This window comes from Dreissena polymorpha, chromosome 2 (assembly GCF_020536995.1).
Source record: "Dreissena polymorpha isolate Duluth1 chromosome 2, UMN_Dpol_1.0, whole genome shotgun sequence".
Taxonomy (NCBI): Eukaryota; Metazoa; Mollusca; class Bivalvia; order Myida; family Dreissenidae; genus Dreissena; species Dreissena polymorpha.
The window spans coordinates 100,079,744-100,151,832 of NC_068356.1; the positions used below are offsets into that span (position 1 = coordinate 100,079,744).

At 33.9% G+C, this 72,089-nt stretch overlaps 1 protein-coding gene across 8 annotated transcripts; it reads right to left on the reverse strand.

Annotated features, from left to right (window-relative positions):
• Positions 1–23,627: 23,627 nt before the first annotated feature.
• On the reverse strand, positions 23,628–60,441 carry LOC127868263 (microfibril-associated glycoprotein 4-like). Of its 8 annotated transcripts, XR_008044047.1 has the most exons (16): positions 60,249–60,439; positions 60,004–60,054; positions 58,895–58,977; positions 58,678–58,749; positions 58,005–58,122; positions 56,746–56,793; positions 56,395–56,526; positions 54,073–54,123; positions 53,333–53,389; positions 52,448–52,504; positions 39,410–39,489; positions 38,047–38,118; positions 37,424–37,538; positions 35,803–35,893; positions 35,381–35,455; positions 34,595–34,664 (listed from the first exon to the last, which is right to left on the reverse strand). XR_008044047.1 is itself a non-coding variant. In XM_052409890.1 (14 exons), exons 2-14 carry the CDS (start codon positions 60,050–60,052, stop codon positions 24,249–24,251), a joined length of 1,146 nt encoding a protein of 381 aa, XP_052265850.1. In that variant the 5' UTR covers positions 60,053–60,054; positions 60,249–60,439; the 3' UTR covers positions 23,628–24,248. The 8 variants fall into 8 exon arrangements, 6 of the variants coding, with proteins under 6 accessions (XP_052265850.1, XP_052265846.1, XP_052265847.1 ...); XR_008044048.1 differs by having other exon boundaries at positions 35,381–35,893; positions 60,249–60,441; XM_052409890.1 differs by lacking the exons at positions 34,595–34,664; positions 35,381–35,455; positions 35,803–35,893; positions 37,424–37,538; positions 38,047–38,118 and adding exons at positions 23,628–24,385; positions 24,683–24,847; positions 28,713–28,809.
• Between the last annotated feature and the right edge of the window lie 11,648 nt (positions 60,442–72,089).

The following is a 72,089-nucleotide window of genomic DNA, read 5'->3' on the forward strand; positions in this document are numbered from 1 at the left end:
CAGGGTCTGTATCAATTCCATCTTTGCTTACTACATTCCGAAGGAACCCGATCTTTGAGAAAAAATTTCTTATGCTAACTTAAGGTTACATGACTTCAACTGTGTAAAAACGGTAATGTGTTTCTTCAATGGAATAAAATGCTGACTTGCAATAAACGACTTCATTTGAAAGTATGCTGTGGCCAAAAAACGTGCTTCAAAACTATATTTTCAGAGTCATGCTTTTTGATTATTTCCTTTTCAAAGATAGAGTTCTTCTGCATAACAACACTATCAAGAGCAGCTTTATGTGAATATTACAGGTTGAGTGAACATTCATGGCATTTATTTTCATCCGCACACTAGGTGTTGAAGCAAATACCTCTTTCTGATTCTGGGGATGTTTTATATCATACTTCCTTCACGGCAAACAGTACATACCCTCTCCCTCTACGTAACACAACCACCATCTGTTCGCTGTCATCCAATTATGTTGAAATTGCTTTGGGGTTAAACGTTGTTCTTCTTGATGACTGATGGAAGTGCAGGCCGTCTTGCCACAAACATGAACATGTTTCACTTTCTTCGATGAGTCGAACAGGGTGCTCAATGCATTCCTACCTCCTCAGGAATTCATGCTTATGTTTCATTGACATCTGTGAAGATGGATAATGTAGCAAGATTTGGACCAGGAGTGTGTCTTGCGTAGATGAGGCAGAAAAAGCTCTGAAGGTATGTGATGAAAATCCCAAGAATAAGAAATAGTTATGTCTGTCAAACCTAACCATGACACATGCAGTGCAAACACAAGGTCCAAATTTCAATTTTGTGCATGAAAATAAATGCCATTAATGCAATTAATGTGCACTCTGAATTAAAAAGCTGCTTGCCCAAATCTATAGCAGCTGCAAACATTGTGTATCTTTGTAATACAAGAAAAGCATGTCATTTTCTATGTGCAGTATACCATTTTTGATCAATTGCTATACCGTTAAATAATTGAGCCACAGCTTTCTGCAGTTGTTTTGATTTTATAGAGCTAACAGTATGTTTAAACCATGTAGAAAGATTGCTTCCCAGTTTGTTTGTTTTATATGAAATTAGCCTTCGTAAAAAATCATTTTGCAAAATTTAATGATGGGATGAGAACTAAAAGTTTAACATACTAACTGACCAAACGTATTAATTTTACCTGTGGGTGGTGTACATGTTTGTTGTTTTGGTCCATCAGGTTTAGAGTCTAATGTACTAGTACCATTACAACTATCCACAACAGGGTTGGATTCTTCATTTGCCTTTGACATCTGCACTTGAAAAGGCTCAGACGTCTGAACTTTTACCGGTCCACATTTCTTTACTTGCTCGGGTTCAGATGTCTTCACTCGTACGTGTTCAGATGTCTACATATGTATGGGTTCAGATGAGCATCCTGCACTGGCAGCACTTTGTCTGTAATGACTGTCTTTTTCTGACATAATTTAGTTTATACAGATTATGTGAATGTTGACTTGAAAAGAAAATTTATTTTATGTTGATTTCCTAAGTCAATTTTTTTTTAGATGAAAGGAAAATCATAAATTAAACCGGCTTTGAAAAGTGTGTATTTGTTCACACAGTCTGGGGAAATTTTATATTAAAAATTTAGGCTAAATATCCCCTTGCCAAGGCAATTTCAGTACTACTTGATGAAAATGTGTTCGAAAGTTTCCCGTATGGCTATCAGAGGCAACTTTACAATAAATATTTGCCAAATTTTTGGCAAAGTGTTCACTAGGCAAGGGATTTTTTAATTGAAATGAGAAATGTTGCATAATTTTATGATCTACTTGCAGAGGCAATTTAGGATAAAATGTTTTTGAAAAATACCACTGTAGGGCCCCTACCGGACTTGTTCCATATTAAATTTTGAGCATAGTTCCTCTTGCCGAGATAATTTTGGATAAATTGTATAGGCCAAAAAAACTTTAGGGCCCTTACCGAGAATTTTTTTAGCTTACCCTAGACGTGGCAATTTAGGATTGAATGTTCTGGCAAAATACCCCTTGCGGAGGCCTTTTCTGGGCACAGATTCTCCTAGCGGAAGCAATTTTAAGAAATAAATTCCAGCTGAGGCAATCTTAAAATTTAAATATTTTGCAGAGGAAGCTTCTTTGGGCCATTTTTTTCAATACAAATTTGAACATAGCAAAACATTGCAGTGCCAACTCAATATATTTAGCATTTTGCGAATAACCATTGTGCCTAGGCCAAGGCCGACCTTAATCATGAAAAAATCATAAGAGTTTTGGGCTCGAGAAATTCATTGTCCTAATGAAAGACTCACCCTCCTGTAAATTGTGTTAACAAATAAATCCACTTACCGTTCGAAGGTTCAAAACTGCGGAGAAACCAAACATCAGAACCAAACATCAACGACATTTGTCGAAAATCGAAAACAAAAACGAAATGAAACAGGAAAGTGCATTTATCCGGAGGTTCCGGTAAATGATAAGCGTTAACAAAACTGGAACAAAATAACTTCAACAGCCAACTATCGTTCTTACTCGAAACACAAAAGAAAAAGCCATCTATTTTTCTTTTTTAAGACATGTTCACTTTGTCACAGATTGTGACGTTGAATCAAAATCGTACACTCCCGGTATCCGCTCCGCGATCGGACAATTATATCGTTACGACCAATAAGAAATCAGTTAGCATATATCGGTTACGGCTGTTTGCTTCCGTTAAAGACAGTTAGTATCAAAACGAATACAAAATATATCGTCATCGTCGTGAACATTTGCCGATTTATTTTCATTTTGTATTACGAATTTTAGCCGGCCTAAATAACATTTGAGGCGGTCGAATCGGCCGCCGGCCGCCTCCTAATGACAACCGTTCAAAATGTTGTTCTAATGTGTCACTAAAGATTATTAAATCATCAAGGATTATGACACAGATCCTCATGTTGAGTTGTCCTTAACAGTCTTCCGTAAGTCGGTGATATGTAGCAGCTTCTTAAATTCGCAAAGTATATTAGTACTGATGATAATTGGTGTTGTTTCTGAACCAACCGATGGCACATTCAATGTATATACTATCTGAAACAGGTAAAATATTAATTTGATTTAAATGTTGTTCGTTAAAAGGGATATAACACTAACTGAGCTTCAAGTATCTTTAAGTTATGCATTCGCAGCTATATTATAAATTTAGGTGATGGCGGTATGGATTCTCTTACAAGATTTGGACCGTGTGAAGTGGTGCTCTGACCTGGGCCTTGGAAAAGATCACTTTTACGTTTAAATTTTTGTATAATCTCTTGCTGGTAAAATTGAATGGGCATCTCCTTGCACAATATCACTCTTCACTACATTGATAACATTTCCTTTCCGGTTGTTGTTCTTCATTGCAATCTCTTGCATGTATTTTAGATTGTACCGGTGCTTCAAACTTCAGTGATTACACTTAAAGTACTAAGTCGTTTAATAACAGTATTAAAGAAACAAAAGACCTGTATTCACGATTGCACTGCACTGAACCAACTATAAGAATGAAAATATATCGATATTAAGTAGTTTAAGACAGTTAGTTTGGGAACCATCAACAGGGTTTGCATATAATGGATTTATAATTAGATTTCAGTGCAATCACTCAGTCTACAATATCACTTCCAGCGAATATCAAATATTCGGATTTGCAGTTTTTTGGACAGAGATATTATAAATTCCTCATTAATACATAAACATAAAATAAAACAAATAACAATTTTGGATTGGGTAAGTATAACTGCAGTTTCTGAATATTTTGAAAACAATTTGTACTCACGATACTGTTACAGATTACATCGGCGAGAATAAGATTCCAACGTTTATAAATATGTTTGTTCGGACCACTTCCCAGACGGTATCGTGTCAAATTCTGTCGACCTTAAGATTCTTCAAGGTGAGAATTAACGTCATCGAAGAGTTTTACAACAGCATGAAAAAAATCAACTTTAATATTTGCAGACCCATCCAGAACTTTCAAGCAGTGTCTGTCTTAGATCATGATGAATTATAGTACGAATAGCGAAAGACAATTGTTATTTATTTGTATGGAAGGAGGATATACCAATCTGCTAGTAAACAATTATTTTGAAATTAATTCATACTTTCGCGATCCACTTAAACAGTGAACATTGGTGACATTTGTAAAGGAGTGAAATAAAGTGTTGTGAAACATATATCTTCTATTGCAGTGAAATACTGTAACTTTCAACAAAATTGTTGATGAGCTAGGTGTTAAGCGACGCGGTTTGAGTTGCTGGTTACCACTCGAAAGACCCTGGTACAATCCACAGTTGGAGCTCACGAATTTTCACTTTACTATTATTGACAATCTACATTCTAGTTACTATAGTGGAGTTTATGCTACTTCATTGTGACAATCATTTTATTAAGACTTTTGAAATGTGTCAATATAAATTATTGTTAAATTGTTTTGTTGTTTTTAGTTTTACAGGAAAACACCAAGTGAGACCCTTGCAATATCGTAATTCGACTCATTTTTTATAGTCTCCATTCTTTGATGGCATTAGGAGTGTATAAAATAAGTTATAGATAGGTATTCGAGGCTGCCCTAATCTATTTTGATTTCATTTACTATATGCATCCGCTTACAATCTGGGACGGTGGCAATTTGTCCTTTCGTAAAAAGGAGTACAGCATTTTGCAACAAGATGAACATGAAAGCCACTTTTTTAATGTGAACCAATTTTTGTTTTCTCTGTAGAAATAACGTACAAACAAGCATTCCATTTAGCAATATGAATTTTAGTTTGGCATTTTATATACAGAGTATTTCACGTACAGCTTCTTGATTGGTACCAAAATATAATTGTCTACTTACATAACTGTGTAATTCTATTTTTTATTTCAAGAATTGTGCAGACAGTATTCTAAAGAAAAGAATTTAAACCAGAAAACAGTTCAAAACAGTATAATTTATTAATAACAAAATCAAGACATTTACACTAAACTGGTATGAAAATTGCTGTTAAAACAAATGTTTCCAGAAACTGATAGTTAACTATGACAGTGACAGAAGAATATCAAGCAATATTTAAACTGAACGCACATTAATACTGGTTATGAATCAATGAAATACCTTACAGCAACGGAATAAATGTTGGGTATCAATATAATAATAAAACGGGTACAGTTTAAAAAGCAAAAAGCTATTATCAGAGTTTCTAATTTTTTACTGATGAACAGTCCTTGGTCGCAAAATTATATGTCACGGAAGAATTAAAATACAAATGTGGACAAACTTGAACTATACGTACCAGTCAATGAAGATATAATTATATACGTAAGTTTGAATTGAAATGAACAGTAACAGACATGTTATACAAGGTTTGCTAATATATAAATAAAAAATAGAGAGAAAAAAAAGAACAACAGAGGAATAGTTATGAAAAATGATGAGTTGTATAAAGTCGGAAGAAAGCATACTCAACTTGTTGTATATTCACAATGATCTTGTCAGATAGAAAAATAAAAATAAAAAAATAAACAAAACTATTTTAGAGAGATAAATTAACATTAGAGTGAAATGTACATAAGTGGACAAAACATTATGATAATTTAATCCGATTCCATTTTTGTTCAAAGATTTGTAATGTGTCATTACTGAGGGCTATTTCTTTCTCAATCTGGATGTTTAATTTAAGACTATGGACAAAACAATTAAAATTTGGTACTTGTTTTTTGTACTTCATGTTTAAGATAAAATATTTCATCAATATAACCATAAAATTCACAATATTATTACAGTCTATTGATTTCAATGAGTTAATTCCGAAACTTACATCTAAGAAAGATAGTTTAACGTTTAGTTGATGTTGTTCAAGAAAAGATATTAATTGATTCCAAATAGGCTGGATGTGTTTGCACTCCCAAAAAAGATGTTCTATAGTTTCAATGTTTTCACTGCAGAAGTCACACATATTTGAGTTAGATAATTTGCATTTAAAGAGATATTTGTTTGTAGCTATAATTCTATGGATGTATTTATATTGAAAATTTCTCAGTGTGCGTTCAATAGTTGCTTTATATGGCATGGTAAATATGTGTTTCCAATTAAGTTCATTTTCTCCAAAAAGGACTTGCCATTTATTTTGGATTTTGGAGTTTTCTGTAGGGTTTTTAATTTGTAGTGTGTAAAATATTTTATTTGTTTTGTTTTTTCTTCCACGTATGTTTTCTACAAATGTTGTTTGAGTACATGGTGTATTATTTGTATAGATTTCAGATTTAATATGTATGGGCACGCTTTTGATTAGTGTGTAGTACTTAGAAAATTATTTGAAGGTATTCCGTATATGTAGCATATATTATCAAAAGAGAAGACATCCTTAATTATGTAGTCATATAATTGGTCGACATATTTAATGCTTCGTTCAAACCAGTCTTTATAGAAAAACGTCTTATTGTTTGAAGTTATGTCTTTATTGCTCCATAAAATTGTTTTACTGCTGGTTTCGGTTTCTAAGTAATGAGTGGCATCACTCCACGCTGATAGAACATCAGACAGAAATATGTTTTCGTTTGCAATTTCATGTAAGATAGTTTTGCTGAGGTTACATTCAAAGGGTAAGGAATCACCATATTTTTTAGGATTTTCTGGTAGAATAATTTCCATTTACTAGTATTGGTATTATCTAGGTATCTTTTAACCCAGCTGCATTTGATTGCATTCAAGCATGTGTCAATGTTCGTTAATTGGATACCTCAATTTTCTACAAATTGAATTAACTGAGTTCTTTTTATTTTATCAGGCTTACCGTCCCATATGAAATTAAATATTGCTGATTTTATATCGGTAATAACATCATTTGGTGGATTTGGGAGAACTGTTAATACATATATTAATTTAGGAAGTGCAAACGTTTTCAATACTGTGTTTTTTTCCGATTAGTGTAAGTTTACGATGATGCCATGATTTTAAGCAGTTTTTAAAATTCTGTAATTTAGGTAGTATGTTTTTAAGAACTGTATCCTTTTCATTATTTGTTAAAGTAATTCCTAACGTTGTGGCTTCATCGGATGTCCAATTAAATTTCATTTCTTTTTTATTTTGAACATTACTTTGTTTTAATTTAATTTCTCGTAGCACAGTACATTTACTTTTGTTTAGTTTAAGACCCGATTTCATTCCGTAAAGGTTTAGCGACTCTATTATGTTATGGAAAGAATCGTAATTGTCATTTAAAAAATAAGTTGCATCGTCAGAAAATAAGGTTTGTTTGATTTCTTCGTCAGGTTCTAGTGATATGCCTTTTATGTGTATATTTGATTGGATTTGATGTGATAGGTATTCGATGCAAATAATAAATAGCGATGATGAGAGTGGACATCCTTGTCGAACCCCTCGTTCGATGTTAAAACTGTTTGAAAAGAAGCCATTGTTAATGATTATTCTGTTAATATCGGTATTAGGGATGGCAACGGTTAATTGGTTAACCGGTTATCCGTTTCTTAAGGAGGTTAACCGATTACAAAATTAATATTTGGTAACTCTTGCAGAAAATGCATTTTTTTGTTGAACGAAATTATTGCTCTTATCGTAAGTTTAGTTTTTACTTCATTTCACTGTATTGGCTAATCCGCTAATCTGATCGCAAATTATCGACAATTACCACCCCGTGATGCCCCCCTGTGGATCGAAAGCGATTAGAGTTGTAAACCATCGGGGTGCAGCGGTATCATGAGCAGGCACACGAGCACCTACTCTGCAGTGTGTTTGTTTAGCACTTTGCAGTCTATTGTGTTTCAATTATTTAAATATTGATAAATTTAGATTATAAACTGACCAATTACGCTTGTCAATTAGCACATTTGACTGCGATATGTCTTATTTTTTTATAAATAGAACATCAACGTGAATATCCAGTATAAAGTCGGTAAAGCTTGATCAGATAGCACGTATTTAAAAAGTAAAGCGACAATCTATTATCATGCCTCTATCATCGGATGCCTGGAATTTTTTCAAACGGGCTGCTGACAAGAAATCAGCTACATGCATACTATGCCCAACGACACTGTCGTTGCAGGGGGGTACATCCAAGCTCCGTAATCACATGAGATTAAAACACCCCGCTGAATTTCAATGTGAGCCATCTCCAGTAAAGCTGACACCACTGGACTGCTAAGTAAATACTCCGAAAAAAGATGACTGGCTTAGAAAGCGAGTCAATTACAATATTTTTTGCATGATATGATATGTCACAATTTACACGTGCCGTGAAGTATGCCATTGTTTCGACTACCATTTCTTGATAAAAATCAATAAAGCTTGACACTGATTACACCCGATCACTTTTGTTTTAACAACTTTTGCAAACTTTAACGATTTGCCTGTTGCAAAAAATATTTACGCTAATTGACAATTGTTATTAATCAGCAAACTGTTAATGCATGTAATTCTTAAAGGATAATGGGTGTTAATAAAACACAACACAATTCAAAGTCTCCACTAGCTTTTATTGATCGAGATGTAGGACAATAATTATGTGTAAATGACGTGAAGCTAATATTACAACAAAGAAATATCACAGTTCACCGACGAGCATATGAAATATTGGTTATAAACTCATTCGTTTTTCGGATGTTGTTTTTTATGTTTGTGGTGCAATGACAGGCGGTTAACCGGTTAACCGCTCGAATATCAAAACAGGTTAACCGGTTACGGATTTGCTTAGGTTTGCCATCCCTAATCGGTATCGAATAGTTTGACCCATTGAATGAGACTTTCACCAAAGTTCATATTTTCTAAGCAAGAGAACATAAATGAATGATCAAGCGAATCGAATGCCTTTTCAAAGTCTGCAAAGAATATTAGACCAGGATTATGTGAATTGTTGAAATAGTTTATGCATTCTTGGAAAAGACGAACGTTTTCACCGATGTAACGTCCTTTTATGAAACCAAATTGAGATTTTGAAATGATTGATGGTAATATTTTTTTTATTCTGTTTGCTATAGTTTTAGTTGCAATTTTATAATCATTGTTTAATAAACTAATCGGGCGCCAGTTTGATAAGGATTCTAAGTTGTTTCCAGGTTTTGGAATAAGAAATATAATACCTTGTTTTTGTAGCGTAGTTAAGTTTATGTTGTTAAATGAATAGTTAAGTGAATTAATTAGATGTGTTTTTATATCATTCCAGAATTTTTATAAAATTCGATTGTGATGCCATCAGATCCTGGGCTTTTGTTATTTTGCATTTCTTTTAGGGCTAATCCACATTCATATTCATTAAGCAATCCGTCGCACAGTTGTTTTTCCTCCTGGTTTAAAGCTTGATGTGTATTTTTAAAAAGGGTGTTATTTTCAACATTTTTTTGTTTATAGAGGGTTTCGAAAAATAAACGTTGTTCTTCTAGTATTTGAGTTCTGTTTGTTATATCTTTGCCATTGACTACTAATTTGTGTACAGTTTTTTGTTCACTTCTACGTTTTTCAATGTTTGCGAAATATTTTGTATTTTTTTCATTGTGTTCAACAAGCTGTGCACGCGCTTTTAGTATATTTCCATTGAGATGTGTATGATAGATTCCATCTAATATTTGTTTTTTAATGTTATTTCATTTTCAATGTCGGTGGTATCATTTGTGTTTGTTTGATGCAATTGTTTTTCAAGTGTTTCAATGGTTTTGATGGTTTCAGTTTCAAGTTTGTGTGTTTCTTTTTGTTTAAATGATGTGTATCTAATTGTTGTATTACGTATATTTCCTTTTATTTCTTCCCATAAGGTGTTTGGGTTTGCATCTTTATTACTTTGAACTGTATTAAATATTTCCTGTTTATTTGTGTTTGATATTGTGTATCTAATAAGGTGCTGTTGTTAATTTTAAAGTATCCTGGGCCTCTTTCAGGTTGTATATTGTGCAGTTTAAGTTCAACTAGAGAGTGGTCAGTCATAAATCCTGGTTTTATGTTACATGTGTTAATAATGTTGCAAAGAGATTCAGATATTAAAAAATAGTCTAATCTACAAAATACTGTTGGTTTTGAGTTTGAGTGCCAGGTGAATTTGCTTTCGTTTGGATATATTGTACGCCAGATATCTATCATATTGTAGTTTTCAATTATGTTATTTAAAATGTTTCTATTTTAAGTATGAGTATAAAGTTTTCCATTCTTTTTATCCAATAATGGGTTCAGGACAGTATTGAAATTACCACCGAGTATAATACGTTTATCTTGGTTATTAATTATAAAGGATTGTAATGTTTCGAAAAATGTGGAATCATCTATGTTAGGACCGTAGACGTTGATTAATGTGAATTGTGTTTCATGTATTTTGATATCTATACTTGCTAGTCTGCCAATTATGATTTCGTTAAAGTTATCAACTGTTATCCCTATGTTACTTTTTATCAGAAAGGCAATGCTTTGTTTATTAGTATGTTGTCCACTGAGGTAGATGTCCCCGTCCCATTCATCTTTTAAGGTTTGTGCTAAAGTGTGTGTCAAGTGACTTTATTGTAATAGGCATACATTTTTTTTTCGTCTAGCCATTTGAAGATTTTTATGCGTTTGTCTTTATTGTTGAGTCCTTTTACATTTAAAGTACATAGTTTAACCATTGAAAGAGGTGAAGGGTGATGTAAATGATAATTTGTTTGCGCTTGTCCTTTTGGTCCCTATTTCAAAAAAAGTCCAGGTGGTTGTTATTTTTAGACATAAGATATCCATACATACAAACAAAAAAGGAAACAAAAAGTATGGATACAACAGGATAAATATTCCACAGAGATGGAGAAATAAAAAGAAATAATCACAACAATGAGAACAAAACAATAAAGGATCAAACATATAAAGTTAGCCATGATAGATCTATAGGAATAAAGAAACTATCGGATCCAACTATAACTTTCAATGCAAAATAATATAACATTTTACAAGTATAAGAAAATATATGTACAGTGAGACAGAATAGGTCACCAAACAACAATACAGAATATAATCGTTGTCATGTACATGAGACAGAAAAGGTCACACACAAAAAACCATACAAACTATAATCGTTGTATTGAAAATGACAAAGGTCTGTACAGTGAGACAGAATATGTCACCAAAAAAGACGATACAAGATATAATCGTAATCATGTATAGGACAGTTATGTATTTCGAACAATATAACAACCTAACTATATGAAAAATAGAAGAACAAAAATAGAAAAACACAACACACCATGAAAACCTGTTATGTATACTCAGTACCATTGACCCGGCACCCGTGAGCTAGATTAGCATTTAACATTTTACGCATAAATGACACATTTTATTCGCATTCAATTTTATTTTTGCACGTTTTGCACGAACTTCTGTGGCGATAACCTAATACATAGTAAGGTGTGATTATTACAATTGTTCGTAATTCGCAAATGTACTGTTATTGCGTTAAGGTACTGATTATATGTTCATTGGCTTAGTGCCAGATTAATGTCTAATGCCTATATAGAATAATATTATTCATGCTCTATATACTATATGTTAAGTGAGACAAAAAATCTACTCATCAAAAACAATACAAAAATATATGCGCACGTTCTTCGAATGGAAAAAAAATCAACATCAAGACAATACAAAAATACATGCACATGTCATTTGACAATACACAGTATAGAAACAAATTATGAAGAGAGACTGAAAAAAATGTACACACTAACAATTGTTTTGTACAGCTCTAAAGCATTCTTCCAACATCCTTGAACTCCATTTGCATTTTGATCTTTTCATCATAAATGTTATCGTTATTTACAGTCAGTTTTTTTCGTGCACGTGATGCACGATTTTTATGTGGCAATAGCAGTATAATTCGCGAGAAAAGTATCTATTGATTACTATCGCATACAAAAGTAATGTCCTCGTTGTAACGGTAAATGACTAGCTTCATTCAATATTACGATTTCAGTGATCTGAGGCGAAGAACGTTTCCTCGTTGTTTTTTTTACCTGTTTACCCGACACCGTCCCGAATAATCGACAACACGATTTCGCCCGTAGTTACGAAAATACACCAAAACATAACATGTTGCCGTGTTATCATGTTCTTTTATTTAATAAATTGCAATATAAATCTATAAATGGTTTGTATTTTTATTTTTTATGTGTGCATGTGTAGTTGAGTAACTTGGATCCTGCCAGTTGCATATTCAACTGCGTTTTGTGCTGAATCAAATACCAGCCAAGACTTAGACTTACGTACATATTTATTATAAGGCGGATTGCAAAAACCTAAGCAATTGAATGTTGCTACACGTTGACCCAAATATTATTTAAATATATAATGCATGAATTTATTATTTACTGCCAATGCGGAGGGATAAAGACTTGGCGTTGTCAGTCCGTCCGTCAAATGTTGAAATTGGTAGGGGATATCAATTCAACAAATTTGTTTGTTTGTTATCTATTTAAATACAGTGAAAACCATACACTGAATTGTAAGTGTGCGCGAAAGTATGTGATAGAATAGCTCAGTATAATAGAACAAAAGTTCTCTTTGCGCGACATTTTATAACATAATGCTTGGCGATTCTGTCAAATTATTTATAAATTAATCCATGCTGGTTATGGTGTAAGGGATTGATTTCTTGTTGTACGTCTTTGACTTAAAATTGTGACCCTGACCTAGGGCCATTGTATTTGCGTGCTGCAAACCATCTCATCGTTCTCATCAGTTGTATAATGTCAATTGAAAGAAAACACAAGGTAGGCTTCAGTAAAAGTGCTTTGAACGATCAGTATCGTATGTTTGACCTCGACTCGCTACAGGATTAATGTTTGTCAATCAATTAGAATGTCTTCTTCTTATTTCATTTAAACATCATTTTTGCAATCTGACTTAAAAGCAAATTTCTGGTCTTGACTTTAAAAAGACAAACATAGCTGCTACCTATGTAAAAAAACTTTACATGACATATCAGGCGTGAATGAACTCGCATTTGACAAATACTACTAATTGGGCTCTGGTCAACGATAATGTTTGTTTCCAGCGAATGTGTCTCACTTCGCGATATGCTTCAGGTATGTGTAAATCTCGCAGGCTCGAGGTAAGGTTAATGCTTAAGGTCAAATCTATATGTATACCTTCTATACCATTAAACGTAACTAAAATTAAAACGCCATCTAGAGGATGAGCAGAAGGCACGGGTGAGTCACGCTAACTTAAAGTCGAGGTTAACACTTGAAGGTGAGATCGTTTACCTTTTATTTATGGCCGTTTCATTGCTCATTTACCCTTATTAGTTAAATAAAATATGCTCAAAATTAAAGGCATGGAGACGATATAAAGACACGAGTCATTCACGCCAACTTATTGTTTAAGTCACACTTAAATGCCACATGATTGAGCTTTCATGACCACTTTATCTCTACTATGGCCTTTGAAAGGTTTTTCTCCAAACTTTTCTCTAATGTAAATGTTGTCGAGATTATATGCCGAAGTCATGAGTCAGTCAAGCTTACTCATGGCCATCGTCACTCTGCAAGATCAAATATTTAAGCACCCATTGATGACCTCTCGTGTATTAATTGACAGTTTTTCATGAAACTATTCTGCAATACTCTACCATTCGCTGACTGTTTGAGTCAGTTACTCAGTGTCTAGGTAAGGATAACATTTTTAGGTACAATTTTTGACCTTCTATTTTGTGTCCGCTCTATATCTACTATAGCTTTCCAATGATGTTCATGAAAATGACAAAAATATTACACATATGGACTGAGAAGAGGACATGAACAAGTCATTGAAAACTCTAGGTCAAATTCATATATGAAGATGAAAGTATGAGCATATATGTGCGTGAATGTGATTACATCTCCTGTTCCTTTTAAGTGTCTTATATAATATGTACATTTTGAAAACGGCTTAAGACAATGGCGCCACCTCAATGTCAAGGTCACATTTGTAGATCATTTGAAAATCGCTCAGTGTATGTAAACCACAGACGATGCACTTTCACAATTTGTTTTCCGTAAAACGGAGAACTGAAGAACCTCTTTGAACAAATGACCGATGTTTTAATATAGCAATGACTACTAGCCTTTTATTGCGCACGAAAAAATGTGAACCCTCATAGACATTACGGATCCTAAAAACGCACATGGCACATTTATAGTCAAAGGTTTGCTATTTGTCTGCGTATTTGTCTCTTCTTCTAATCATCCATCTGTCAGACTATCCGTCCTAACAAACTGGAATAAAAACGCAGTACATCAGATATGATCACAAAACAAAAACGTGTTATAAACAGGTCACCGGGCATACATTTATATAATATAGGTTAGATTTTCGTGTAGATTTATTTGACATATTTAATTGATTACAAGTCTCTGGTAATGTAACGGTATTTACATTAGCCCTACTTATCGTATTACTAGACATAAAGTAGTAACTTTAAGTTATTTAAGTAGATTATATATAAAAATAATACAAATCACCATGTTTCACTTTAAACAATACTCACACAATTCGCGTGCATCATATTTAACCAGTTTTGAGTTGATTGTACAGTTTACCAATTACATACCTGAGTTTTAAATGATTTAACAAACAAATGTGTCTTTTTGACGTGGAGATGCCAAAAAGGCGCATTTTTACATCAGTATGTGATCAGCTATTCGAGGAGAACATTAATATATATATATATTTGAACTATATTTGGTTCTTTACAGGTAACTATAACATATTGTGTATATACCATTTTTCAAAAGTAACTGTTTGATATTTTGTATTCCATTTTGCTTATTTATGTGTGTATTTTATTTGATGTAATACTGTATTGTTAATTTAATATAATAATTTATTGCTATTTTAATATTGTAATGTTTTACTTTGCTCACCATATCTGTTGGTAAACCATTTATTGCATTTGTAATGCTTGTTAGCAATAATATTAATGATCAGTATGTGATCAGCTATTTGAGGAGAGCTTTAATAAATATATATTTGCACTACATTTGGTTCTTTACAGGGTTGGTTTTGAAACTACCTTGATTATCACGTTTTGGCGATTGGTACCAACCCACCGCTAAAATAAAAACCATTACCGTGACACTTAATACAAGTGACCACAAAATTAAGCATGAACCTGCGCATTATCTTATCTATAATAATAATTTTGTATAGGATGTTTTATTGTAAATATAAAAAAAAAATAAGTATATGAAGCACACATTTTTACAAATCATATTGACATGTAATATGTAAGTGTTTAACGTCATTTTATTTTTTGCGTATTTTCTTTACGATTTTTGGAGCCATTTTGTATAACTTTGTCTACGAAGTTATCATGTACAAAGTCATTTGACGTTTAAAATATTTACTTTATTATTTGAAATGTCAAAAAACTTAAAAATATACTTAATAGATTTTTTTACATTTGTTTTGATAAAGGCCCAATGCCGAAACATTAATAAAGTGAAATAGAATCAGAGAATTAATTCTTATTTAATATCCGTTAGCCTAATTACACGGAGCGTATATGTTTTTACTCCGAAAAAAAAGAAGATATTTTGGACTACAACGGCCAAAGATGGAAAAATACTAACGTTATGTTTAAAATAAGGATTTTATAGCCAAGTTTGTGCGACATGGGATTGTACCAGAATGATTCGAGATCAACTGGAATATTCAGATAGACTGTAGCCATAAAGTACTAAACAAGTGTGGAAAAATAAAACAAGATGCGGCGTTGAAACTCATGGAAATTACATTGGTAGCTTGTGAAGAGAAAATTAGCAAAATAAGAAGTGAAATATGTGTGGGAGGTTTAAACAATGTGGACCATGAACGTTTTTCAAAACGGAAGATGGCTGATCTTACACAGAAACAGAATTAAAAAAATCAGCATGCTGTTAAGCTGTAACTTAGGCTTTTTATCTTCTTAACTTGCAATAAATAATGTTAAATAAACTTCCATACAAATGGATGGTAACTGTTTCTACAGATGTGTTGCAAGTATGAAGTTGTGAGGAAGAAACTCGTCAACCATATGAACGACTTAAAAGATGTTTACAAATAATACATAAATGGTAGTGTTACAAAGCATATAGACAGTCATACATTTAGTGTCGAAACAGAAGAATCGTGGGCAACCGAAGCTGCGATTTATGCTGCAGCAACCATATTTTCAATTGAATTATGCATATTTGCTGACGACCAAAGTACACAAGAAAACTACTTTTCCAACCTCTGAACGGAGTGAAAATAAAACGAAAGATAATCCTAAGGTTAAAACTGCAGTATTTCACTTCAATGCAGATCAAATTGGACCAGAACATACATAAATACCTTTTCTGAAGATGAGATAATTAACAGGAAGGATCATATCTATAGGTTTACAATGGGGTCTTGTAACAAACTAGAAGAAAACACAAATAAAATGAGCTTTCAAGAAAACAGAAATAGAAAATTGCAAAGTTTGATTCACAAAAACTGAAATGTGACAATAAAGGAACTAAAACCAAGTGTGAAAATGAACCAATAAAAATGGGCACAATTTGAAACAAAAGCACATTATCTTGATCTGTGTACAAGAAAGTTAACCGAAGCCAAAACAAGTACATCATCCATAGAAATATCTTTTGTACCATCAGAAAAACATGTAGACTGTTCAAAGCTACACAATGACTTAACAGAATGGGAGAGAAGAATGCGACTTGCAGAGTATTTATACTAAATGTCATAAAGAAAAGGGACGTCAAATACCACTTAACAAGATAAACAGGCATTACACATGTTCGAAATGATTCCAGTATGATAATGAGGCCTGCAGACAAGGGTTCTGCAACAGTAATAACACACGCTAATGAATATGTAGAAAAACTTACGAATGAACTTCAAGACAACAAATCATAAAAAAACTCCTTTATGCAAGCATAAGGTAAAACAGCTTGCAAATAAAGTTTTTTAGAACGGCGTTATCTCAAAGAGCTAACGACAAAACTTTATACCCAAATATCAATCAAGAGAAAATCTCAAAGGTTATCCGAAAATTCATATGAAAGACATCCATATAAACCAATAGTAAATGAAATTGGAACAAGTACTGAAAGAATGACAGAGGTTGCAGAAAAGGAGCTAGAAACCTGTTTCATAGAAACACCAAGCAATATAAGAGAGACCACATCTTTTTAAAACGCTATAGAGAGGGAAGTTAATACGTCATTACATGAAGGAATTCTATTAAACTAATTTGGTGTTATCAGATTGTTTCCATCAATCCCCATAAAAAGAGGGACTAGATGCATGCAGACAAGCTTTGAATGAACGAAGTGTTCAGACATCAACACAGAAGCGATGATGGCATTGATTGAAATTGTCTTTGACAATATATGATTGAATTGTGTTGAAAAGATTACAGACGCAAAGAGGGTGTAGCTCGAATATTGGGAAAAATAATGTGTGTTATTACATGAGAAAATGAGATGAAATACAAAAAAAAATTGTATAAACATTTCATAGATGATGGTTTTGGACTATGGACACCGGAATGAATGAACTTATGAAATTGTTCGACTATGAAAATAAAACACATGAAGACATCAAAATAGAGTTAAGATTAAATACAACAAAAACATACTTCTTAGTCTTACAAATTCAACTTGAAGATGGTTCAATGGAAACTGATTTATACTCATAACCAATCGGTAAATATCAATATTTCCAATATATCTCGACCATCCAATATATACCCTTTAAACATGGGATTTCTGGAAGTCGGCATGCAGTACCTTCTGGTTAACCTACAAATCGGTAATACGTTTTGATTATATATGGAAGGGTATATCCGCCAGTCTATTCATACCAAACTTGTAATGCGCGATGTTGTTAACCGCAAAGTGCCTAATGCCTAATGCTTAATGCTTAACGACAAACCGCAATACGTCTTACGATTGACTGCAACTCGAATACGAAACTTAACTGAATATTAAAACTTGTTTCTTAATATTATAATACTGTCCGTATGGTTTTGGGGTAATGTTGTAAACCGCTTATGCTTAATGCTAAACGATAAACCGCAATACGATTGACTGCAATTCGAATACGAAACAAAAATACTACTTGTCATAGCTAGCTGTAACTAAAACGGTATTGACGTAAATTGTCGCCCTTCAAGTTTGTCAGTTGTAGCATGGAGTTACTTGACTCGTGTTAACGAGCGGTGACATCAATTAAAGGTTTTTATTTTTTAATGATTCATTTCATAGACCGCTCGATTTTTAACGAAAACATATATAAGCATGGTTTTTTGCCGTAAATCTCGTAAGCTAATTATTATCCCCGAAAATGTTCGGTGGAGCATTTAGTAGCCACTCTCATTATTGCCGGTAGAGCCCCGGTCCTTCCCGGTTTGCTAACGCCGGTCGACCGGCGAGAACCGGGATGATGGCGTAGAATTTTTTAGCGCGGTCACACTATTTCCCGGTGCTGCCCAGGTTGAAGCCGGTAAACAACATGGCAGAGTCATGATTAACCCCGGATTAACTACGGTTTATCCCTCTAAAGCCCCGGCAGAGCCACGGTTGTCGCCGGTAATACACAGGGGGAGCCCCGGTGAAAGCCGGCAGCGTCCCGGCAGAGCCCCGGTATACCGTAAATCCACCGGCACTCACCGGGGCTATACCGGCATCAGACCCCGTCAGAGCTATGACAACGCCCCGGTTTTAACCCCGATAGTCGCCGGTAATGCCCAGGCGGAGCCCCGGTGAAGGCCGGCATTCACCGGGGCACCGGCGACAACTGGTTCGTTTCCGTAGCTCTGCATGGTCCCCGGTGGAACTACGGTGCCGTCCCGGTTGTTCCTGGTGCCGTTCCGGTTGTCCCCGGAGCCGCGCCGGTCGTTGCCGGTCCTTCCCGGTGACTCCCGGAGGTATTGAACATTTTAATACTTTTCCGGAGCCCCGGTTCATTTCGGTCGTCCCCACAGGCATCATAGTGAGACTGGGCCTTTACTTCTTTCCGTCACACTTTTGTTACAGTTTCTCATAGCGCCTTCAATATTGTATTGGTCTCTTACATATTTGGCATGAAGGTACCTTGCATGGACCTCTTCCTTTTGATGAGGTTTGTGGCCACTGTGGTCAAGGTCACCGAGGCTAATAATAGATTTTCTCAGGGTCATGTACTTTAGTGACCAGTGTTATTTGGCATGGAGTTCCAATTTAAAGAAAAAGTGAATGTAAACTTTTACTCTACAATGTATACTATTATTGTCATTAATTATAATTAATACCCGTTTAATTTATTATGAACATAAGGGGAGCATCCATCGTTTTCAACGATACTTCTTGCTATTTTAAGGTAGACGTACTGAAGGATACTTTCATGAACACGCGCTTTCAAATCGAACAAACATGTGGTTATAAAAATACACGTGCAAATTTTTGACTCAGTAGTATGTGGGTGATTTGTTTTACATAAAACCAATATGCTTCAAATGAACTAATTATATGTGTTAATCCATATGCCGTCATGACCACGAATCCGTTGGAATTTTTGCGGCATCATGATTCGTTAAAAAATAATGGAGCTGCAAAGTTATATTTACCCATATTCATTAACATAGTGCGGAATAAAAATCAAGGGGTGGGTAACCTTTGTTCCCTTATAACTTTTTAATTGAAGCTTTGTTTTAAGACGGATTCCATATTCGTGTTCAACGACAAAACGTCATAAAGACAAAAACTAACTCACCCACTCACAGCCAGTCACTCAATCACTAAATCACTTATTAAGTCAATCAGTCATTAAGTGTTGCGGATCAATATTTTGGTATTAATTATCGGATACATTTAGCCCTTAAATAATATTTTAAGTTCGTTCGCACTGTTGCGTTTGAAAAGTCTTTTTCGCTTAGCTCAAGGCAATATTGATAACATCGAGTGAGTGTCTGTAATATAATTACACCGTTGTGTGTCATAATTTTAATAGTTTAAAAAAAAACCTGGGTATAAACAGTACTAATTATGAATGCATATTAATTGAATATAACAATAAATCAAGTAATTTTCCTGGGTATGGTTATTAGAACCAGTAGTACCAGTATTTACAAAGTATACATTTTAATTTAACAACATATTTACAACATAATGAAGTCACGTTTCTGTGTAGAACCAGTACTTGACACAGAAATAAATGAATACAACGAGAACATAATCAAGTTTTCTGGGTAGTGTTAGTAGAACCAGTTCTTACAAAGTATACACATACATTTTACAATATATTTACAACATAATAAAGTCACGTTCCTGTTTAGAACCAGTAATGGTCACAGAAATACATGAATACAACGAGAAAATAACATCATAATGTATACAACAGTTTCCTGGGTACAAAAACCAGTACTGTCAGCATCTCCTCTGCAAAAACTAGTCAGATCTCTAGTTGCAATAATCTAACTCCCAGCTTTTGATCCTCCGGGTCGCTGGGAGTTGCAACTGCTTACCCGATTTTCCATAGAAACGTGCCGCCCAGAATCCGGGCGGCAGTTTAATCGGAAATATTAGCCGCATAAACTATTTTCTGGCATAAATAAACACACATAGATCGAACATATATCCATAATGCGCACATTAAAACAACGTACATGATATGTTATGCTCGCATAATATTCATATTAATCCAATGTTTCAAACACGTCAGCGGTTCATTTAAATGTCTATGTTATTGCAATTGAAGAATCCGAGTATTCAGAGTAATTCTGAATTTGAAAATACGCTATAGACTATCTCCGGAATCCTCAGCGAGATAGATCTCGTGTCTAATCTTCCAATCGTAGTATACCGACTATCTCCGGAACATCCGTAAGATAGATCGAATCGTCAATTCAAAACTTCGGCTTTTGGTTTGATAACGGATTTTGTATATAAAGTTTTTGTTTTGAGTATTTCTCCACAATTCACTCGCAAAGTGACATCGGTAATAACAGGTACTGTGTTTGTAACGATGTATTTGGTATATTTAATTCGATTTTATCGACAAATGTGAGAAATTATTTTTTGGTATTGAATTTCGAGTTACCAAGAAGAACTCTGAGCTGTAGGTATGTACTTATAAAAGCTCAGAGCATTCAAGAAGAACTATGCAGATCTCGCGAGTCTCGTTCTCAGAGATTTGCTTGCGACTACTCCGGCTGAGGCGCGACGAGGTTGTCATAGCGCAGACGTCGTCCTCGTCACTAGACACCTGTCCGAATCATCAGAGGAGAATGAGGAGGAAGACTAGTCTTCTGTGGCGTCTTTAAAATTTCTCTTAGAATATAATGATCAAACTAAAATAATAATCACATACATGTAAATGTACTCACATTGGTCCACATATTAACCGATCAATGTCAGAACTGGTTTAGTCAGAATGTTGATCGCGAAAATAGGCGTCACTGTCAGCATGGTCAGCAAGGGATAAAGTCAACAAAGTATCTCCAACATCTGATGATTTCTGCACTAACTGTCACTGCACAGTTAATATGAAGTAGACAGTTATGGATAAATTGCACCACATTTTGAACACTTTATCGTCCTCCAAAAATTTGGAATTTATAAAAAACTTTGTGATTGTTTTTCCCTAAGAAAAATGTCGACCGCCATGTTTTGCGCACGTCACTCAATATTGCAATCCATTTATTCGAATGATAATAATTTCATTTTTATTAGGAATTGATTTACATACGGAAATTAACAACCGCAACATTTTTTTAAGAAACTGAGTGAAACATTAAAAAGCTTGCTGAACGCAAATTTAAAGTTTGATTACGTCTAAGCTGACATCAAGTTTAGTTTCGTTATCGAATTCAGTTTAGCGTATTGTGGTTTAACGTATTGCGGTTTACAAATAAGCATAAGGCGATTAGCGGTTGCAATATTGCAAATTGCCGATCTAAAACAGGCAATAGCATAACCAAACACTTTAAAGCGGAATGAAATTAACGAAAGAAAAGTACATTACACACATTTCAAATTCAACATCGTTTATATAACATTGTTCATAAAAGATAGTTGTCATTTGTCAACATGAATGGACTGGCGGATATTCCATTCCATAATTATACGATATGCAGCTGTGCTATTAAACTGCACATGATATTTTAGATTTGTTAGTTTTAACCTATTTATTTTAGCTCGATTGCATCGAAAGCCAAAGGCTTATATAAGCGCTCTCTAGTCCGTTTCCTAGGCCTAGAACCAGTACTTGGTTTCTTTGGGGGAGATGTAAAGAACGCTCCCACGGTTGGGATCGAACCCGTGACCTCCCGGTCGCTAGGCGGACACCATATCCATTACACCACGGTGAGATTTGTTAACACCTTGGTTTTAAACACACGCGTTCGACAAAAAGCATTGTAAGTAAAATTAACATTATTTATGAGGAACCCTGCTTTCGATAAAAGCTAAGAGCGCCTATGAGCCATGTTCCACTGTGACGGGCCACACTACGACACTAACTGCCTAAGACGCTATTGAATGTTGCCCAGAAATTAATACACAGATTCGGGACGGTAATGCATCGTATCAGGGTCGTGGGACACATTTAAATTATGTCTGCACATTTTATGCTACATGATACGTATATACGGTCAATTAAACACCACTTTCTAAATTCATTAGATTTCAAATAATTCATGCCTGAACGGGCCTTTAGGGGAAGCTCTTCTTAATAAAACAAGAACATTTTGTATGTGATATATTAACTGGGATTGTATTCCGTACATTGACATGCTAAATCGATTCATATAGGAAACGATATATTACACACACATAAAGTGTAAAATATAGTGCAAAAAAAATTATAAGCACCACCGCCATTATAATATATTATATTATGCATGTAACGCGCCACTAAAACCATTATCCCAACGTACACGATGTTTCAAGGTGTATATTAGAGTCGCCGTGTCGTTTAGTCGGTCGGGGTTGGTCATTTTATCCACATATTATTTTTGAGATTCATAGACTTTACCACTTCGATGTATTAAGATATTGTAAAACTTTTTTTAAATGTCATAACCATCAATTTAAGATATGTAAGACACACTTCTCACGCGCAGTGAATGTGTTATTTGTGGATCATGTGCCCTTGAACTTAGTCATGAATATGGCTGCTTTACCTTTGTCAAAGAACCGCGTGAAATAAGTCACGTATTTGCTGTTGTTTACAATTTGAACAACTTTCCATTTTGAATGTATTGTTTATAAACACCGCGACTTAAAAAATGGTCTCAAAAATCCTCTGAAAATTTCTTGAAATAATTCGCTAAAATAAACCGCTCAGTTTGATTCATCAACAATTTGTTTTATAGGTGAAAGTAAAATAAATCATTGTCATTGATTTGAAACAATATTATTTATTTTTGTTCAGTCATGTAGTAATAGATTGGAAACACTTCGCCAGGTGAGACATATAAATGCAATTATGTGTTGTTAATTCAATATGTTTACACAAAATTTTCGGACATTTCGATACGCACAACGATAAATGCCATTCTTCTTAAACGCTTTTTGAATTTTAAAAAGAGTGTGCGTGTATGTAACGAAAATGTGTTGTTACAATGGCGGGAAACGTATTTGACATGGGAACTATGTAATAAGTGTTGAAAAATAGCTTTTAGAACAATAATGATAGGTAAAATGTATATATTTGGCCGATAATCATTGTACAACTAATCATGTATGCTCGTTTTTGTGCGACGAGAAGTTCTTTTTTCTTGATATGTTCTTAGGATGTTTGCTATGTTTTTTTATATATATTTGTGCATTTGTTCGTTTCGTTGTTTGAAGAGAGTCGCCGTATGAATGTTTCGATATGTGCACAATTCATGCGCGAAACAATATCACAGCTCAAATCTCGTGGACTATTTAAAAACAGTACTTCCGGTATCGGTGTCCTCGTTGATTGTCCTAATTCTCAGGAATTGTACGCTGTTTACAACTGCCCTGCAATTAACTGTGATCGTACTTTAATTCTTTTTCTGTGTAAACGGTGGCTGTAATTAATTTGAAGATGACTGTTCAAGCAACAACTCTTATGTTCATACCTTTTACAGCTATTTCCATTTTACTTTAACATTCGCGTTGAGTTTGTAGTATTGTATCTGGTTTACAGTATTTTGACGAATTATAATAATTTGAATACAAACTAATACCTTGTATTTTTGTTTAAAGGAAATATATTTGATAACAGACTTTTTTCAACATGTCAATAACATGCACATGCTTTTCTGTCATTCTTGTAAAACTCTTTTATTTTTTCTTGAACATCATGGTGCTGGCGGTAAGTCCGATGTCATGGGAAAAACACATTGCGGTATCATTTAGTGATCCCGGGAGGTACAATCCGTTAAGGTTCACTGTGTAGCAGCTATTATACCACCATCCGCCTTGAAAATAATACGCACAGGACTGATTATGATCTTCATCAACGTCGTGATCATATGTACTGAATGCACAACCACGGCACCCATTCTCTACGTTTATTGCATAGCGTAGTTGAACTAAAATATAATAATAGTTACAACACGTTTTGATATTTAATAAGGACGGTTTAAAACAATCGCATTAATAACATTAGATTTGTACTGATAACTTAAGACTGTAAAATTTATCTTTATAATTTAATGTTTTATTATATATACTTAACGTTCACGTATTGTAGAAGTTTGTTGTATATTACTTACGGCCACTGAGCTCTAAACGTGCTCCGAGATTCATCGTATAGGCAGGTCCAGGCTGAAGACTGAAGTTGTCGTATACATCGTAACCCTTGCTTCTATTGAAATGCGTCACATCTAAACGGAGTCTGTGTGAACCAGCTGAAGTAATCTCCTGGATGTATTTTAGACCTTCAATAGAGATCAAAAGATCGTTTTATTTAAGCAAATAGTGACCACCTCGGGTCTGCACATTTCGACACGACTATATTCGCTACTACTGTAATATATGTCATTAGCAAGTAAAGGAATACAGGTCTAGATATATACATATTAACTTTTTCTGCGCTCTCACAGTTTATAAAAGGTTTCATGCAATAGTCATAATGTTATAATAATGTAATGTAAAATACAAAAAACGCATAGAAATATAATTAAACTAGAGATGGCGCGGCACAGGCCGACGCGTATCCCCACGCCGCATAGATGTTATATTAAAAGGCAATTTTGGGTGGACAAGGACTATGTTGGTGGGGCCCTGGGTTTGGTCATGTGGACATGGTTGGTTGGGATATACCGCGTTGTCATAAGAGATTTTCAGTAGTAATTTGAAGACAATTGGTGAATAAATGAAGAAGTTATTTTAAAACAAAATTCTGGGTAGGCGTGGTCTATGTGGGCGGAGCGCCCCAGGGTTGGTTCTGGGGCCGTGCATAATTGAGATTGACCGTTTTGTCATAAGAAAAATTGTGTAACAATAAGAAGTGAATCGGTGTAGAAATGAAGAAGTTATAGTAAAAGGCAATTTTGGGTGGGTGTGGCCTATGTGGCCGGGGCCCTGGGGTGGGTAATGTGGACATGGATGGTCGAGATAGAATCGGTGTAGAAATGAAGAAGTAAATATAAAATAACCTTAAAAAATGAATGAAAATCTCTGACCCGGCCCCATAACTTTTGCCCCTTGGGTCAGATCACAATTCCAAATAGTGCACCGTCGCACATATGCTCAAAAGCTACCATGTGTTTTAGTTTCAAGGTTCTTGTGCTAATTGTGTAGGCGGAGATAGTGGCCAGGACGGACGAACGGACAGACGGCGGAGATAACCACATAATCCCCCGCTCAAATTTGGAGCGTGGGGATAATTAAAAATAAACGCCAAACATTTACGCAAAAACAGTTCTAGTATCACACCTTAGTAAAGCATCTTGATGTCCGTAATCTTAAAGATAATTATTGTGACACTTGCTCATACAATACCAAGAGGAGATACATTGATGTTAAATAAGTATTTAATTAGTACAATACAAATGAACACAAAATACATATATATAGTGAGTGAGTCATATTACTGACGACACTCCAATCTTCCATTCGATCCCGTATTGTAAAGCAGTTTGTTACATTCATGTAAAACAATAAGATATTTATAATTTAAAAGAATGTTGTTCGCTGCAAATGTAGAAGAATATTGTGAAACAATTTTATTTTAATAAGGTTTAAGACATTTAACAGATTCGACATTTCTCCATAAAATCCATAAGTTCCAACGTTCCTTGTTCACTCTGCACTCATCTTATGTAGAATGAAATGAAACACGATATACAGGCGCTGATAAATTTATTTGATAAGTACATTTATCCACCTGCAGTACGTTTTGAGTTACACGCGACACAAATGAACGAAATGTCGTATTGTGTTACAAACGAGTCATACCTCCATTTATTTGACAGAACAATGACTCTGAATTAAATGCGGATACCCAATTTCACATGCTTGTTGATATGTATCTAAATTTCGTCTATCCATGCAGCAATGCAGCAACGCATTTATGAGTTATGCGCGACACTAACGCAACACTATGTTGCTTTATAGAGGACCATTACTCTGCTTAAAACGAATTGTATAGGTGCGAGCGATTACATGTTAATATTTCAAGTTTATCACTGAAGCAGCAAGATATGCTGAGTTTGGCGTGGGACACATTCAAAATGTCAATTATTTGTGCAAAACGGCCATGCCTGTGTATGTGTAAATATTGATCAATGTAACGGCAAAAAGTGCGCTATATAATCAAAGCAAGTCGGGCAAGAATAGATCTATATGAGCGATATATGTATATATATGCCATTGCATTTAAAATATAAAGTAATTGTGAAATTTAATCTCTTTTATCGGTTTTAAAGGAATGGCCCTGAATGAAAGGTATATGAAAGATATAAAGGCATACTAACGTAATACAACACATTGTATAAGCTGCCTCAAGCCGATATGAACGAAGAGGTATGATAACAAAAGAAAACTTCACACAAATGTTCCGTGTGATGCTTTAAGCGAATCCGAGTCGATACAATTTATGTTTGTGTCAATATTTTATTAAATAATAATAGCACAAGTCTCGAGTAAAACTATATATCTCTTCAGAGGTAACAGTGTTAACAAATAATAGATAATTGTGTATGTGTAAGGTGCAAAAAATATAAGAATTTGACTAGAGTAATTGCCCTTGGTATTTCTTGTGTAGGTCTCATTCCATAGTGTGAGTTCAAAGTGCAGATAATAACTAAATATAAAATTTATGTAATAATTAAATAATGTTTAGAAAGAGTGTCGAATACAAGATATATAACTAATTCTGTGATAGTTCTGAATTTATTGTCCTTTTTGTTTGGGCAAAAACTAAACTATAAGTACGAAATTCATATATAAATGATATATGATAGTTTTTACTAAATAAACAAAACATGAATGCGTATAATGTACTATGTAAGGTGAAGGGTTCTTGAGAAACATTTTAATATATAAATATAGACATGTATATAATAGTTGTTTAGCGGAATTAATATTTTTTACTTAAGTGAATTTATGTAAAATAAAAAAAAATGTTTAAGGAATATAGTTTATTCTTCTCATAGTTCCTTTAAAATAAAACATCTTTCTTCGAATAAAGATTACACATTATTTCGGGTAAGACTTTTAAACATAACATTAATTGCTTTATTTAAAACGAATTATTCAATATGTCGGTACATGCTTTGCTTGATCTTGTCTTGCAAAGAAAGCACATTCCAATTCTGTGTATGTTGTGGTGATCTAGAACAATTTTGTCTCATGTTTTGCAATGATGTCAAACCTGTCTGAGATTATATTTAAGCCGATGACATAAACAAATAATTATAATAAATTTGCAACCTAAACTTAACAATAACAAAACAATCGGTTTACAAATAAATAGTGATGAATATATATGTGAGTACTTTTTTTAGTAATATTTAAAATACCAATATACGAAGTCGTATATCAATGAAAAAGAAAAGCAACAAATCATTATGACTCAAGCACTTTGTCACAACATGTGGAAATAAGTTGTTTGTTATAATAATAGACTTTATGATAACCCGTTCTTGCTTTATTAATTCGGACACTAAATACACTCGAAAATCTCATTAGTTTGCCTTCATAGTCGAGGGACAGTTATGTTTTGTATCAAGAACTCCATACCGCCTTACAATTATCTATCCGTATAATTTCTCTTCAGTTCATTTTAGTTCAATAAACGGATCAGAAAATATTGTTTATAAAACTCTGCCTGAACAAAAGAACAGAGAGGAAAGATTCTTTACATTTCCACACGCACACAGCGAAACGTTATGAACATTAAATGCACATATGTTGTTTATACAATTAATAATACTACAACTTGTAAATATTGGCTGATGACCAGTAACTATGTATTACTAGTTACTATTTGCATCAACGTTAAATGATTAAAGAAAACATGACATATCGCATATATAATATTAAGTATGTTTTGATAAACCTTCAATACCTAGTAAATGAATAACTGAAGGTGAATTCTTATTTGCCTTATTCATATAAATCCTTAACGAAACGGACATGGGCATCTTGGTAGCCCAATTGTGTGTTGCTGTTGCAGGAATGTCCTTAATTTGTTCGTAAATAGCATTGCCATGATTGTAATTTGTAATATCTGTATAAGAGTATCATATAGAAAGCGATATTGTCGAAATAATTTAAATAAAAAAGTGGAAATATTACCTAACCAATGTTCAGCATTAACGTCTCCAAAGCCGTTTTCATAATCTATGAAATTTCGATGAAAGGATTCCCTTCCGTTGAAACGTTTCTGAAATACCTGAAATAGCAAAATTTGTTTTTTTAATGAAAAAATCCCTTAATTGTTACATTTCGTTACAATACACTTTAACTACCGTCTAGCCAAATACATCAGTTTCCGTTTCACAGTACAATTGTAACAAGGTGTGAGTGAGTGGAGTGGTTATATTCAATCTATAAATCTGATTCTACCGCCCATCCTCCTCCATCCACCTCTACGCCTAAGTATTTGTGTGAATGAGCGGTATGCTGATATCGTATTTAAATATTTATAATCAAAATACGCTATACTCTTGGCGTCAGAGAAAAGGGAGAGAATTTTTTTTTATATAATTGAACTTATACCGTCCAACCTCCCCCGTCAGTGTCCATGTCGCAAAACACCTGTATCTTCGTGTGAGAGACAGGGGTGGTGATATAGTACACGCCGCTTTGGACAACAGAATTTCGATTCAGTAGATCTGAACAATCGTTTGGGGGTAAAGCTGATCCAAACAAAATAAGAGATACATCTAGACATCCAACAGCTAAACATCGACATACACACTAAACACAACAACAATAAAACTAGTCATAAACGAGGGCCCACATAGAAATTGATTGCGTACTTGTGTTTTTTGGCGCGAACAGTTTCGAACCTAGCGTCATTATTTGTACAATGTTTGCAAAGAACCCTAAGGACACACTTCAAATATTGTATTCAATACTAAGTTGAGAACAACGATATGATTTTAACACACCAACATTAATCCCTTACTTTCGTTTAATATTAATTTCATGTAATTACAATCTTAGTCAATTAAACATTTGAATCGGGGAGGGGGTATGTTCGAAACAAACTTAGTGAAACATCGCGATTAGATGTTAAACAACACATATTAAAACCGTGACACTTGCGGTTTCAGAAAAAAACTACTTTTAATTGTATTGACTATATAAGTCTATATTAATCATAGAACACCTTGGCTGTTGAACCTTTGGTCTGGCATTACATTATGTCAACACACTAAGTAGAGTACGGTGCCATATACAATTCATTCACGAAATACCAAACCATTAACCCTTGCGGTTTCAGACGAGATGCTTTTAAAATTCATTCACTAAATACGTCTCACACAAATGTGTGACCCCTCGGAGAGTTGTCAGTTATCCCAGTAGAGGCATTATTGGAACAAACTTTGAAGAGGACAATTATGTTGAACGCCACATATTAAACCCCTGACACTTTGACTTATAGAGAAGTATTTTTAAGTATGTCACCCTACTCATGAAGCGTAGTGAGAGGCTTTGAAAAATCTTGATTTACGACCATCCAAGGATAATTCATTTTTTAGTCTCATTCAAATAATTCTAGCGGCTTAGGTTGGGACTGTTTACGCTCAAAACAAGACGCACTATGCAAAAAGGGAACAACAAGATCATATTGTAAAAACAAACACAAGCACAACAATAACTTTGCAACAACAAAATTATATTATACGTGTATGATTATTTAATTTGTGTTGCGTTTAATCGATTATGAATGTATTTGTTTAAAAGGCACGGAAGCTGATTCTTGCGCTTTTTTTACTTTGTGATCAACCACAACGAATTTCAATCCGTATATTTATATTATTTGTTAGATTATCCCATGCCTTTATTCAATATTTTGTGGTGGTAAACATCAATTTAAATATCAGTATACAATCAAAACAAAACAAAACAAGCAGATACGTTTTCTGATTAGGACATTGAGTTACCACAAAACAGAATATAAGCTTCGTATAATATCAATATTATTTCCCTTAAAGCGGGTATATACGATTTTGTCAAATATTTATGAATTTATATTAACTGTGTAAAAAACTTATTATATATTTTTTCAATATAAATTAAAATAAAAGTTAAGGAGAACATGTGTCGAAAAATGCGAAATAAGCCAAATATTTAATTCGGAAATTGAAAACGGCTGTACAGCCGAATTCGCCAGCATGTATACCATACATGTACGATGTGCATTTAAACTTACGAGGGGTGTTCCAGAAGTTCGTGGATTTTCGCTATAACTTACATTTGGTAACATAAATGGACAAACAAATAGCATGTTAAGAATATTTCGTCCTTTCCAAATATACTCTCCAAATATCATGGAAATACATAAAACAATAAAAACATATCAGAGATTTAAACATGTGCACAATGCGCACACCGACGCACGTGAAACGTTTCTGTTCAACGTCAATGACGTTATGAAGTTAACAACTGTCAAATCTTTTCCACATAATCACCTCCAACGCGAATGCACTTTATGTGTCGGGAAATCCACTTGTCAAAAGTGTCTCTATACCAGTCAGCGTCAAATGACGACACGATTCGCTTTGCTGCAACTGTAAGTTCCTGTTTACTTGCAAAGCGAATACCGCGCAACTGTGATTTAAATTCCGGGAAGACGCGGAAGTCCATAGGGGCCAAATCCGGGCTGTAAGGAGAACTTAGGCGCTGTAACGTGAAATTTGCCGTAAATTCTGTTTATCAACGACATTCAAACTAAATTTATGGAATTCATGCATTTTTAGCGTATATATAAAGTCCGTGATAATTGGTTTGTATAATATGTAAATTTCATTGACTTTTATCAGCAAGCTGATAAGTTATAGCGAAAATCCACGAACTTCTGGAACACCCCTCGTAGTTTAACGGTTTATAATACAAAGACGAATGCTTCGGTTATTGTAGGAAAATATGTACGTCACTATCGGCTCGGGGCGCTAATTTGTCTTTGCTGCATTTAATGAAATTCGGCGTTAATGTATAATTCTTCTTGCCTATTTTGTGTTATTGTAACATATTTTATCAATATATTACAACTAAACACATATACAAAATCGTATATACCCGCTTTAACGTATGCAATATTTCTTCATGTTGTTTGTCATTTTGCGGCGGCATAAGAAGTCAAAAATAAATGTCATACCATAATTATTTTTCAAAAATTAAGGTTATCGCATAAAGAACAACTTAAGCATAAAAATGCTTACTTACCTGTGACATTAATAACGTGAACTGATCTAGTCGGTATGGCCAACAAGCATCAACATTTACATTATCAGTGCCTAACATAGTACAATATGTGCTTTATTGGTAGAAGTGCTGATTGCTTTTGTTTACATAATATGTGAATGATAGGAGTGTCTTCCATTTAAAAGCACACAAACACACTCTTAACATATTTTTACATGGGATCATTTGAGCCCTTTTACATAATTAACGAAACCGATGTATAACATATAATTTCGTCCACACCATTAGGCAATATAAATTTAAATTATATCGTATACCCATCCAAAGTTTAAATTGGAGAAAAAATGCAGAACTGTTCAGAAATGATAAAACTGGTAAAAAAAATGTCACACATCATGTTTCTGCCACGTAGTAAATCGATACAGTGTACTGTTATACGGTTGCATCAAAGTGGGATACAATGTTCATGTATATTTAAAAAAAAACACGTTAAACACGCGTTAGTACATCGATATAAAAACAAACTTACTAAGTGTTTGATTGAAAAGCAAACACACATGTAAAGTGTATATTTTCGTACTTATCGGGTGTGAAGTTTAATAATCATTTGTTATTTTTTAAAAGGGTTTATTATTTCTGAACATGTTGTGTTAACCTACCAACATCACAGTTCTTCCCTTCCCATCCATTCTCACACTGACATGCGTAGTCGATACTGCTTTCGAAACAATGTCCATGGACACACGGTTGTGTTGTACATTTGCCCGGACCTGAAACACATTAAGTAAACGAATGCTGTAATAAAAAGTCACTTTAAACACGATGCCGCTCAATAATTTTAATAACGGTGAGCATAAAACATAAAAACCGCACGTAAAAAGAATACAATAAACTGCGGTAAATATACTTTGATAGCGTTCAACTTAATTATATAAAACAAACAGTAACCGTCAAATTACATCGCTGTGTTCATTTGTGACTTAATTTCGCTAATAAAGTGAAATCTATTGGTTAATAAATAAGTGGAATAAGTAGCTAGATACACTGTTAAACATGCGATATAAACGAGTTTTGTTCAATATTCTGTAAAGTACATCCATAACTTTTTTATAACATTTCTGCTAAATCCACTTACTATATTTATGTATTTTGTTGTTGTTCTTTTCACACTAGAAACTGTAAAGTGTATTTGTATTAAAATTATGTTCTGTTCTGATAATTATAGCAATGTTTAAACCATCTACAAGGTGAGAGAACATACAATTGACAGTTTTCAATCTTCTTCATAAGAGAAGAGGTAATATTTAACACTTATGCTTCAAACAAACCTACTTACGTTGATCGCAAGTTTTGCCTTGCCAGCCTTGTTCACATTGACAAAAGTAGTCATTTGATCCCGAGAAACAGTTGCCATGAATACATGGATTACTGGAGCATAGGTTTGCATCTGAAAGTAACCATGGTCATAAATACACGAATTACTAATTGACCACATATAACAAATTAAACCAAATATGTTGGCTCTTTAAATAAACTATATATTTTGCTCGAACGTGTTCTCCTAATGTGTGTTGTTTAATTAAACACAATATTAAAGGGGCCTTTTCACAGATTTTGGCATGTATTGAAGTTTGTCATTAAATGCGATCAATTGATAAATATAAAAATTGAATCTAAAAAGCTCCAGTAAAAAAAAATCAAGAATAAAATTTAAAAAAAAAAGAAAAAAAAGTAATCCTTGACAGGGCTCTAACCACTGACCCCTGGAGTCCTGGTGTTAAAGTCTACCACTTATACGACTCGAACATCCGTGCTCATACAATGAAGGGTGTATTTTATACTTCATATAAGCATTCCTCGGAGTTTCGCAAAATACAACGACAACAACAGAACTCTCGAAATTATTCAATCGTTTCGCGTTGCACCGCTTTATAATTTTCAGTTTTTTTAATCGTCTAACGATACATATAATGGCTTTCTTTGAGCATGGTAAATGTTCAGTATTAATGTTTCCTCACAAATATCATAACTAAAACGACAATTTGCGAATCTGAAACAACTTTTTTATTTTTTTTTAATTTACCAAAACGTGAAAAGGCCCCTTTAAAACCAACCTTTAATACCCAATAATTCACACTCTTGAAATAAGTTCTTAATCCACTATTTTATATCATATATATCTATCTGTGTGTCTGTGTAAAACTGAATATGTTGCATTTTGCGCGAAATGTATAATTGTATGCACTTTATTTTAAATTGCATAATTATGACTTAGTATAGATGATATTATTATATATCAAGCTTTATAAAAACTACAATAACCTGACCTCAAACTCAATTATTTAATTTCTTTTTACTTGTAGATTGTGAGCCATGTGTTGGCACCACTGTCCCACTAGTCACGGGGCTTCCTATAGTTGTACTGGTGTTTCCATTGTTACAAAGGTTGGAGTCACAACACTTTATCTGCAAGTCGTTACCTGGGGTAATTTTAAGTACAAATATGTAATTTTACTTCTTAAATGTTATTTTAAAAATATGTTTTGATTTGGTAGAACCATTTTAATAACTCCAAACTAAATACATTATTTTAATAGTAAATCATATTCACTTAACGAGTATAATATCCAGAGTGTATAATACGATTATACATACTGTTATTAAATCAATAACCGATTTTTCGATCAGCATTTGCTTAATTTTACGCCACCTTTAATACATGAAGAATTATCAAGCATATGTCATTTTGCCCATTTTTTACTATTTCATTAAATTTGTATTTGTTTAATGATAGCTACTCTCACCTGACATAACAGTGTTGTCGTACCGTTTCCTTCCAATCAAACTTAGGCTGTGGGCGTGTTTGTCACATTGCTTAAGTCATCGAAACGAAACCAGGCTCACAATATCATCAAGAACAATCAAAAGAAACACCGGCGATACATTCAAGAAATTCGCAAATGAGTTCACTTAAAACATAATATTTGATGAGTTTTTTTGCAATGTAATTTCAATCAAAGTGAAATTTCAGCTGCATCAGAAGAAAATACACGTTATAAATCGCAAAATTGGTTTCGATCAACAACATTACTGAACTGAATGTGAACACTCTAGGTTATACTGCTATAATTACACAATTTCCTTAACCGGTTTTTGTGATTCAAATAACCAAATAATTTTTTATGTATTGGAATTCATAAACAAATTGAAGTCATGTTTATATGTGTGTGTCCATTGGCATAGATAAAAATACATTGATTTATTGAGCATCTCAAACAAAACTACGCCATGTGTAAATCAAGCTATTTAACGCTTTCTACCTTGAAAAGAATCTGCAAATCTAAGTTTAGTTGCATATAACATGTACCCTAATAAATTTATATCCTTTCCCACAATGAAGATGATTTATGTGCCGGTTATTTCCACATAACTATTTTTTCACAAATTGATGAATTGTTTAGCTCTTTAAATGCAGAAAACGTATAAAATTGTGAATGAAAAAAATGTCGCAGTTTATTTCGTGTTTATATCGTTTGAACATTACCAACACATACATTGCCATATATAAGGTTAGGGTGTTGAATACTTACAATTTTGTGCAAACATCCTGACTTGTAAAGCATAGCATGACTAAGATCGTCAATGTATTGTTCTACGTAGCATACCTGTAAAAGATATAAATGGTATAAATATGTCATTCAATGTGTCACATTCCTGTCTTGGACATTTTTTACCAGTTATTTTTATTTAATAAAAATATTAATATAAGTATTCTAGAACAATTGCATTTCAGCTATATGTGATATTCCTCCCGTTACATTATTTTTCGAATCCATTTCGTTGCATGTCAAATACTTATCTTGTGACGAAAGTCTTGATTTCAGTAAAAATAAGTGCACACAAACCAAGGTTGCATGTTCTTGATTTCACATTAATTGAGGCATTGTTCTTTTACAAGCCGTATGTGCGATACTTGTTATGTTATCTAAGAACACATGTAAATAAGACATACGTCATCTCTTCCACATAACGCTATTGTGTTACATGTACTGGTGTGCTAGCTTGATCACAATGGAAACAAACCGGACCAACAGACGGGAGCCCTGGGTAAAATACAAAAAGGTTATTTATCAGCGCTGTGTACAATACTGTGATATGTTTGAACGAGTGCACAGCTAGCATACCCTTTAGAACGAGCAAGTATTTAAGTCCAATGTGAGAATGTAAGCTGAGTTGGAGTCAAGGTATGCAACATTATTCTATACAATAATCTTATTAGTACATCTATGTTATATATTATCATTAGTTAAGTGCTTTTGTTAGCTCTATTTACGTCGACTATATGCATAACAAAGTCCTGTCTGCAAAATAGCGATTTTTTTTATTAAGTTGCGTGACGTCATCGATAAAAAGAAATCTCGAGAAACACACCATCAGAGAAGTATTATAATGTTCTTTTAAGCAAGAACGTAATGTGGTCCGTATGTGTAAACAACATTTATGTAATAACTTCCAATAACAAATGTACAGTATCTTAATTATTGAATGGTCTGCGACGCTTCTTGCCAAAGACTATTAAAGATTTTTCATATTGGCCATTTAAAGGCTTATTTATTACTCAAACTGCCAACGTATTCCCCAATCACCGCTTTGCACGTGCTGCCAATTATTAACACTTCACGTAAATAAAACCAAACACACTTTGGGCGGCTTCAAAACAACCATTATATTTAAAGTACAGCTAGACTAATGGGATGATGTCCCCGTAATATTTTTAAGCAGATCAACACACAAACAAGTTTCAACATTATGCACTATAGATTACATCGATTTTTCACTACACGCAGCAGTCTAAGTATTCCTTTCAGTATTTTATAAATACATTTTAAATAGATTTGTGTCCATATTAAGCAGACCAGTCAAATAATTAGCGTACATGTCATTTTAGAGTCTTGACTAACGATTAAAGTTTGTTCCATGCAAATTTGTATAAACTCAATCACGCGTCATGAATGAAGTAAATGTTTAACAGTGCAAAACATCGAACGAATTTTAAGAACATGAATTTTAACAAATCGGCTAAATGCACTACCAGGGTGCAGAATCACGCGACTTTTACGGGATTCCCCTTTTAACTTTACTGGATGTTTATACGACGGCAAGTGGTGCTTTATTTCAAATAACTTTGTGAAATAATTTTTCTTATGAATTTCAACTAGTGCATAAAATACAGTGTTTTATGCTGCTTATGACAATGTGAAATACATCGGAATTACTTTATTTAATTAGCAATTGTTCTTGTTAAAAAATGCGATATCTACTGCATTCATTGTACACGTATTTGCTTCGTGAAAATAGGTCAACGATTTCAGACGAATTCTATTATTTATTACTATACCTTAAAATATCGGCACAATCTGCATGAAAAACTGTCTTTTATGCACTTAAGATTGTGTAAAAGTTTTTAAAAACCTGAGATATTTGCAAAAATAAAGCTCTGAACGGTTAATTTACATTCTGTCCAGCCCGTGTGTAAACCCGGGAAACCCCGTTGAGTCTGAAACCTGAATACCAGTTTGTCTGAGGAGCGTGACGTTAAATACAAATTGAATAGGGTGTGCATTACAACATACCAGTTTGTCCACAGAGCGCAGCGTTACAAATGTTTCCGGTGCAGCACTTGCTGCAAATCAGCGTGTTGCCGTTGGATCGGTTTTCCACTCCCCTTTTTCCGGAAGTTCCGCAAAGCTAATACACGTGATATTTATTAAATAATGATTTAGTGCGATGATCATCTAATCATTAACTCAGTTATAAATATATAGTTTTCATAATTAATATTCTATTTAGTTAGAACAATTGCGTATAACATAATTTTCTCTAATTGCAGAACATAGACTACATTAAATATTTTTAATCCCTTTTCATGCACTGCCTTGCATGAAGTAAGAATTTTCTATTAGGCTATTTATACAATAGTTAAACGCTAAAAATCTCAATTGGTATGTGTAACATGACGCCACACCGAGTTTACGAACCCGACACCAGATTGCAAAGAAAGACGGTATTTGCAAAAATATTTCACTTACTTTTGCTTATACTTCTTTTGTATAAATGATCATCATTTACGATAATGCAAATTCGAATATAAGAAAAACACTAGCGTTGTTTAAACAACACGAATTATTTAACATGTGGTCAATCGAATGATGGGAATTTTGAACTCAATAGCTCTTGAAATGTCACTTTGACTTACCTGTTTATCTCGACAGCCCATGTCGAAAATTGTGTCACCATTTTGATTCTCAAATCCATCGGCATAGCAACTCTTTAGTGTCATAAACATAAATGTAATTTGCAGTTATCAACGAAATAAGATGTGTGTGTAAATTTGCATATAATTATTGTTTGCTAAGATAGAAAAAAATAAAACTCTAGATACTATTATTATTCTTCTCATTCATTTCTGTTATAACATAACACAAACAAAAATGATTAAAACTGAGATCACCGCCTTGAAACGGTCAGTGCAAACAACCACGGGTAAAAATTGGTTTGTGGGCTAGCCGAATCTCATACTAACTCTAGAATGTTTCATAAAGCAATGCGGCTATGCACACAAAAATAACGAAAACATGAATGCAAATAAACGTGAGGTGTAAATCGAATATAACAAATATGAATGTCCAAGTGTCGCAAGTATCGGAGATCTTTTACAATTTAGCGATGTATCTACTGCAATTTGTAAAACAAACAACAGGTGTAAGAATGATTGAAAATATGTGTCAGCCACATTAGCAAACATAGCTCAAATTCTTACCGCGTATGCATTATGAAATATGAAAACATTGAAGATATGTATACACAATACTGACTACACACATTGAACATAAATATGATAACGTATAAAATATAAAAAGCGACTCAATAAATTGTATCAGGCGAGAAATTCTTCTTATGAGACACTACTTTTATAACAGAGCACAAACTATTAACATAACGTGATTAAAACTGGTATCAACGCATGGAGTGGTGAATGCAAAGTTCTCGAGGTTTGAACCAGTTTGCGGGCTAGCCGAAACTCACACTACCACCAAAATAAATTTAAAACAAAATGCGCCTATGCAGTCAGAACATGAAACACGAATGGAAAAATAATGAGTCGCAAACACGTTCATATATAAAGACATGTACATCTATGGGATCTCCCTTCTAGGTTTTGATGAGAGGTAAAGACAACGCATACATACTTATTTGCGGTTTGCAACACATACAGCTTCACGCTAACTTTAACCTGGTCTTTTTCGTCAGAGAACAGCAATAGTATATACATGCATTTTATTTATAAAAAAACTCGTTAATATTCATGTTTTTGTTGATTAATGATTAATGATACATTGACTAATGTGTTGACATTTTATCGTATATACCTGCTAATAGAAAATAATGGTCTGTAATTGTAGTGCTTGCTTTTTGCCTTAACAAAAAATCATTCTAAGCAATTTGAAATTTAGAAAGAGGACAAAAACCTAATGTTTATGTTACCGTTATGTCCCCATTCAATTTTTATGATTCAAAATGGTGCTACGTTAGTTTCAAAATTTGGTTGAGTTGTGTACCTCGTGTGATTCACATGTCCTGGTGTAGTGGCATGCTCTCGTCACAGGAGAATCGACGCATGCCAGGCACACATCACCTCCTGCAAACAACATGTTGAATAAACATGGTATCTCATTAATGTATCTCTAGTAAATTGATGAACTCGTATCATTATGCCTTATATTCCTTTATAACAATGAACAAAATCAACATTAGGAATGCGGGGTATACTTGCAGATACGTGTGTGCATGTAATGCTCAAAACTGTGATTGTTTATCTTCACAGATATCGACCATAAACCTTTGATATCATTGACAGACCATTCCCATTAAATGTCTGTAAGCACTGCAACATAGACCCGTTTACGATCATTGCACATAAATAACTACGGCTTTTTTAAGTGAAAATCAACCCACGAACGTAATACTTCCGACATAGAATTTCAAGTCCAAATTCTCATTTAACATTCACTATGATTTGTTGTCTACCTTACTAAAATACCTAAGCAACGATTAACATTTAAACACGGAAATCTGCAAAAATTAACATATATTTTCTTTCAAAATTAAACTAATACAATTATAATACATTGTACTATTGGAATGTCGTGTGTTATCTTGACCTAAGTAGCCGCGTAATGTCAAGCCTTCGATGCCATGCCACATTTCGTATGCAGAGATATTCAACACGGCTTTCAAGTCATGCGATTGACCAGCTAGATCCGTCTAAATAGTTATTCCTCACGATACAAGCAAACCTCTCCAAAAATATTTAAAACCCAAAAAGCTTGATTAACTAACGACTTAATCAACAGTAAAGTAAGGCCAGCATTTTTTTTATTTGTTTACGGGAACTTTTTCAAAAAAATTGAGTCGGGGGGGGATAAACAAAAATAAAAATAAAATCATGAAAAGTGAGCAGTCTACCAAAAAAATAAAAATAAAACTGTCTAAACTGATTTTTTTTTTTGAAAATTTAAAATTTAGCCAATTAAACCTTATGTATACTTGCATTAACCTTTAAGTGTTTTATATATCTTATTGCACTGTTGTAGAAGCTTTGAATAATAATAGTAAACATATTTTTATATAAATTTATATGTAAAAGCACCTTTCGCATGTATTATACTATATTGCTTCAATAGAGACCATTAACCACGCCAGGTGTGTAGTGTATTATAGTGATCGTTAAACTTTTGTTGAGTGTTAATCATATGTATGTTTATAACAAATATAGCATGCTTTTGACTTAAATAAAAAAATAAAAAAGATTGAAAACTTTTTAAATTGTTTAATAGCTTTAAATAACAGCCAACTTTGTAACTTTCATCCATGGGTGGAATATGCACACTCAAAAATAATATTTAATATACAACAGACTTGCTTTATATCATGAAAATTTGTATCATTCATGAGATAAAATGAGCCAAATAACAGGAAATTGGACCTTAGGCCGATTGCGACCATTTTGGCTCCAAAAGAGCAGTTTGATCAGGATCCAAACTGTTCAACATAATTGTCATTCAGTCAGTTCTTCTAAAGATGTTAAGCGAACACTTTGGATCCTGATCAGACTTCGCTTGAATTGATCTTATTCCAAACTTTGTGTAGTAAAAGTTCTAGTACATAAAATGTGAATATTTCATTTAAGAAACCGTGAGTTATAGACTTATAAAAACATGTGCTGCATTTCATTTTATATTCAGAGAGAGTTATAGTGTTTATATATGTAAAGTGAACACAAGAGGCATGACTACAATTTTTGGTGTGTAACAGCGTTATGAGGTTCTCTTTGAAGTTTGTTCAAATCATGCAGAAAATTTGCCCTCCCTAGGGGTAACTGTTTTGCTTATAAATATGAATAATATAATCATTCTCTGAAACCGCAAGGCCCTTTGATTTGTTGCGTTGCATGCCAACCATATAGTGGTTCTTTGCTAAGTTTCCTCAAAGCATGCCTCCGTGGTCAAAACTGTTTGCGCTTCAGGGGTCAATTGATTTATATAGATTAATGTGTTTGATAATCCCTAACAACACAGACACCACAAGGGTCAGGGGGTTCAATATTTGGTGTGTAACATGTTAGTGTTTTCTTCTTCTAGGTGTGATCAAATCATACATTTGGAGTTAAAAATAACCCGTCCTTGTTTCACATGCTTAATGTTTACTTATATAATACAGAGTTAAACAATATTATTCTCTCAAAACGCGTGGGTTAGGTGATAATTATTTTGTATGTGACATTGTATGGCGGTAATCTTCGTAGGTTTGGTATCATGTCCATTGGCTTCACATTAGCCCCAACAAAATATTGAGGTAAAAGACACAATATACCTAGAAACCTAGATTTATTTCATTGAACATTTTCTCAAGTGAAAGCCGTATAAAGAATTATATAGATCATGTAGCAAGGATTCAAATTGTTCTAGTAGAATTACTCTGCTGACTGTAAATAACTTACTCGCAAAATTAATTTTATATAGAACACAACTTTTGAACTGTGTAATTGTATATTTTAAAATAGTGTTTCATTTTAAAAATTTCGTAAAAGACTCACAGAATTGTCTAAATAAAATGGTGTAAACGTTTGCACATATTATTTTCTTCTTCTCTTATTCACAGTTAAAGTTCAAATGAAAATTTCTATGGAATGTGTTGTCTATTATTTTAAGGAAAAACAGCAATGTTTTGGATATATATAATAAAAAGAGAGAGCTATATAAATATGAAGATAATTAGAACCCTTGGAACAAATACATAGAGCCGATTGAGCACATTTATCAACAGAGCCTGAGGTGTGATAAATTTATTTGCATTCCTTGCAGTACAAATCTTGCAGTATGAAAACATTATTTACAGTTGATAGAACATCATATTTCGGCTAAATAATAACTCATTTTTGAAAAATAATGTCAAGAAAAATAAATAAAACTTTCTTGTGACTTTGACGGACATACGAACATCGGGACCCAAGGTTATTTTCTTCAGAAGCTGTGTTGCATACTTTTTTCTAAATAAAGAATATATATGGGTGGGTGGGGAATGGGATTATTGATGCAAGTACCTGTGGTTCAGTCCTCATGTTCATTTTAAAGAAACGTAAAGTAGTACTTCTTGGACATGTTCGGGATGTTGATTTTTATCTATAGAAAATTTACAGGATATGCATTTTAATAAAAACGCATATTTATTAAACCTACCCAAAACTTTTTAACACACCGAAAGTTATCGATGGTGACACATCTGCATCATCTGCAACAACTCATTATTATTTTGAATTTCGTATCACATAATATGGGCATGATGCCAACAATGGGAAGATTATCTTTTCTAATTGAAATTGTTTCTGCTCCGTTTCTAATTAATTTGATTTTAAAATATGCTACATTTGTCTCGTTGATGGTAATGTCCGCCATTTCGGAAATGCAATATGAAAATCATTTGTTAAATACTCACCGATTGGCTAATAGCGTGTGGTATTGGCTGCAATAGCCAATGAAAATCGATGACGCTTTACAAGTCGAATTGGCACAACGAAACAACCCACATTATAAACAAATTTTGAACAACACTTTCGGCAATCTGCGCATTTTTTCTAGTTTTGGATAAAATACTAGGTCGGCGGGTGACAATGTTAAAGCGGGTATATACGATCTTGTCAAATATTTAGTAATAAATATAAAATGTGTAAAAAACTGATTATACATATATTTCAATATAAACTAAAATAAAAGTTAAGAAGAACATGTGTCGAAAAATGCTAAATAAGCCAGATATTTAATTCTCAAATCGAAAAAGGCTGTACAGCCGAATTCGCCAGCATGTATATCATGCATGTACGATGTGAATCTAAATTTAGTTTAACGGTTCATTTGAACTTCCTGCAGCGATATCGATTCATACGACACATGAACACTTACAAAAAAGACGAATGCATCGGTTATTGTAGGAAAATAATTACGAATTATCTTCGTCACAATCGGCTCGGGGCGCTAATTTGTATTTGCTGTATTTTATGAAATTCGTCTTAAATGTATCATTTTTCTTGCAAATTGTGTGTTATTATAACATATTTGTATCAATATTTTACAATTTAGCACATATAAAAATCGTATATACCCGCTTTAATAAAAAAAACGAAAGTGACTTTTATTTTTATTTGTATTTGTCGAAAAATAGGGTCGGTCGTTCCCGTAAAACAGATAATAAAAAAATGCTGGCCTAATTATCATCCTTCCAATTATCCTTTCCCTAACTAAAAAAGAAATCAGACATAACTAACCCATACGGTTGATATTTTCACCTAATTTTCGGTCATACAAAGATTGAGAACAACATATTGAACGCGCTTCTTCCTACAAACATGATCACTATCAATTTATTCAATCAACAATAGCATAACCACTTTTGGATCTTGCAAAGCGATGCATCAATGCTTCCGGGACATCAGTCAAAAGCAGCCTACTGCTGTAACCTTAATAATTGCGACTTAAAATAGTCAAAACCGAAGCTCTACTCCACACCACGCGGCTTCAAAAGCCCCCATCATTGGTAGCTCTCAATCTCTGTCTATTGCGGCTCATATTCCACCCTATTACAAGTGGCTTTTCTTCTCTTCCTGTACTGATGGTAACCCTAAATCAAACCTGTCACCACTTTTTCTCCGAATTGATCGACCTTCTGCGCTTGATCTGTGGATATAGGCTTGTGAACAGCCAGACTGGTCGCAGACACCTCATTTCCTCTCAGAAAGACGTCGAAACAGGAAATTCGACATCAAATGACAAAGAGAAAATTATAAAGACTTCATTAACAGAGTGACTTTGATGATGTCATATGTGAATTGTTTTTAGGAAATGTTGTTTCGGTTAATGAACAATTTGTCTGGTTTTGGTTATTCAAATATTCAAATATGCTTATTGGTTTAATAACAAACACCCGCGTGAACAATTAAAAAGCGTTTACCCTATATTGCATATTACTATGATTATTTACTGAATGCAACAAGGAACATGTTTCCTGGTAGAAGTATAATAAGGTAGTTCCTTTGCTAGCGTAGCCAACGTTTCACTTCTTACATATTGTTACACCAATTATTTGTAAAGATCGCAATTGTATACCCACGGTAATAATACAAGTAAAATTGTGTTGACCTGCATAAGCCACGCACTTACAAAAATAGCAATCACATTTTTGCAATTCACTTGGGACCAACCGTCAAGCATGTTGCAAGGATGTACTTGTGTCAAGTGAGTTTCACGCCACTTTCAGCCGCATCAGATAATTTTAAATGAATTAGAACAATGTTTTTTTGTCGAAAAAGATTTATGTCCCGTCTAACGCACGAATACTGCGCTTTTCTCAATTTAAAAATGACGCGCGACAGTGTTCACACACATAAACTATTGTCCTAAGGAACCTGAACAATAATATTTTAATTATTTGGGAGTGCAATCATTAAGATTAGGAAATTAAAGAAATAATGACATCTGTAGTGCTATGTCAAAAAATATTTTTCTTGTTATGGTATATGCTGTACTTACGATAGAAGCAATACATTTAACATTGCTTTATATGTACTATTATCTGGCATTTACTGATATTAATTAAATCAGGAAAGTATGGGCAGAATAGCATCCTTTACCTAATATGTATACATTTTTATCATTTATCATATGCGACCATAGCATGTTTTGTTTCTCAAAGTGACGAAATACGTAATGAATAAGTTCACCAAAGAAATATCGATTGTCCAATGGGTCTTCTAATCAGTGTCAAAAACACAAAATACTGAACGATCACACTAACCGATCACCTGTATGGTCTTGAATAAATGTTAATTAAGGGAACACATCACTCGTCATTTAAATTGTGTGTGCATAAATGGAATCGCAATTGAAGATTGTAATTACGCGTTTTTTTCTGTACTCACAACTCTTCTTATTTTCTTGCATGAACTCGTCCTTATCTGTTACCGTTCTTATTTGCACTAAGACAAACTTTAGATATTACAGAACTGTACATGCGTGACATATCACGACATAAATAGCAGAATAACTAGGACCATTGCCTTTCAGTCAATGAAACAATTAAAAACATTTTTTTATACAAATGCTTGTTCTAAAAAAAAAGGCAAATAAAAGCTTCCGTCTAAAATAGTTCTGCGTCAAATGCGTTTCATGATATATTGCTGAAAAGAAAAAATCCGCATTTATTGAAATATTTAACAGTAAATAAGTAACAATATTTATATATGTCAAAACACAAAACTGAGCCTGAAACATTCGGATAATAGACTGACGGTTGAGCTAAAAACAAGGCAAAGTCAATACTCTGATCTTGTTTATTTTCATAATTCTGCTTGTTTGCCGCAGCGATGCATGTTAACTTACGGTTATTTCCAGCAGGTACCAGTGTATAAAATGACAACTCACTTGCATAATCAAACAACAGCATAAACGAAGCCCAAGCGAAAAATACGACCGCCATAACGTTCGACATTATTTCACGACAGCAATTGTAAAAGACACTGTTAACAGTGAAAACGTTATCTTAATTGAAGTAGGTGCGCTGATTGCGTTGGCAGGGACAAACGAAGGGCAAGTTAAAGGGGCGTGTTCACAGATGTTTATATTTTTGACAGTTATTAACAAATATGTAATCTTAGGAATAGTGTTAAACAATCATAACAGCAAGTTAAATATTTGATATATTATATTGCCTTCTCTAAGCTCGTTAGCATATCTGAGGCTTTAGAAACAACACGTGTTCTAAACACAATGCTAGTTATAGAATGTTTTTTAAACATACCGATGAAAAGCGATAAAAAGGCGTTACTATTTCGATTGATGGTTTTCCATTAACGAATGCTTTTTAAACCGTTTTCGCATTAATAAGTGTTAATATAGTGTCCATGCAATATATACAACTTTGTTAAGGTTCAAGCTTACCGGAATGCACACTTTTAACAGAGGTTTTATGTATAAGAATAACGGTTAGATATTACAATTCACACAGGTGTTGAAAGGGAAGTAAAAATACATTTAAAGGCAGGTACTCAACATATCTTTTAGAATTGAACATTTTTGTTAACACTTTATTTATTAATATTTTAAGAAAAAAACTTAGAAATACATTCATAGAAATAAATAATGGCTGTACTAAAAATGATACTCTATAAATGATAATTTTCATGCTGATATTTAGGAGTTGTAAAGTAGGTTACGACGTACCTTTATTATGCGTGCAGCATGTTTAATAATTTAATGTGAAAATGTAAAATAAACAAGATAGATGTATGAACATTTTATTATAAAAATTGGCATTTCATGTCGACACTAATTCACAATCGGTGAATTTCTTCAATCTGGGAGTTAATCTCCACCACAATAGAGAGGTTCTTTCTAAAACTAACGCACGATTCTGTGTGTACAAATAAATTTTAATAGCGTTAAGACGAATCATTAACCAAATAATTTATCTCATTAAATTGTTTATTTAACATTACTAGATCTACATGCAGTTGGCTTATGTATATAACATATTGCTTTTTTATGTCTTTATTACTTTATATTTTTGAATTGTTTAATATTTGTCTTACAATTCAAGAATCAGTTAAGTGAAATAAGATGACCGTCGTATTTACCTTATTTTCACAGATAAAAAAACCTATGTCAGTATATATATGCAATATTCTCTATACATATAAATGATTGGGTAAATCTAAATTAATTATGCAACAAGGTTTTTAAAAATCAAATTTTTGAGAAGTCCTCGAGCAAAAATATGGGGTGCGAGAAGATACCAATCATATCTATCCTGCTGTTGAACATTTAAAGGGACTGTCAACCGCGATTGACGAAAAAAGAAAAGTTTTGAAATACCGTATTTTTTACAATTATTTGTTGACTGGTATATTACATTACTTGAAAAAAGTTCATATTTTCAATATATTCGGTTATAAAATTTCGCGATGTGAAATCGAAAGTTCATCGCGAAAATAGGTGACATAACAATATACACACTATAAATAACGCAAGTAGATTGATCATTTTTATTATAAAATATCAACAATTCACTACGCATGCACAATTTGCATTCCTGGGTTTATCACGTGACGATGATGATCAATTTACTTGCGTTATTTATAGTTAACAGGGAGTAACCTGGTTGACATACCCAGTAAAATTTATTACCGAATATACCGGTACTGAAAATATGAAAAATAAACAACTTTTCTAAAGTTATGTAATATACCAGTCGTGATTTTTTAATCAATATAAACTAATAATTGTAAAAGATACGGTATTTTAGAACTGTTCTTTTTTCGTGAATCGCGGTTGACAGTCCCTTTAAAACAGTTATGGCATCTGTATTAATTTCAACGCCGATTGACTTAAAATAAGATTTATTGGTGGATACATGACAATTGTTTTGCAAATTGTCATTTTGTCAATCTGAGTTTAAGTCATTTTACTACTTCTGGAACTGGTTAGAAGCCACGAATACGTTCCCGTTTAATTTTTATCTTATCACGCTTGTAACACTCATACAGTTCGCAATATAGATCGAGTTTTCCAATTCGAACTAAGCTATGTCAGTGCGACAATGTTATAGTAACATTAACATTTGCGATGTAAGATAATATCAAGGAATTCTCATAGCTAGCGACTGTGCTTCATATATGTAGCGTTTGTGCAACGAAATCCCAGACAATAAACATACAATATATATTTTCTTCTCTTCTCGTTCAATACATGTACACAATGCCACTCTTAGGCACTGTCGTACAGTGACAGTTAGAATAAATAACTCTTTAGGCAAGTGAAGCTATGTTTAGAGCAATGAGATACTGGAACACATTTTTACAATTGCAAAATAACCACACACTATTATATCAGTTCAATTGAGATTGCATTCGACCGCAATTTTCTGAAAGTTTTAGCATGCTTCATTATTTCCAAATAGGTGAATCTTCTTTATCAGCAATATGAGATATATTGACATATCGTCAATAGGACTTTGGTCCTAGTGCATTTTAAAGGTTTTGTCAACGAAGGCTGGTCATAGCTATTCAAAGAATGGTTGGACTACAATATTCTGTAAACCGATAACAACTAAATTCACTTTGCTTAAAATATTCGAAAATATTCAGATTTAAAATAAGAGTATAATTTTGACAAAAGAAAAGCAACATATAATAAATAAGCAACATATAATAAATAAATACGGAACTGAGTGTTTGAAATATTACAAATGATGTTTCACCTAAACAAATTCCAACAAGAGTCCCGCGTTCTGAGACATATGCCACCCCTCCCCATTCCCTAACAGGGATTTGAACTAATGACTCCAATTTCAATAGGGGTCATCTACTATCCAAGGCCAACGCACATGTGAAGTATCAAGCCGATCAGTCCATTCGTTGACGATTTATTGATTGGATTTTTTTTTACACTTATTGTGACAGTGACCATAAACCTAGTGACCCCTAATTATATAGGGGTAATTTACTGTCTAAGGCAAATGCATGTGTAGCGTATCAAGATTATCGGTCAATTGGTTGACAAATTGTTAATCGGAAACGATGTTTGCACTTTCTGTTACAGTGACCTTGACCTTTGACTTAATGACCCCAAGTTCAATAGGTATTATCTACATTCAAGGCCAGTGCACATATAAAGTATCAAGCCAATCGGTAAATTCGTTGACAAGTTATTGATCGGAAAGTATTATCACACTTATTGTGACAGTGACCTTGACCTTTGACATAGTGACCCCAATTTCAATAGAATACATCTGCTGTCCAAGGCAAATGCACATGTGAAGCAGCATGCCAATTAGTCAATTCTTGATGACAGTGACCTTGACCTTTGACCTTGTGACCCCAATTTGATTAGGGGTCATCTACTGTTCAAGGCCAATGCACATGGAAATTATCAAGCTAATTGGTTCCTCAGTTCACAAGTTATTGATCGGAAACGAACTGATCTACCGATAGACGACCGACCGGCCGACCGATAGACAAACCGACCGACATCCAGCAAAACAATATGCCCCTCTTCTTTGAAAGGGATCATACTATAAACCTGTTTCATACATCGCAGAAATTACAGATACGCCTTATTTGTGAGTATTTAACATTTAAATCATGTTTATCTCGGAAAGCACTAAGGGACCAATGAAGAAGCCTTAAGCGAAGATAGCAATTATGGGTTTATCTTAGTTTATAACCGTTTTGAGTAAGGGGCAAAGTTTCTAAGTCAGCGTAAGGCTTATCTTAGGCATTAAGGTTGCTTTGAGTAAGTTGGTCCAGAACTACAACAAATCGCATATTTTTCGGTCAAGCGCCCATTTCTGGCTTGTCGTTTGCACTGGCGATTGTAAATGGCACCACTGAACAACACATATTTAATTATAGTGCGCCAATATGGGGAGATAAATCCTACTCATGTATGAACGCAGTTCAGAATAGAGCTATGCGGTACTACCTTGGTGTTGGTAAATACACACCAAATGCGGCTATTTTGGGTGAAATGGGCTAGAAACCACCAATAGTTATACAATTAGGATCTGTTTGTAGACAGCATTTTATAAATGTGAATATGGATGAATCTAGATTAACAAGAAAATGTATAATTTAACAAAATCAGTAACGTTCGAAATTGGTACACACGATTAAATGTGCGTTTAAATAATCTTAAAATGTCTGATATTGTAGATACACCATTAGGTAAATAGTAAACATGTTATAAATGATATAGAAGTTATTAGAGAAGGAAACTGTTAAATGGAAAAGATTAATTAATAGAAAATCTGGACAAAGGGGCTTAGGAAGAAATAAATTAAGAACGTATACACTATTTAAAGTAGATTTTGGTACCGAAACATATATTAGCGGTAAAATACCATTCAATTATAGAAGTGCTTTAACTAAGTTTAGGTGTGGTGTGGCGCCGCTTAGGTTAGAGACCGGTCGGTATGAAAATATTGAGCTATGTAATATAACTTGTTTCCATTGTCCAGATAAGATCGAGGATGAACTACATGTACTCTTTCACTGTCTGTTGTATGTTGATGCAAAGAAAATGCTAATGGATAATTTAAGTGTAAATCCTGATTGTCATGCCATGTCAGATTGTAAAAAATTGAAATACATATTTACTACAGAGAATTGTATGTACTTATCAGCCAAAACCGGCTATTCTATTCTTCATGAAAGGAAAAAATACATCTAATCAAAATAGGTTTAAAACTGTAATGAAACCTATTTTGGAGTACATGTATGTTATCCGTTTCATTGTTATATCCACAATTGCAACATGCTAGGTAGTGCAAAATAACTTCCTTAAATTGTGTGCAACAAGAATTAAGAGACCCAATCCTTTATTAAGTCACACAGATTGTTATGGGAAGCTTGGTAGGGTTAATGATTCATGCGGAAGAAGTATGAACTGGATTTCTGTTTTGCTAAGTATGTCTCTATCATTCTGGAGTCACTGGTCAGGGGTTGTCATAGTTATAATTTTTAACTGATATGGTTTTAAATTGTAAGCTATGTAAATGTGGTCTTTGTAAATAGTGTCTGTTAGTTTTAATCTAAGCGTGTGTAGCCATTGCTAATGAGTTAATGTCCGACCTGGTCAGAGGTGATAATTGATTTCTTAAACAATTTTATATTATACGCGTTAGTGCCTCTTTTCGTAGTGTCAGTATTTTACGTCAATTTATCTTATGTCAGTTTTAATTATGGATTAGCAACGGCATTGAACTTTTAACCTATTTTTTTAACTTAAATATGTATATATAGAACAAGTATGTCGAAAGTACGCAATTTTTAATTCTTCATAGTCTCTTATAATTCTTACATAGAATGGGGATTTTCATGTGTTTATGTGTGTTTTAATGCTAGGTAATTATTATGTACATAAAATGGATGAGACTTAAATAAAACATTTAATATGAACGCCGATACAACAATAAAAGCATGTATTGTTTTATGGCCATACCAAATCTACCATCAGACGCGTATACTTCAGGAACATTTTTGTGATAACTGTACATCATTAAGTTACAATATAAGTGGGCTTTACGTATTAGTATTCACCAAAGACGTTTCAAGTTTGGGCCGAAACTGCCGCCATTGCCCAAAGCATTATTAACTGAAAAGAACATGTAAAGGACAATGATGGGATACAAATTAATCTTGAAAAGACAAATGTGATTGTGTTCAGAAACTTACCGATTAAGTCAAAAACACGGATTAGTCTCATTTCCCAAGTATCTCGGGGAATTTTTGTAACGTTTTTGGCGTTTGACTCAGGATAAAAAGACTGTTTCTATAAAATCTGAGTTAAGTTTAAGTTTTGGATATTTCAAGTCTTATGAGATTCATCAGAAATATTGGGTTTAGATATTTCACCTTTCTCTTAGAATTTGCATACATAATTTTGCCAGAATGTTTGTTGGTTAAACACAAACTGTCGCAAATGTGTTTACTTTAAGCGCATGCAGTCGACTGCCGATACATAACTTACATGTTAAAACGTAATTCATATACAACTTACCTACTTAGATAATAATCTTTACCCGGAACAGCTATTTACCATGTTAACGCCAGAGATTACTTTAACGGTTTTGTAAACAGGGATTCTTGTTAGTGACACATAAGATATGGGTGATATAAATCGTTCAGTTTTTTAAGTAACTTGACGCGGACGAGTGGATGACTATTTGTTTTCTTTGTTGCTAAAACGCAGATGCTGATGGTTATAATGTCACTGTTTAGTGGAGCTTTTGCTCGAGCAATTATTTTTAAATAATTGTAAATTGTAAGTTTCGCTCAACCGTTTAAATAATGTATGTGTTTCTGTTTTTGGTTTATATTCGTTATTTCAATTTGTTGCAATAGTGGTAAAGAACACAATTAAATTGCAATCATAGTGATGTGAACGTGTTATAATTGTCTTTTGTGTTCGTCCATATTCTTTTGTTGAAATAAAATGTGTGTCTGTGGTGGTAGTCGGTATGATAAATGAGTTTCACAGCATTATACTCACCTGTCGTTGGTGACGATGTTGATATCACACTGGTAGGTGCCACTATTGTTGTAATGACTGAAACAGACATACATGTCATAATTTAGACGTATTTCAATTCAAAACAGTTGCTAAGAATACCATCGGCTCTGATATGTGAACGGCAATGATGTTGTTACTTTTGAAATGATGCATGTACGATGTTTTAATATTTTTGAAACCTCGTCATGTTTACTAGAATAATGCAGTAATAAATCGTTTGCAAATCGAAGGCCAGTATAGCCGCGTGGACGAATGCAGAAAAAATGACAAATAATTTCCTCTCCCAATATAGCAGGTTCCTCGCATACACGGACTGGGCGAGCATGTATTTGGAGGGTTTGTAAGTAAAATCGACATCTTCGCGTATTGAAAGGCATTATATTGCTGTATTTTAATTTCTCAAATAGTTAACAAATATTGGTATTTTTTCTTTTTATTTTGCGTTAAATGAATAATAAAAAACATTGATACAATGAGAACGATTTAGAATAACTCTCATCTTCTTCAACATGCTTCTAAATATAGAAAAATCAGATAATAAATGTGTTTTATAAACATGTTATATTTTATATAATATGCAATAATCGGGTTCAATATAATAACAGCTGTCTTGGAAGGTTTATTATTTTACAAATGAAGCATTTATCTTGTAATTCTAACCGCATCACTTTCATTGCAATATTAGTCCCTGCTTCAATTTGTTGCAATAGTGGTACAGAGCATAATGAAATTGTAATCATAGTGATGTGAACGTGTTATGATTGTCTTTTTTGTTCGTGCATATTCTTTTGTTGAAATGAAATGTGTGTTGTTGTCGGTGGTGGTAGTCGGTATGATAAACGGTTTTCCCAGAATTATACTCACCCGTCGTTTGTGACGATATTGTTATTACATTGGTCGGTGCCAACATTGCTGTAATGACTGAAACAGACATATACATTTTATGATTTAGACGTATTTCAATTATGGAAGAACAACACAACGTTTGAGAATACCATCGGCTGTTGTGTGTGAACGACCATGACTTTGGTACTGTTTAAAATGCTGCATTTACGATGTTCTTATATATTTTTGAAACCTCGTCGATGTTTATGAGAAAAACGCAATAATGCATCTGTTTCACATTGAAGACGAATAAAGCCTCTTGAACGTATGCAGAAAAATGACGAAATATCCTCTCTAAATATAGCAGTTTCCTCAAATACACGGACAGGGCGAGCATGTATTTGTAGAGTGTGTTCGTGAAATCGACACCTCCGTGTATTGAATTGCATTATATTGCTTTCTTATTGGTTACAAATATTGTTATGATTTCTGTTTATTTTGCGTTAAGTGTATAATAAAAACATTCTTACATTGAGCACGATTTAAAATAACTCTCTTCAATATGCTTTTAATTATATAAATACTACTTTTCTGGAATATACATGTAATATTGTTGCAACAACAAACGAAAATCTGCAATAATCGGTTTCAATATGTCTTCAAATAGAGAATAGCTGTATTAGAAGGTGAATTATTTTACAAATGAACTATTTATCTTGTAATTCTACGCACGTTTTAAGAAACTAAATTAATTGCAAACACATTTAAGGCATATGTACCTGTGGCTGTTGGTAGTGTATACGTTGATGCCGAAGCAGTGGACGTGATTACTAAAACAGAAATCGTAGGAATTTAAAAGATCTCAAAAATAATCCTGGTATTGTTTGTATAAATAAAGAGTAGCAACCTCTAAAACCATTTTCTAGCAAAATCAATGTGAAACATTCTGGGTTGGGTTACGTACTACTAAACGTTATGATTGAGAATACATTTCGCCTGGGTACTTTTCCCAACAACATCATCTCCGTGGCAATATAAGCCCTTCTTTTTGTATATTTGTAATATTGGGATATAGGTATTTTCTTTTGTTTTGGAACAAAAGCCATGTCGGTTTGCAAATAAAAATCAAAGTTCACTGGTCTCTCATAATAGTATCGGTAAACGCATTTCAAATCGAGTTAGATGCTTGAAAATTATGAAGTAATCATAGGCAGACATAAGGCAGACATAATGTCTCGCCCGATATTTTATTTTCTGAAAATCGTCCATTCTACATGCAAACTTATTTATTCGTGTTGTTTTAACAAATCATGCAAATATGGTTTACACCATATTTTTGAAATGTTTTTTTTTCATTTTCTTAAGTTAATTAAAACATAACTCATAACTCTTATAATTCACTTAGCTTTTGATATTAGTGAGGATTAACAAGTAAATGTAGTTTTATTGTGTGAATAGTGTACCTCAATTTACTTGAGAGAATTGCTGTTCAAATTCAACGATATCGCATGCCTTTAAACTGGAGTGAATCCCGCAATATTTACATTGACCTGAACAAGGTGGTGACCTCTTATTTACGTTAATCGTTGTGTTGTTTGTGTTTTCATTTGTTAAATCACTTGGTCACTTGCTTTTTTTTTAATTAGCGGGTGGTAACATTTCGTCTATGCTGATAATGTTTCGTCCGTTTCATATATAGTATGTCATATACACACTATGTAAACGCTTCAAATGCTTATCATACATATTGGGCCTCTAACCCGTTTAACTTTTAAGTCTTGTGGAGAAACTTAAGCAAAAACAGAAAATGTGAGAATGTTTCCGCTGCTTATAATACAGGACTCACACAAATATTTGATTGGCTAGCACGCATTTGAAGGGTTTAAATTTTGCAAAGGGACGTTCGATTTCACATTGAAGAAATTTGTTTAAACTGATATACTGATGTATTGTATTTTAAATCGTTTAGATAGAATAGTTAGAGTATTTATTAAAACATTATATATAAATAAATATATATATATATATATATATATATATATATATATATATATATATATTATATATATATAAATAAATAAATATATATATATATATATATATATATATATATATATATATATATATATATATATATATATATATATATATATATATATATATATATAGTCTTACAATGAGCAAATCATACAAACGATGCTCAATTAATGAAATAATTAAACATACGAAAATGACACAATTCAGTGTTAAGTAAATCCATTCTTCATGTATGTGTATTTCCGCAAACTACAGTATCGCAAACACACTACGCAGGTTGTTTGGAAAAAAATATCTAATCCATCATATTACTCAGTTGACATTTTGTTCAACAACTAAGACTAACCATGTCCAACTATGTATTATTGACTATTTAGGAAATACACCAACACCGACTTATGAGCTCAAACGTAATAAAGACTGTTTCTGGTGTTTTGTTGGTGTTGGTGTGTATGTTATAATTGAAAAAGTGGTCTGAAATAAAATTAAATAAATTAAATTAAAATGAATGCGTTTTAATTCCCTTTTATTATTGTTTAATTGGAGTTGCAATTCTCTGAGGTTAAATTTATTTACACTTATATGTATCATGAATATTGCTGGGCCAAGTGTGAGGTTGGGCGCTCTAAAACCGGTTAAAACCCCCAATGATTTGCATTGACCGCTCCAAGGTGGTAACTCCAGCTTTATTGTTATACGTGTTTATGTTGTCTTGAATTTGCTGTTTTGTACTGTTTAGGCAATTGGTCACTTGCCTTAAATAAAGGACCAACTAATTGTATATACTGAGAATGCAATACTGCTCCAGCCGCTGGAGTTTCACTTCTTTATATTAGTAACTATAACATTAGGTACATGTACAGGGTAGCACCTTACATTAAAAAAAATTCAACTAGATGTAACATAGTACATTATTATTATAGAGTGAAATTGTATAGTTCACAATATTAAACATATAAGTATATATCAACATTTTTTGTCAAATTATATTAATATTTATCTTTGTTCAATCGCGTTGTTTCTTTCAATGTATGCAATCCGTGTGCCATTTCCAAAATACTCACTCGTTTCACAATGGACCCCCTCGAAGCCCCTCGGACACATGCAGAAGAATGTGACAGGGTTTGCGCTGCTTATAAAGCACGATCCATGTACACAGGGGCTTGAGGAACACGGATTGACAGGGGTCGCAGGTGCTGAAACACGTGTCAGTGTTCACGTTTTCACTTATGGAAAGAGACAGAATAAAGTTGTAATATATTTGTAATTGCAAGTTATCCAGTTTGTTTCAATAATATATTAAAAGCAAACATAATAAAGAAAACTATACGACATATACACTTTTCCCGTAAACTTAAATATTTTGTTAGTTAAAGATCGTATTCCTGCTTTGTGAATATCGTTGTTGACTGAACCTGTAGTCGTCGACATAGTGGTGGAAGGTGATGGTGTTGAAGGTGACGCTGTAACAAACAACAAACAAACATTTAAATTATTTTTTCTTTGTGACAGCTCGATTCATTTAATGAAATTAGGGGTAAAACCTCCGTAAATAGCATGAAGGGTAAAATATAATTTATTTGTTTGTATACCTATAATATTTTACAAATCTTTTGTGGCATCAGTTAACATAAATATATAAAACTGGGCACTTAATACAATCAAGAACGATATTGACTCCTTTAATATGAATTGTCTATTTCCAGACGCCGTGGCGTAGTGGACATGGTGTCCGCCTAGCGTTCGGGAGGTCGAGGGTTCGATCCCCACTGTGAAAGCGTTCTTGAGCTCCCCCCCCCCCCTTCCATAGACACCAAGTACTGGTTCTTGTCCTAGGAAACGGACTCGATAGCGTTTAAAATAATCTATATGCAATCGAGCGTAAATAAATTGGTTTAAGGTAATTCAAGACAGTGCCAACGATAAACCATGGTGTACGTCCACCACTTACTTTTGTAAACACAGTTGATGAAAATCTGTATACGTTTTTACAAATGTGGTACAGCAATTTTATAATTCATTTTCGAAACAACACGCACACATATTGAAAATAATAATTTATACTATTGTGAATCATGTGTTATCATATATAGAATGTTGTATTCATAAATGTGAGTAAAGGCTGTTTCATTTAGCCTATATACGCGCTCTATAAATAGCCATTAATATTATCTTATTCACTGGTTTAATTAAATGTAGATCAAAGAGTATAAATGCCTGTTCGCTTCCTTGATTCCTTTCAATATTGTAAAATAAATAGTAACATTTTATTGGAAACTGCGTATGTTAATGTGTTTTGTTTAGTGGTTTCGTTTTATGACATCATATTTATACATATTTTTTAAATTCCTAAAATACGCATATTCAATCTTAACAAATCGACGAATCCATAAAATCCAATTCACTTGCAAAAAAAGAAGTTTCGTAATATGTGAACACGAAATTCATATTTCTAAAGCTTCATTTAAGTAACAGAAATAACATATGTGCAAAGTTACAGATATAACATAGGTGCATTAGAACTTATCATTATAGTAAGGGATTAAAACAACAATGTACACGTGCTGTTGTTTGCTCGCATGAACACGAAGTACAAATAATATGCGAATGAGGTTGGCGACCCATCCGGCGTCCGTTGGTATATTATACTGTTTTAATTAAAGTTGACTTATACCTGTACAAATTGTGCCTTGATTACACATATCTCCTTGGCAACATTTATAGCATAGTTCAATATCGCCTGTTGCCCGCTTGCCAATTAAAGCATGGGTACCCATCTGGCCGGGGCATGTCTGTAATGTTATATTTAGTGAAATTACAGGCATAAAAGCTGTGGTCACCATCGTCGAACAGTCAATTTAATGTATAGATTGAAGACTTCAGTGACGGCACTATTTACACCGACTTAATAAAGTATGATACTAATACGCGTATTTAACCCATTAATGCCTAGTGGACTCTCCCATCCTTTTTAATTGGATCAATTTATTTTCAAAATTAGGGGTGTCTAGTATATTTATTTCTATATTTAGAATATTTCTTACAGAAATTCCTTTAAGCAAACAGCGCAGACCAAGTTGAGACGCCGCATCATGCGGCGTCTCATATGGGTCTACGCTGTTTGCAAAGCCATTTTTTCTACGCTAGGCATGAATGGGTTAACAATTAGGTGTTAATAATTCCACAATGTATGTGCGTTGGAAAAATCATTCTTCAAAATAGACATTCTTTCTTGAGCAATTGTATTCTTACATTTATAAGCATGTGTGCATCTGAAACAACCTACATAATAAATGAAGAAGAACTTCAGATGTAAAGTGTATTATAAAGTCTGACGTTATACCGACCTGACTATTGTGACAACCGAATTCGTACATAATCGTACCATCATGCTTCATTGCGTACTTAGCATAGCATTCCTGAAAGTACAATGGGTTTTATGGCGATTTCCGCACTTTTTGTATATATCATTGCACATGATAAATGGTATTTGTGAGAAATGTTAAAAAACACACTTCATAACTATCAACAAGATTATACTTTGCATGGAATTACAATACGTACTTGCCCGCTTTGATAGTTTCTGGTGGTAATACAAGGGACACTGCTAGGCATTGGTGCACAACTTAAGCATTGTGTCGCTGTTGCTGTAGTTAAATAATTTATATTTTGATGTTAAGAAGGTCATAACTATTTATAGTACAAACAAAGAAAAAAGACATGTTTGGAGAAACATTATGTTCGCTTATTTTATATAATAGCTTCAGGAAGTAAGACCCTAGCGATAGATAACATTATATGCACGTGCTTTATATAGAGCCTTGATCATTAAGCTTGTATATCTCATATAAAATATTTAGCAAAAACAGCTCATTCACACTTAATAGTTTCTGTATCGATACTCGTTGTGTTTATATAGGCAGACACGCTACATTCGCGAAAAAGCATCACAACAACATTTGATTGCTTGCTTGTCTAAACCCATTTATGCCTAGTGGACTCGCCCATCCTTCTAAATTGGATATATTTATTTCCAAAATTAGGGATGTCTAGTATAGTAATTTATATATTTACAATATTTCTTACAGAAATATCTTTAAGCAAACAGCGCAGACGCAGATGAGACGCCGCATCATGCGGCGTCTCATCTGGGTCTACGCTGTTTGCCAAGGCTTTTTTCATAGACGCTAGGCATTAATGGGTTAAATGCTTCCACTGTGATGTTTTTAATTCATATTGTTTTCGCTTTACATATTTTGACTGTTTTTAATTTGGATTTTCGAAAATTAGTTCCTATATAAGTCAGTAAGTTGTTAGTGTCAGTTCAATGAACTGACTTAAACGGTTGCAAACATATCGGAGCGTAATTATGTCCGCTGAAAATCGAATAATATTTTGGCAATGTTCGATTTCAACATTAGATACAGATTGATCTAAGATTTACTTTGTGCTATAAACTTTTAAAAAAATACTAGACATATTATGTCCCCTCAATCGAAAACTGAGTTTATACGAAGACGGTTTATACATTATTGTCAAGTGAGATGGTTGCATAATCCAATAATAAGTTTAATCATTAGATGAACGATAATCGACGGACAGAGTAATCGAGCAAACAAGAGGTTGAAGTTGGTGATAATCGAGCAAACCTGAGACTGAAGCTGGTGAATTACCTGATTCGATGCGAAGAAAGAACAAACCAAGGAGAACAACAATATTCATTTCTGAAATAGATTTACCATGCTTATTGCTAGTTTAATTATATGAAAATGCTATGACAAGCATAAATACAGATATTGTGAGTTGAACAAACATACACATTGATATGACATTAATTACCGGTAAGTAAATACAGATTCATGTAAAGAGAGGACGCTATTAAACGTCTAAATTCAAAATTGTATTACATTTAAATTACCTTCACTTAAGTTGTAGATATTCGACTCCAGTTAAATTGCAGTTTCAGTCAATGTCACTGCTTATCTTATCTTTCTTGCACCAATAGAGACATATTTTATGAAACCAATCTAATATTAAAATCGCCTTGTATAAAGTTCAGAATAATCTTACGGCTGTACGCTAAAACCTGACCGAACAACACTCATCGGTGTATCTCAAGCAGGTCGTTAGATATACATTCAAAAATTACTTAAAGGGAAATCAAAGAACATTGTTTTTATGTTAGTGTAAGCTGAACAAAGGATGTCTGATAATATTTTTTATTAAGTTATTACTTAATAATAACTTTCATACGTTTCCATCTTCATTAGAATTATTTTTGTACCACGTTTTTGTTTTGGACATGTTATGTGGTATTGTGTATATTAATTGTAAACTTTGGTCTTAATATAATATATTATCGGTATATCAGTCTACTACTATTGCGTCTACAAAAAGGTGCACTTTTAAAACAACCTACATTATAAGTATGTCAAGGGAAGCGATTGGTATCACCGGTACATTCATGATCATGTAATGTTATAATTACATCGACACGTTTATTTTACGCAAATTACACAATCATATTTTAAACCGTTATGGAAGGGAATGACCGCCAATATTATTTATCACCAGAACTGTTGCACGTGTTGAGTATTCAGCTGATATGTTCAATGTTGCAATTATAGATTATACATACATGTCAAATAATATCCGTCCAAATAAACAATGTTTGATATTTAATATTTCAATTGTCAACAATGTTAATTTTTAATGTTCAGACATCTCAAAGGTTCATCTTGTGCATTGTCATATTAAAACTGTTCAATGAATAACCAAAATGTTTAAAATGTAAACTACACATTTACTTTCATTTTTAAATCGCATACACAACGCTCACAACGCTCACAACTTTGGCACAACTCTAACGCTTCTTTACCAAGGTGAATGCTAAAGTATACACATTTGCAACAGTAACTTTAACGAACTGCCAATGTCCACTGTGAGCATGTAAACACGTCTAGAGTAATCAACGCGTATTTTTACATCTTTCACTGTTTAAAGTTGACATTTGCACAGTTGTAAAGTATGTAATCTATTCGCGGCGGACTCGAAATGTTTCGTCTTAGCCAGAAACCAATGCCTCGCCTACGGGTCGGGTACCGTTGTACATGTAAACTATGATTCTTCTACTGCAATAATGAAAATACATGTAGTCAACTTCTGTAAATAAAGTATGTATCAAAAATGTTTTTCTATCAGCAACTGTGGGATATTTTGCCGAAAATATATTAGATTGGGTTTTTATGCCCTGGAGTAATTTATTATATCCATGGTTTTCACTTTTCAGCTGATTTTCACTTAATTAGTGAATAGGGTGAAAAAAACAGTTAACACATTTTCATGTAGCAGATTTCTTTTTTTTATTTCAGGAAAACATTTGACACAATAATGTTATGTTTCGGTTTCCATTTTTTATCCTTCGAATATGCCTAACTGTCATAGCAGATTAGCATGATTATGAGTGTCCGGACTGTTCACCAAGACTTTGTGTGTGCATGAAAGTGATAAATGTCCAAGGCAAGTTTAAACTAAAATAACACCCAGCAATTAACCTGAACAAATTATTATAAGTTTCTTGAAAATAGGTTTAAGTCTATACTGATAACATATCAAATGAACCAATTTGTACATGATGGAATTCTGAATTAATTGTGTATTGTTCCAACGTATTTATTTTAAACTGAAAATATTGAATAAACCACAAGGTTGAAGTATTATCTATTATCTTTTTTTAACAAACATGTTTTTGTAATATAATATTTTCTTCTTATTCACTTGTCTTTTTTAATATCATGATTCATATTTTGACTTTGTTCAAATATGTTATTCTTCTGTTGTTTTCAGACCACAAAAAGATTCGTCTACAGAATTTTACCAGTTTTAAGGTGCTAAGCTGTTCAAGAAGTACATGAGCACCAACGAACTACACATACGGTGTTGTTATGGCTATGCAGCAAGTTTAATGTTTCAACTTAAGTGACAGACAGGGACTATGGAAAGCTTTTTCTCTTAAAGAACTATATAAACAAACCATTTTATATTTGTTTTTGCATAATCAATAAAACGTGCATGAATTAATAAAGGTATATATTTATGTTTTTTTGTTTCAATGTTATTATTTTTATTAATAAGATGCATATGTACTCTGATTATGCATGTTAATAAAACAGTGGTTTCACAACAAATAACAATATAAACCCAATGATGCTTGTTTGTGGTCTGTTAAAGTTTCTTTCGTTTCCAATATTTTGTCAAGGCTTTTGTTCTTGATTTTGGAGAAGGGCCTGGCCTTCCAATTGCATCATTTTAAAGAATTTTGTTAGGGGAAGGGGCCTTTCTCTTGGGGGAAGGGGCCTATATAAGTCCCTTGCTAAAGAAGGAAACAAAGCCCTGTATACCCATATGGGTTTCTTTAGTATAACTTAATAAACACTAAATTAATAAGTACATTACAATTTAATAAACATACAAATCTTATATGTTAAAGACAGCAGTAATTCAGTATCAACAGTATTCACAAAGTGTAATCTGTAAATTTATGAATTTGCAAATCTTGCTATACCAACATGTAATGACACCAATTGACACTTAACAAACTATCATCATCAAAATGTCTTGACTTTGAGGTTCATTATAACAACTAACATATTAAATTGTACTAATAAATGAACTCAATTTCATATGAAATCTGAATATCTGAAAATACTGAATAAAAATACTTATCAGACTCAGTCATGAAAGGGAGCTGCACAATCTTATTACCACTGCATAAACTAATAAACATGAAATGTCGTTTGATTACATTTTTATTCAATGTTTACTTTGATTTTTTTTCTTTCACTGCATTACTTGTACCATCAGGTAATTAATCAGAACAGTTTTCTGGTTTGTCAAGTATGGTCAATTAAAAAAAGTTCAAAGAACATTAGTCCGACCGTGACACTTTTGAATATGTACTATTTTATGTTAACTATTTATTTAACAAGATATTACTTCAAGTCTCTAGAAAAGACTTTCATCATCTCTCTGAAGGAACAAAATACAGACTGTAAATCATATGAAGGCAAAACCACTGGAAACCATTATAAATAATAAGTAAATACACAATACACACCATACTTACAACCAATCAAATAAATGTTTACATTAAGAATTCATGTTCATTGTTACAATCATACAATTATTAGATTGTTTAATACAAAACAAACTAAGTTGAATAACCTAAACAATATTCTGGTTTTAAATGGTTTGCTTGTCGCACAGATAATTTGCATAATTATATATATTTTAAAAAAATTGGTTAGAAAATATATTATTGTCATATAGATGGCCATGTGTAAACAAACACATAGAGAATATGAGTAAGCACCTCAAACCAAATAATGCGGAGCAGCCTCACGAACTAAGCTTTTGAAGGAAAGGCACAGTCTGTTTTCTAGGCTACGCATCTCTTCGTAGTGCATTGACATGTTTAGGACTGTTTTCAGACTTTTTTAGTCATTCGCTGTTCTACGTTGTAGTGCGCAAGAGGAGGCCGGTATGATTTGTTGAATCTTCTATTTTTAACGTGTAGTAGTGGTTTGCACTCCATAAATGGTCGAAATGGCCTCCAATATTTCAAAATAGACAATTATCTTATATAAATAAAACATACTTATTACAGTGTAGTAATATGAATTTTAATATTACGTATAATTATCTTACTACACAAGTGTCTTTAAGTAAATACAAATAACAAGTTCAGATGTACAGTTAAAATGATTACATTTTATGTTCATTATATGTCCAGTGTTGTTTACCATACAATATAACCAAGCATTTAATATGTAATAAATTCCTTTAAAAAAATCATCAAATACTTAATAATGCATTGTATTGATGTCGTATTGCTGTAGTAGTTAATTTGTCCGCACAGTTCAATTTTTCAATAAATCAACATCAATAAACTTTAACCCACTCACCATAAACATTATTTTTGAGTATTAAACAAACTTGTTTATATGGCTGACAAGACAGCAAAGTTAATAGCATACATATTAAAAAAGGTTATCAAACACATAGAACAATTATTTCCAATAATTTTACATGATAATTGATATTAGTACATAAAACGATGGATTGACATGTGCATGATTCCATCAAACCAATCAGTCTTATTAATCTATTTTTGAAAGTTGCTACACATCCAGGATCCATTCTGGAGCACTATCTGATCTTTAAGGGATAGCAGGGTGACATGAATCGGCTTGAAGTCACCCTAGGGTGACACGAATCGGCTTCTAGTCATCCCCGGGTGACTTGTTGGCCATTTCAATGACCCAATGAGCAATAATTATATTCCAGACCATCATCAATTATACAACCAAAATAAAAGTTGGAAACTATAGCCCCTTGTGTCAATACACAAACCCCGCTACATAACCATCAAATATAATTAAAACAATATATCACACAGATGCCAAACAGTCTATTTTATAAAATAAACATTGAAAAGGGAACCATACATGATTCCTCTTTAAACTAATCACAAAAAATCTCCGTTCTGTGGTCTCATGTACTCTCATACAAGATGAAAGCCCTGTTTACATTGTACGTCTTTGATTAGAGAGAACACAAGAATTGAATTAGGTTAGATGGTTAGATGCCAGGTTGCGGTGGTGAAGTGGATGAGATTTCGCCTAGGGATCGGGAGTTCGTGGGTCCGCCCCCTAAGCGGGGAGTGTTCTCATTATCTCCTCCATAGACACAAAGTATTGGTTCTTCCCAGATAACGGACTCGATAATGTCCATATCTGCCTAAAATGCTATAAAGGGCGCATGGCTGTATAAATAGATAGATGGTGAAAATACAAAGCGCATGAATATCGCTGAGGCATTAAATGGGAAAGTCAATCCACCACAACGAACGTAAATGAGCTGAGTCTGGTTCAACATACTTTCATCTCAGATCAGAATTAATGTTTAAACCTAAAACTTTCAAGAAAAAAATCTAAATTAATAAATGATATGTGAAGTGTTCATTTTAATTGTGTTACCATGTAAATTGTTTACAGCGAGCAGGTGGTCAAGAACCAATAATTGTGCGATCCAATGTGCCTAACACCTATCTACATCCATGGATATAACAATGATGATGATGATATATCGAAATCTTAATAAATCCTTACCTGGAACCTATCAAGACTATACAGTTAAGCTGGACAGTAGGTTCTTCCACGATACCAGAAGGCAAAGGAAGGCTAATACTAATGACAATATGTACCCTAACACCGGTTGACTTGAAAATGCGTTTTAAAATGTTGAATTGTGATTCGTCAACTTGTATTCTGAAACTGTGTATAGAGACAGAGAGAGACAGAGACAGATGGAGGGAGGGAGGGAGGGAGGGAGGGAGGGAGGGAGGGAGGGAGGGAGGGAGGGAGGGAGGGAGGGAGGGAGGGAGGGCGGAGGGAGGGACGGAGGGAGGGACGGAGGGAGGGACGGAGGGAGGGACGGAGGGAGGGACGGGAGGGAGGGAGGGAGGGAGGGACGGAGGTGAGGGAGGGACGAAGGGAGGGAGGGACGGAGGGAGGGACGGAGGGAGGGAGGGACGGACAGAGGGAGGGAGGGACGGACAAGGGGGAGGGAGGGACGGACGGACGGAGGGCGAGAGGGAGGTGGAAGAGAGGGAGGTGGGAGGGATGGAGGGAGGGAGGGAGGGATTAGGGCGAGAGAGAAAGAGAGAGAGCGAGTGTGAGAGAGAGAGGGGAGAGGGAGAGGGAGAGAGAGAAAGAGAGAAACCGAGTGTGTGTGTGTGTGAGAGAGAGAGAGAGAGGGGGGGGGGAGAGAGAGAGAGAGAGAGAAAGACAGAGAGAACAGAGAGAGAGTGTGTGTGTGTGTGTGTGTGTGTTGTGTGTTGTGTGTTGTGTGTGGTGTGTGTGTTGTGTTTGTGTGTGTGTGAGAGAGAGAGAGAGAGAGAGAGAGGAGAGAAGAGAGAGAGAGAGAGAGCTAGAGAGAGATCGCTCGAGAAGAGAGATAGAGAGAGAGGAGAGAAGAGACGAGAGAGAGATAGAGAGAGAGAGAGAGAGAGAGACAGACAGAGAGACAGAGAGAGAGAAAGAGAGAAAGAGAGAGAGACAGAGAGAGAGAGAGGCAGAGAAAAAGAGGCAGCGAAAGAGAGAGAGAGAGAGACACACAGAGACACAGAGACACAGAGACAGAGAGAGAGAGAGAGTGAGAGAGAGAGAGAGAGAGAGAGAGGGGTGTGATAGAGACCCTTTCATCATATCTGTAGTACATGTGTATAGAGATTTTTATACCCTGTCTGAGCACTTGCCTTGTTAGCAAATGGGTTCAGGGTTACAACCCCGGTCTGAGCACTGGCCACGTTAGCGTCGGATTCCGGTTTCGAATCCCAAAGCACTCGCTTCGTAATAGAACGGTCCATGGTTCTTGATTCAAACCGAGACCCTTCTGACAAATGGCGAGTGCTCTGACCGGGGCTCGATCCCGGGATCCATCGCTTACGAGGCTTGTAAGAAATGCCTGATTAGAAGTTAGCGACGGTTCCTGGGTTCGTTCACGGTACGAGCACTAGACCTGAAAATTTTGGGTCTCGGTTTCGATCCCCAGTTTGAGGACTTGCCATGTAAGCGAAGGCTTGAATACCAAATTGAGAATTCGCACCAACAACGACAGGTCCCTGGTTTGAGCCCCAGTCTGAGCACTAGCCCTGAAAGCTATGGATCCCGGGTCCATGCATTAGCCTGACCATTTGGCCTTGTAAGCGACGGATTCCGTTACCGAACCCCAATCTGAACGTTCGGACCATTAGCTACGGGTTCACCCCGGGACTCGAACCCAAGAACCGTCGCTAACATACCAAACTGAGCACCAGCTCCGTAAGAGACTTTTCCCGGTTTCGAGACCCGGCATTAGAGCTCGCCTCGCAAGCGATAGATGTTCGGGTTCAAGTGCCGGTCGCTTATAGGAAAAGTGCTAAAGGATGGACCCGAAAACCGATTGTGTACACAGGGAGCTCTCAGGCCGCGATTCAAAGCAGGAATCCATCGCTTAAGTAGCTAGTACTAAGACCGCGGTTCGAACCCTGAACCCAGTCGCTTACATGGCAATTGCTCAGAGAGGAGCTCAAACCTGGAATCCATAGTTTACATGACAAGTGCTTAGACAGGGGCTCGAACCCGGGATCAATAGCTTGCAAGGGTAGTGCTCAGACCGACGCTCGAACCCGAGTACCTAGTTGTATATGGGGTAATAATTGTGATCAAACGGTCGATCTGATCGGTTTAACTTAAAGTAGTGGCCTGAACTTAGCAAGTTATTCCCACGAGTTATTATATTGATGGAACAACTTGCTAAGTTAAGGCAACAGCTTAATAAGTTGTGGGAAAGAGTTATGAAGTTGTCGCCACAAGTTACCAAGCTGAGGCCTCAACTTAATCAGTGGTTTCCAAAAGTTATTAAGTTGAATCATCATCATCATCATCATTATCAACATCATCATCATCATCATCATCATCATCGTCACCATCATCATCATCAGCATCATCATCAGCATCAGCATCATCATCATCAGCATCATCATCATCATCATCATCAGCATCAGCATCAGCATCAGCAGCATCATCAGCATCAATCATCATCATCAGCATCAGCATCATCATACTCATCATCATTATCATCATCATCAGCATCATCAGGATACTACTACTACTACTACTACGACTACTACTTCTACTACTACTACTACTACTACTACTACTACTACTACTACTACGACTACTACACCTACCACTACAACTACTACTACTACTACTACTACTACTTCTACTACTACTACTACTACTACTTCTGCTACTAATTCTACTACTACTACTACTACTACTACTACTACTACTACTACTACTACTACTACTGCTACTACTACTACTACTACTACTACTACTACTACTACTGCTACTACTACTTCTGCTACTAATTCTACTACTACTACTACTACTACTACTACTATAATAATAATAATAATAATAATAATAATAATAATAATAATAATAATAATAATAATAATAATATAATAATAATAATAATTATTATTATTATTATTATTATTATTATTATTATTATAGTACTACAACTACTTCTACTACTACTAGTACTGCTTCTACTACTAATACTACTACTGCTACTACTTCTACTACTGCTTTTACTACTACTAATAATATTAATACAACAACTACTACTACTACTACAACAACTATTACTAGAACTACTACTACTACTACTACTACTACTACTACTACTACTACTACTACTACTACTACTGCTACTACTACTACTACTACTGCTTTTACTACTGCGACTAATACTAATTATACTACTACTACTACTACTACTACTACTACTACTACTACTACTACTACTACTACTACTTCTACTACTACTACTACTACTACTACTACTACTACTACTACTACTACTACTACTACTACTACTACTACTACTACTACTACTACTACTACTGCTGCTACTACTACTACTACAACTACTACTACTACTACTACTACTACTACTACTACTACTACTACTACTACTCCTACTACTACTACTACTACTACTACTACTACTACTACTACTACTACTACTACTACTACTTCTACTACTACCTCTACTACTATTACTACTTCTACTACTACTACTTCTACTTCTACTACTACTACTACTACTACTACTACTACTACTACTACTACTTCTACTACTACTACTACTCCTTCTACTACTTCTACTACTACTACTACTACTACTACTACTACTACTACTACTACTACTACTACTGCTACGTCTACTACAACTACTACTTCTACTACTACTACTACTCCTTCTACTACTACTACTACTACTACTACTACTACTACCACTACTACTACTATTTTCATTATTATCGACAGCGAAAACGACAATTATGATTTTTTCGAGAGGATAAATGATGCCCATTGGGACAATCTGACACCTTAAAAGTGAACATTTGGTTGTACAAAAAAGTACATTCCCATGTATAAATTACATGTTACACTGCAAAGCATTTGTTGGTATAAAAAAAACAAAGTATGTTGTCTCCAAATTGCGGTACTACTTTGGTGAATGGTTTGTTAATAATTTATTGAAGGGAAATACTTGTTTATGGAATCTTATTTGGGTAGGTTGAACCGTGTATTTTTAGAGAAGAAGTAAAATAATTTTGCCTTAAAAGTGCCATTAAATGAACAGCTTACACCAAATGACTAAATGTGTGTTGGTTACGTTGGTTGACATCGGTACTTTTAACTATATACTATATACTTTCGACGACATACACCAGCATTACTTAAAATATATTGCTAATCTAAATTCGAATATTAAGTGACCGAAATCTCAACGCGTTACAACGTTATATTGTAGTGTCTGATTCCTTGATTATTCAACTCCCAATTAATGAATTACTAGTAATTCCGTTGGCTATATTTTGTTATATGTTTTGTATTTCTTGGCAACGTTTATTGTGTATTCTTATAATTTTGAGACATCAATAATTTACAAAGGCGATCACAGTTAATAGATACGTGAACTAAATTAAACTTAGATTCTTTAGGGTTTTTAACGGGGTCGTTTTTTCAATATAAAGAGTTTTATATCATCTAGAAATAAACGCTTAAGCTCGATTTAGTTGGCTATGATTACCATTTGTGAATCTCTCTACACCGTGTATTTAACGCTACATAAGGCCTTCATGTAATGTTTGTGAGTGTACACCGGATATAGATACTTCCTGAATACGATGAGTAATATTGAGAAGCATGTTGTAACTTTGATGAGAATAATAAGTACCTCATGTACGAAACTGTTCGTAGTTCAAGCTGTTTTTTCCCGTCATGCGCGGATTAGTCAGTTTCATAGTCGGTAGTGCGCGAAAACTGATGTGAATGTTATATATATATATATATATATATATATATATATATATATATATATATATATATATATAATATAAATATATATATATAACATTCACATCAGTAAAGATATACACACTTCCTTCAACTTCTGTTAAACATGTAAAATCTTGCTTCCAACTACTTTCGAACCCAATGGCTCGCTGTTTGAGTCGCTTGGTAGGTGGGTCGGAGGTTTCAGGATCACTAACAACGTCCTGGAAACTTTCACTTTTATTTAATGCACTATTTGACAGCGACGATTCATTAGTAGCACTAACGAAGAAATAGATAATTGCAGATTTCCCAAATACAGGCCTTGGTCGTTTCTAAAATCGTATCATTCTGTCATGCCCAAAAGCTAAAGAAAACTTTGTTGCGGGTTTATAGCGTGCTCTGACTATAGGTTGTTAATGCATTTAATGAAGGTTCTTTAAATTTTTATAAAATCGTGTGAACACATTTTTAGTTGGCGGTAGCAATCAAATGAGGGGTTTTACTCCAATTAATTAAAAATACAACTTCAATTACGATGAAATATATACTTTATTTTACTGAAATTATACGATTAATGTGACATGAATATTCTTACTCATGCCTTGATTGTTTTGTTAGACTGACGATGTAGATTGTGCAAGTTATAATAAAACGCATGTTATGTTCTGTTTTTCGAAAATTCACTACCGAAACAAGCAATACTGTTTTTTTTAAACACCGCTGAAATATTTGCATGCACTTAAAATAAAACAACACAAAATTGAGCATACCTTTAATTACTCTTACGCCGCGTATACCGGTTTATAATGGATCTTCTTTGACCATTTTAAGTGGACAGACACCATAACTGACCCATATACACGACCCGTAAATCGTGCTTGCGTCTTATCAAAATATATGGATCACGGCTTGCAAGGGCTTGACACATTTACAAGCGTCGCGGCGACAAGATCGGAAAATCAAGCGCCGCGGCAAAATGGATTTCGAAGTTCAGGCTCAGCGGGCCCGCTGTGCTAAAACCGCCTGGGGAAATGCCTGTATATATATATATATATATATATATATATATATATATATATATATATATATATATATATATATATATATAAATATATATATATATATATATCAGATATATCATCATCATCATCACCACCACCACTCGCACAATCACCATCACCATCATCATCATCATCAGCAGCAGCAGCAGCAGCAGCAGCAGATAATTATCAAGGTATAATATTTTTTATTTTCTTCAATTTCTACATAAATATATATATATATATATATATATATATATATATATATAATATATATATATATATATATATATATATATATATATATATATATATATATATATATATCATCATCTCCACCACCACTCGCACGATCACCATCACCAACATCATCATCAGCAGCAGCAGCAGCAGCAGCAGCAGCAGCAGCAGATAATTATCAAGGTATAATATTTTGTATTTTCTTCAATTTCTACATTTGATATTGCAGTGCAAGACTTTCTATCCAATTGCCAATGATTGTTTAAGGCAGCTCCCCTACTATGATGTTATGCTCATAAGGGTATTACAGCCTGTTATCCTTCATAGAGAAATGCCTGTATTTTGATATTCACATGCTTACAATAAACATATATATTGACACAATGTATTGTTTTGATTAAGAGCAGGTCATAATTAACGGTATTGTAATTTCGCATTAATGAATATTTGCTTCAATAATGTACAGTTTCTGTTCCTAAATTTAATTTAATGCATTTGTATTGCTCATTTTTTATC

What these genes read in the sequence shown, in the direction of transcription:
- LOC127868263 (XM_052409886.1), bottom strand. Translation starts at nt 60,052, where the DNA reads ATGAATATTGTTGTTCTCCTTGGTTTGTTCTTTCTTCGCATCGAATCA. An exon ending in CACTATGTCGACGACTACAG is followed by an intron (nt 56,527 to 56,745) that starts GTTCAGTCAACA and finishes CACGTGTTTCAG; the next exon opens with CACCTGCGACCCCTGTCAAT. An exon ending in TAATGCTGAACATTGGTTAG is followed by an intron (nt 24,848 to 28,712) that starts GTAATATTTCCA and finishes TCTCTATTGAAG; the next exon opens with GTCTAAAATACATCCAGGAG.